The sequence below is a fragment of the Enhydra lutris genome, unplaced genomic scaffold (genome assembly GCF_002288905.1).
Source record: "Enhydra lutris kenyoni isolate GAN:26980312 unplaced genomic scaffold, ASM228890v2 scaffoldscaffold5, whole genome shotgun sequence".
Taxonomy (NCBI): Eukaryota; Metazoa; Chordata; class Mammalia; order Carnivora; family Mustelidae; genus Enhydra; species Enhydra lutris.
In genome coordinates, this window is record NW_019154089.1 from 52216061 (window position 1) to 52273688 (window position 57628).

The window sequence follows — 57628 nt, forward strand, 5'->3', positions numbered from 1 at the left end:
TAATAATACATATATGTTAATTAAAAATTAAAAATTAAAAACACCACAATGAGTATCATTCTCAATGGGGAAAAACTGACAGCCTTCCCATTGAGATCAGGAACATGACAAGGATGCCCACTCTCACCATTGTTGTTCAACATAGTACTAAAAGTCCTACCAACAACAATCGGACAACACAAAGAATAAAAGGTATCCAAATTGGCAGTGAAGAAGTCAAACTCTCTCTCTTCGCAGATGACATGATACTTTATATGGAACACCCAAAAGACTATCCCCAAACTACTAGAACTCATACAGCAATTCAGTAATGTGACAGGATACAAAATCAATGTACAGAAATCAGTTGCTTTCTTATACACTAACAGTGAAAATATAGAAAGGGAAATTAGAGAACAGATTCTATTAACCTTAGCCCAAGAACCATAAGATACCTTGGAATAAACCTAACCAAAGAAGTAAAGGATCTGTACTCAAACTAGAGAACACTCATGAAAGAAATTGAAGAAGACACAAAAAGATGGAAAAGCATTCCATGCTTCTGGATTGGAAGAATAAATATTGTTAAAATGTCTATACTGCCCAGAGCTGTCTATACTTTCCATGCCATCCTGATCAAAATTCCACCGGCATTTTTCAATGTGCTGGAACACACAATCCTAAAATTTGTATGGAACCAGAAGAGACCCCGAATCACTAAGGAAATGTTGAAAAAGAAAAACAAAGCTGGCGGCATCATGTTACCTGACTTTAAGCTTTACTACAGAGCTGTGACCACCAGTTCTGCATGGTACTGACCTGTGAAGCTGGCTGATTTAAAGTCTTTTCCAGTAAGTCCAGTATCTGGCTTTTTCAGGAACAGTTTCTGTTCACTGCTTTTTGTCTTGCGTATGTGTCATATTTTCTTTCTTCTTTGGATGCTTCACAAATTTAGTTGTAACTTGATATTTTAAGTAACATAATGTGGCAACTGTGGACATTAGGTCTCACCTTCCCTTCCCCTCTCCCCAGTCCTGGGTCTGTCGTTTCCACTGGTTGTTTATTTAATGACTTTCCTGGACTAAATCTGTATTCTTTGGTATGTGAAGCTACTGAAGGCTGTTCAGTTAGCTTGGTGATCAGGTAATGATTGGATAGGGATATCCTTAAATGCTTTGAACCAATTAATTTCCCATCTTTTTCTGAGGTACTCTGTGCCTTCGCATTTTGCTTATATGGGGACTCAGGGTCGCCAGAGGTGAAACACTAGGACCTTTTCAGATCTTTCCTGGGCATGCTCACAGCCCTACACATGTGCTTTCTAAATTCTCAGGAATGTGTTGGAACATCTCAAAGCCCCTCATGTATATCCTATTCCCCACTTTTGTTTCTCAGCTTCTTTTTAGTCCCCACAGGGAATGCCACCTCAGATAGCTATGATATTAAACAGCTGCCTCTGATCTTTTTGACATGTGTCAGAAATGTTCTAGGAATAGGGCATTGTGAGCTCTAAGTCAGACTGAAGACAAGCCCTGAGAATGGAGCCTTTCAGGGAGCTGCTAGACAAACAGCAATTCTCTGGGGATGGGATTTTGGGGAAGCTCTCAACTCAGTTTCTTCTTACCATGACTTCTTACCATGACAGCACTATGGCTGGAAGCCTGTTGGTTTTGATGGCTATCCCTGAGCTGGGGAGAGAGGGATGAAATTTGTGCAAGTTATAACACCGCAAGTCTCACTGATCTTACTGAGATGCAGTTGTTTTTCTTGAATAAATGCTCTTTGGATTATTGTAAACTTTTAATTTCCAGAGTTATGAAAAGGCTCATTCTGACCATTTGGGCCAAGGTTCTTGCTGCTTTTATGCAAGAACAGGTTTTTGAAGGTTCTGACTGCCATTCCAGAAGTTAACTTCTCTCCTTAGTGTATCTTGTTGTTATCTTAAAACACATGTGTTTGGTATGATCATTTCTAACATGCATACTCCACCACAATGAATGAGTTTTTCTGGAAATACTGAAAATGAAATGAGATGTTTTTCTAGCAGGCTAATTGTTCCAGCCCTTCATCTTCTGACCACATTCTAGATTTTCTAAGTCTAAACTCTATAACCACCCTGATTTTTTTTATAGCCTCTTCTCTTTGCATCCACAGCCTTTTATGGTATCCTTAACCTCCTCTCTCCCTGCAGAGTTCACTAGGGATCCTTAGTTGGTAGGTGGGTTTCTGGTTCAGGCTGACTTAGCATGTTAAATCAGCTTTGGCTAATCTATACAGGCCATGCAAAAATGCCTCAGCATTTTTTTTCTTTTACAGTATTTATTTACAAAAATAGTACTTTACTAATCACATATATATTACTTGTCTCTCAGGTCTAACTGGACAAATGGCCCATCTATAATGATTTTTTTAGGTAGTATTAATTATGTACCTCATTTATTTTACCTTATATTTGAGATCTTCGAGACCATACATCAGTTGAACTCCTCAGTATCTGAACATAAATATACAAGGTTTTGGGAAGGTATAAATTCTATTGTAGTAGGACCCTGTCTTTCTGGGGCAAAGAAATCTGACAACTCTGAATTTTATGATATTTTGGGATAACAAGACTCTTGTAGTGTAATCAGTAAGCAATAGAGAATTTTTAAAAATTTTAAAATTTCAGAATATTATTAAAAGGGAAGCAGACAACAAGAAGTTTTGTCAAGTTTGTGGAGAAACTGCAGGCCTGTGCCTTAGTGGTGGGAATGGAAAATTGTGCAGCTGCTGTGGAAAGCTGTATGGCAGTTCCTCAGAAATCTAAAGCAGAATTACTACAAATTTTATGCTATGACAATTTTTAAAAAATGAAAAATAATTCAAAATAATGCATGTTTTAGAAAAAAGTGTGGTACAGAATTGGTCAATTAAGAAGTAAAGATTTTCCCTTGTCCTTCCACTTTGGGAAAGTTTGGGATGTGGCTTTCATGAACTTTTTCTGTGTGCATATCAACACAATTGTTTTATTTATTTATAAATTATATTTATATACAGTATATAATTATGTAAATTTTTAGTTAGTAGCTATCTTGTTTTATTCAACGATATATTAAAGATGTCCTTTCTTGTCAATACAAAAAATTTGCCTCATGCTCTATGTAGCAGCCCTATGATAGTCTATGGTGTGCCTTTGCTAAAATGTAACCACGTCTTAATTCAAGTTCATTTACATTATTCTGCAGTTTTGTATTGTAACACTTTTTTTGTTGTTTTTTATTAATAAACATTAATCTTTGTACATAAAACATTGCACAATCACAACATGGATTTTTGACTGCTTAATATTGCCAAATATTATGTCATAGAGCAGTAAAGTTTATGACACATACTTAAAATAGTATGTGTCAATTGTATAATTGCCTGTGGTTATGTGTATGTGTACACATATATGTAAGGTAGCCTTTTGGAAATTAAAACAGTTGTCCCAAGTTTTAAATAGTGTCTGAATCTACAGACCAGTTCTTGAAACATTTTGCTTAAAATATGATAAATTTAATGCGGGTTATGCTATAAAAACTAGCCACAACCTACAGTTGTACTTATGTGGTAGAATGGTTTTAGAGTTCCATACAGGAATATCAAGAGCACAGCAAACAACCTATCCTGAACCATTGGTGGCTAATCCTGGGGCCTTGATCAGGGTCATGGGCAGGATAGGAAACTGGGGGCTGAGAAAGAATAAGACAGTGGAAGAGCTGGGGTGTCAGAATTGGGGGGAGGAGCCGAGGTCTTTTGATTTCTAGTGTTTTTCTAGTGTACAGACCTTTGAGACCATTGATCTCAAATATAATGTCTGTTACAAAGAAAACATATTGGATCTAATTTTATTTAGTGTTAGGATTCTGCTCACATTCTGATTAAACAAACATTTAAAAAGCATGCAGATATGTTTCTAGCAATAGCTATGATCTATATCACTATTTTTGGCTAACTGGTCATTTCATTTGTTTTTTAATCTCAGAGTTTGGGGCAGTCAGAAAAAGAAAGCTAAGTAAAAGACATCCTTAGAAACTTTTTTTTTTTTTTTTTTTTTTTGGTAGATTACAGTGATAAACCTGCAGTTTTGGTTCCATATTTTTGCTGGTATTTGAGTGGGACAAGTGACTACAGAGAAAAATTTATTTGTATATCCCACAGGTGACTTTTACAACTGTCCAGAACTATAGGAGTTCTCCTTTTTTCCTTTTATACCTCAGAACCCTAAGAATTGCCTGCAGTATCCATGTCTTCTTACCTCTTGAGGGATTTTCCTCTTTAGAGCAGTTTACAATTAGTCATTGTTCTTCTACATGATAGGGAAGGGAAGGATGATGAAATGATAAGTATTAGATTAATTTGACTAAACTTACACAAAATAGTATGCATAAGAAGGATGGCCTTTCATTATTATTCCACTCTCACCATCTACATTTAAAAACCCTCTTGCATGAGGGAGTAAAAATGATATTCACACCAAATCCTAGTAAAGGGGCCTTTGGGTATAATTTGATCAGCCTTGGAATTCAGGTGCATCTGGAGGGCTGGTGCTTTAGTCTATAAAGGAGGCACAGATCAGGTCACGGGCCCAGAAGCCATCCTTTCTGTTAAATCCCGAGCTGGATGCTTTCATCTTCTCTGTACCATGTCTTGATGGGTCCTTCAAGTCTCCTTTGTGCCTGACACACAAGTCTTTGTGCCCCACTCATGATCTGGCTGGGTGATCACTTTCTGTCATGTTTGCTGTAGGAACAGTTTGTTGCATGTGTCTTTGGTTACCTTACAAATCCTTTGTTTCTAGTTCACAGCAGTGTTCTAAAAGGTTAATGAGTCAAACATCACTGTCCTACTACAAGCTCTTTTATTGGACCAAAATAAAGAGAGGTGAATATTACATATAAAATTGCAATTTTGAATTTAACCATTTATCTTTAGGTTTCTTAAAAAATGGGATTATCATGTGTAAAGTTGTTTAAATTTTACCTTTCATAGGGTTTGGGTATACTATATAAAATGTGGGGTTATTTGAATTCAGTATGACAGATAATAACATCATGAGGAAATTTCTTGTTAAAAACTTAGGGAGAAAAACAATTTCTGGAAACTAGACCTTTACAAATAGACTACTTCTGATGAAATATAAATAATAAAATCTTGGCTGTGGGAAGTCTCTTTGGAGTCCTGCTAGCCACTTACCTCTAGACATTGTCTCCAGCTTCAAGTTGAGTTTGAATTTCCTCCCTTGACCCAGCTGAGAAACTTACAGAACATCCTGTTAGGGACAGTATGGTAAGGTCAAAATGCATTTTTCACTGATTATAATAACTCCACCCAAAGCATAATAATGTAAGAAATTGTGTTTTTATCTCAGGACTTGGGCTAGAGTCTGATGACCTTCCTCATCAGATGAGCATGAGTGATTGGCCAGAAATGAAGAAGAGATTTGCAGATGTATTTGCAAAGAAGACAAAGGCAGAGTGGTGTCAGATCTTCGACGGCACAGATGCATGTGTGACCCCAGTTCTGACATTCGAAGAGGTTGCCCACCACGATCATAACAAAGAACGGGGCTCGTTTCTCACTGATGCGGAGCAGGGTGTGAGTCCCCGCCCTGCACCGCTGCTGTCAGACACCCCAGCTGTCCCTTCATCCAGAAGGGATCCTTTTGTAGGAGAACATACTGAAGAGATACTTCGAGAATTTGGGTTCAGCCAGGAAGAGATCAGTCAGCTTACCTTAGATAAAATTATTGAAAGTAATAAGCCCAGAGCTCATCTCTAAGTTCCAAGCCTCCTGTGAATTGAATTTGAATATTCAATTTGAATGAATTTGAATTTGAATATTGCATGTTCGATATAGAATAATACATAAAATTCTAAGTATGGAAACATGAAGGAACAGTGGATCAACTGTTCTAATCAAGAAACAAGACTGATTACTGATTACTGATTGAATTCTGAAAATGGTTAACATGGCTTTTGATTTAGGAATGTTTTCAGTTTACCACTATTAAATGGTAACAGTTTTTCTGCCTTTCAATTTGATAGATTATATTTTTAATATTAAAATGTTAATTGGGTACCTGAGTGGCTCAGTCAAGCATCTGCCTTTGGCTCAGGTCATGATCTCAAGGTCCTAGGGTCAAGCCCTGCCCACATCAGGCTCTCTGCTCAGCAGGGAGCCTGCTTCTTCCTCTCTCTGTGGGCACACATGCCTCCACATGCACGCTCGCTCACATGTGCGCGCGCTCTCTCTCTCAGCTCATTATCTCTTGCTTGTTCTCAAATAAAATCTTTAAAAAAAATTAAAATGTTAACAATGTACCTTAAATGAATAAATATAATGCTTTTTATTAAATAAAGCCTTTTCTCTCTTAAAGTTTAATTATGCTTTTAAGTTTGTGAAAAGCTTTTAAGAAAGTCCTTTAAATAGCCCTTAAAAACCATTTTGTGGCTCATTGAAATAACTTTGTCTCTACTATTTACCAAAATGAAGTCCTTAGATAGAAAAGTCTGATCCTCTTTATGTGATAAGAAAATCATTCAACCAGTCTCTTTGAATTGGAATTTTAGAAAATGTTCTTGAGATTTCTTTCTTATAATCTCCACTCTCCATCTAGACCACCATACTGAGAGTCTGGCTCCTCTGTGTGGCTGCCTCTTAGCATTACCCACCCATGTCTCTCTCAGTAAATTACCATCCATTTGGAAGTCCTTCTAGACTCTTCCTCCTCTTACCAGTCTCCAGCCTCCATGCCCACCATGTCCGCCTCTGCCCCAGTAGACCCATGACTTACCCCTCAGTTCACCTTCAGGCCCCCTGCCCAAATGTCACCTTAAGGAGCACCCTTTCCTGACCCCTCCCTAGAATGGCAGCCACTTCATCATTCACTTTCTCCTCACCCATTTTGTTTTCCTTCATGTCATATATCATTAATGACATTATACTGAATAGCCCCAGCCCTCTTAACCAACTGCCTCTTAACCAAGGCACCCTAGAATGAAAGCTTTATGAAGGACTTTGTGGGTTTTGGTCACTGCTAAATCCCCAGTTCCAAGAACAGCACCTAGCCCATAGTGGAAACTTCGTAAATTTTTAATAAAGAAGTACATCTCAGTGAAGTGCTATCAGTTCCATCTTCATAGCTCTGGACCAGTCCTTTCTGTCCAAAACCTTTTGTGCCTTCATTCAGGCCCCTGTCATCTCTGCCTTGGCCTACTGCTCAGCTTGCCTACCTGACTTCTGACCTCCAGTATGACTGCCTTCATTTATTTTTGTATCATGTTTACTCTACTGGTAATCTTTATCCTCCCAAACTGGTCTTTCAGTCCTGTAAAATTCCTCAATGGTCCTCTCTTTTTCCTGTATAACAAAATATAAATCCATTTATATAGCGTATCAACTCTTTATTTATAACAAGACTTCTCCCTAGCTGTCTAGTCCCACCTGCACTCCCTGCTCCCCAGCACTTTACAAGGCACTGCCTTAAGTTCCTAATTATGTGGCGCTCTCTCTTGCTTCCATTCCTTTCCATATTCTGTAGTGTTAAAGCAGCATTAACAATACTCCTGGTCAGTCCCTTTTGCTCCATGTTGCTGATTTAGCAAACTGAGACTTGGCTGAAACACAGCCTTCTTTGTGAACCTTTCTGTGTTTCTCAGCCCTAGGGCGGTTTCATACAGTGGTTGTGAAATTTGGAGTCAGAAAAGTCTTGGGTTCAAATATCACTCAGTCACTCTGGTGTCTAAGACAAGACCTACTATGTGCCTGGAACATCCTAGGTGCTCAGTAATTTTTAGTTCTATTCTTAGGGGCCCTTTCTATGTTTCCGTTGCACTTAATACATTTATCCAAAGATAGTCATTGCTTTTAATGTAGTTTACATAACTCTTCATGAGTGATAAGCTCCTAGAGTAGTTGCTTTAGCACACAGAATAATCATCTGGAGATACGGTTAAAATATGGGTTTCTAGGCCCACCCCTAGAGATTCTCATGCACTATGTCTAGGGCTAGACCCATGAATCTGCAATTTTGCCAAGCTTCCAGCTGATTATCATACTGCTGGTTCAAAGCCCACACTTTGAGTGGCACTGTCCTAATGGATATGAACCAAGTCTTTTCCCCTTTGTTACTATCATAATAGGTGCTCAAAAAGTATCTGCTGAAGGGCTGATGAGGGGAAGAATAAAAGCTAGTTGACAAAAATCTGTAAATAAACAGATGGGTTAGCTCAAAATGTTGATTTCTGTGATTAATTGACTTCATATCAAATGTTTGAATGAAAAATTATATTTTGTAGAGTATAAATTTTTTAAAAATACACGTATATAAATAAAGTTAATAATAGTTTTTTTAAAAGATTTTATTTATTTATTTGAGAGAGAATGAGAGAGAGTATGAAAGGGGGGAGGATCAGAGAGAGAAGCAGACTCCCCGCTGAGCAGGGAGCCCGAAGCAGGACTCCAGAATCATGACCTAAGCTGAAGGTAGCTGCTTAACCAACTGAGCCACCCAGGCACCCAATCATAGCTTTTGTTAGTGACCCATACTTTGCTTCTGAAGAGTCTAAGACCTTGTGCAGAAACTGCTACACTTTCTCTTTTGTTGATCTTTTGACAAAGTATAGACTTAGGAATAGGCAAGGGGGCAGGTGAGAAGAATGTAGGAGGCTGTAAGAAGGATGGAGGGGAAGCAGGAAATTGAAGATGGCAAATTCTAATGAAGGACAGATTATATTCTTGAATACATAGAAATTTTATTCTTGAATGTATAGTTTGATATACACTGATTTGCACTTTTCTCTTGATCCTGCAATGTAGGAAGTGATACAAACTGTATGGTGATAAATAAATCCCATGGAACAAGACGACTGACTGCATCCAGGCCTCTTTGTATTCACATCACTCCTCCAAGCACATTATTGACTTCCGTTACAATTACATTTCACTTTATAACTTGCAAAATACTCTTCCCTATGTCACATCAGGATGCCTTTAGCTGGCAGTAACAATATCCAAAATATGAAATGTTTTGGCTCACATACCTCGAATCCAAAAGGATTTTAGAGTTGTCTGAATCCGGTCACCCAGACCCTACTTCCCTACATTCTTTTGGCTCTGCCAACTTGCCAACCTCCTTATGTTCACTTTATCCTCAGCCTGGTAACAAGTTCTAGATCTCATACCATACACAAGGACATCCAGAAGAAGAGATGGTCTCAGAAACCATCAGCAAATCTTGTCTTATGTCTCTTTTGATGATCAGTCCTACGCCAGTCTTTATCAGAGAAGGTAGGGTTGTCCTTAGATAAAACCAACCTGCTCCTGGACCTCCCCTGGACTCAGCTAGCTGGAAGCATGTGGGTGTGTGAGGAAGGGGTGGATTCTGAAATCTAATCCAGGTCCCATCAGGATGGAAAGAGTGGAGAAAGGATGTTGGGTAGACAGGCCAAAACATTCATTATATATCGTATCCCAGTCTCTGTTCAACAATCACAGGGGTAGATGGGGGCAGATTTCATTGTATAGATGAGAACGCAAGGCTCAGATGGTCTTAAACCTTCTTTGTTCACGTCTTCCTTTGGGCCTGAATAATTTTTTCGTGGTTCCCCTAGGTCAAAAGAAATATCTAACCATTCAATTTATAAACAATTAGGTCCCAACAACTTCAGTATTTATGCCCTAACAGCTAATTCGCTGTTTGTAAAAATAAATAATACACATAAATTGAGAGAAAGCATTTTTATTTTTATTTCATTTTTAACACACTTATGGCTCATATATGTGTTGGACATTGTACAGCGTCTCGTGCCTCAAAATCAGACTGGACACTACTACCCCCATTTTCTGTTCCACATTTGTCTTCATATACTGTTGGCTTCTTTGAAAGGATTAGAGTGCAATCTTATGTTGAAAGTGTGAACTATTTCACTGATAGTTCAAGGGGTGTCTGACAGATGTTGAGTTTCACTCTGTTTACTATCTTCAAAATTTTAAATATCCTGAGGCTCCCCTTTGAATTCAGTGTGGTGTCCTGGGGCATCTTGGCACACAGTTTGGGAACTGCCAGTTTAAGTGATTTGCCCAAGAAGATATGGCTAAGAAGAGGCAGAACCAGAATTTAAATTTTAATATTCTGACTCTGAGTCTTGCTCTTGAACCATTTTAGGGTCCTCCCCTTAAGATTGTGTTCCTCTTGCGCCAGAGACTTTTCACTGGAACTCATGGTCCAGCAGAGAAAATATGACCCACTCAGAGTCTTAAAACAGAGGAAATTTATTATTACACCATAAACAAAAATAAACTCAAAATGGATTAAAGACCTACGTGTGAAAGCTATAACCATAAAATTCCTAGGAGAAAACATAGGTAGTAATTTCTTTGGCATAGGCTGTAGAAACGTTTTTCTAGATATGTATCCTCTGGCAAGGGAAACAAAAACAAAATTAAACTATTGGAACTACAACAAAATAAAAAGCTTTTCAACAACAAAGGAAACCACCAACAGAACAAAAGGACAACCAATTGAATAGAAGAAGATATTTGCAAATGACATATCTGATAAGGGGTTAATACCCAAAATAAGTAAGGAATTTATACAATTCAACACCAAAATAATAATAATAATAATAATTCAATTAAAAATGGGCAGAGGACCTGAATAGACATTTTTCCAAAGAAGACATACAGATGGCCAACAGACACATGAAAAATCCTTAACATCACTAATCATCAGGGAAATACAAACCAAAACCACAATGAGATAATCACCTTATGGATGTCAGAATGACTAAAATCAAAAACAGAAGAAAAAACAAGTATTGGCAAGTATGTGGAGAAAAAGGAATCCTCCTGCACTTTTGCTGGGAATGCAAGCTGATGTAGCCACTGGGGAAAACAGTATGGAGGTTCCTCAAAAAATGAAAAATAAAATTACCTTATGATCCAGTTAATTCCACTACTGGGTATTTGCCCAAAGAAAACAAAAACACTAATTTGAAATGATACAGGCATCCCTATGATTCTTGTAGCAACATTTATGATAGCCAAGATAAGGAAGCAATCCACTGTCCACTGATAAGGAATGGATAAGAAGATGTGGTATATATATACAATGGACTATTACTCATAAAAAAAAGATGAACTCTTACCATATGTGACCACATGGATGGACCTAAAGGGTATAAGATTAAGTGAAAAAATCAGAGAAAGACAAATGCCATGATTTCACTCATATATGGAATTTAAGAAACAAAGCACAGAAAAAAGAAGACCAAAAAACAGACCCTTAAATACAGAGAACAAATTGGTGGTTGCCAGAAGGGGGCAGGTGGGGGATGGGTGAAATATCAATCAATCAGTCAGTCAGTCAGATGTAATATAGAGAATTACACTGATGATGAAAGAGCTGAGAAGCCAGGGACAGACAGGCAATCCAGATGTGAGCCACAACAGGGAAGCTAGGGCCACTCCTATGTCTGCAGGGGTTGATGAGAAAGGTAGTGTGATCAGGACTAAGGAGGTAAGGTTGCCTTTGGGAAGCTGGACCCACGGTGGAGATGCATCCACTGCCATGGAGAATTCAGGAAGAAGAAAGAGAAGGAGGAAAATAACACGATTTCCCTCCTGCTCCAGTCTTCCCACCAATGCCTTCCATTGGCCCAATCTACCTAGAAGCCAGAGAGCAAGGGAGCCTGGGAAATGTGGTCTCTAATGATATGGAGAATGTGAGGAGGAGCTCAGAATGGACCTGAGCAAACAGGTAGTTGACTGATACTACAAAATGTAGTGTATACACTTTGTTCACTCAATATTTGCTTTAGCAAATACTTACTGAGGACCTAGTAGGTATCAGAGATCATGCAAGATGCTGGGGATACCATAATGACCAAAATAAACCTGATCACTGCTCTTAAAGGGATCATAGACTAACACAGGAGAAATAGAATAAACACAGAACTAATTATAAAGTGTGTTAAGTGCAATGAAGGGAAATGTCACAGTGCTGTAAGACAGCTAGAGACTGGAGAAAGGACACGAGCTCCCACGGTTTTAAGTCTAATTAACCTTGAGATGCATGTGTAGAAACTTGTGTTCAGGGAAACAGAATATTTGTATTTAGAAAAAGTTTAGAAGGAGATAGTGATGCATTCCTATTTTGACTTGACACCTGCATCATGCAGCTCCATCATCTCAAAGCTATGTATGTGATTGTATGTAATAGAAGGTATGTATATGTGTGTATGTTACAGAGACAGAGAGGGAGAAAGAGAACAGCACAAAGAAAGATTCCTTTAGACAAGCATTCTAAGGAGCCAGCGGGCTCATAGCAGCTAATCTCCTTCATGCTTGCCTGACCCCACCCCCTTCCCTCTCATCATAACTTGTGATCTTAGAGGCATGAAAGAATTTGAGCCCCTCCCCCAGCTCGACCATCTCTGTCGGCCGCTCCGCCGGGCTCCATGTCAAACCCAGCCTGGGCCAGAAGCCAGAGGGCCACACAGAAGGTGCTGGGCTTGCATGCAGGTTCCTCACCCTGTGGCCATGGGTGGCAACATGGGACAGCTTGGCATTCAGACCTGTGAGTCCCTGGCCAAGGATAAACCCTTTGACCCCATGGAGCCACCCAAGAGACCCACAGGCAACCTCATCATGCATAGCATGGCCATGCTGGGCCGGGAGTTCTGCTACGCGGTGGAGGCGGCCTATGTGACCCCAGTCCTGCTCAGCGTGGGGCTGCCCAAGAGTTTGTACAGTATGGTGTGGCTGCTCAGCCCCGTCCTAGGCTTCCTGCTGCAGCCCGTGGTGGGATTAGCCAGCGACCACTGCCAGGCCAGCTGGGGCCGTCGGAGACCTTACATCCTCACCCTGGGCGTCATGATGCTCTTGGGCATGGCTCTGTACCTCAACGGGGACGCCGTGGTGACAGGTCAGTGCACCGCACCGGTGGGCAGGCAGGGGCAAGGGGCCCATTATGCAGCTCAAGGGGAGGAGAAGTCCGATTTCTTTATGAGACGCTTCCTTAGAAATTGATTAGAACTGATTCTCTCCTAGGTTACAAGGAACTTCCACCTTGGAATGGCCCAAATTCCATGGCTTGGGAGATCTTACTTTTAGAGACATCAGTATGCATTGCTGTTGTTTAATTGTTGCGAGGATTTAAAAATAGGAATCATTTTTTATCTCTTTTCTCAAATGAAATATTTTTACATGTTTATTAATTGCAGTGTTCTTTGAGGTTTTGCTTTAGTTAGTATTTTGTGAAATTAATCATCTGCCAAATGACTCCATGAATACTTATAATAAATTACCTATATGTCTAAGTAAGAGCTAATTCTGTTCATAGCTTTATGGAGAGTCTTTCAATGGGGCAGAGCATCAGCTCGTCAGCTCTAGAAGATATTTTTGCACTGCAAATTCTGGACAAAAACAAACCTGATGGTGAACACTTTTTCTTGACATTAATCAGCCACCAATTAATCAGTAACTGGGGATAGTACATAAAAAGTTGCATTGAAAAAAGAATTGTTGAACTTAAAAATAGCACACATTTCAAGACCATTAAGTCTCAGGCTAGCAGAATGGATTTGATAATGAGGCGGATAATCAGCTATCATTTGTACATATTTAAAAGAGGGCATCAGCACACGAATGTAGGTTGTTTCTGCAAAATATTCACAAAAACCCCTGATAAGAATAGTTGTGTCTAGGTTTGGACTACTGAAGGATTTCGGAAGTAAAAAGTGGAGTATAGGCTTATTTTTTACTTATCGTTATACTGTAATCTTAAAAAATGTGCATATATTACACATTATTCCTAAGTGACACTGAAGACAATAGGAGATGGGGTGAGAGAGTTCTGGCATGTCCACAGAGAGAGTATCATTCAGCTGTTCAAAACTGTGCAGCTGTTCTCCATTAACTGAAATGCAAAGGTATGAGGAGAGTTGGTTATAGATGAGTGTGTCCAGCCTGATCCCATTAGTCAGTGCTCCTCCAAGATGGTCCTCAGACTTAGGGCATCAGCGTCCCCGGGGGCTGTAGAGATGCAGATGCCCAGCCCCAACTCAGTTCTACTAGAGACTCAGGGAGAATCATAGAGAATCACGGGAAACAGAGCCCAATAATCTGTCCAAGCTGTCCAAGTGATGATTAAGGACGCGGTTTAAGAGGCACTGCCTTAGGGCACAGGAATATACCTTTTTCTGTATGTGTGTAAGTACATAAAGGGAGATCTGAAGGATGACCATTGGTGGGAGCTGGGATGAACCATTTCCCCCAGCTTCTCTACATTATTGGAATGGTTTACAATAAGCGTGTATAATTTTTTTAAACAACTTTTAAAAATGAGATATGTTATAAAATTCATACAACTTGGTGCCTTTTAGTATATCCCAAGGTGGTCTAACCATTACCACTATCTGATTCCACCGTACTTTATGACCCCAAAAAGAAAGCTAGTAGCCATTAGCAGCCACCCCCCGCCATTCTCTCCTCCCCACCAGGCCTAAATAACCCTTCAATCTACTTCCTGTCTCTATAGATCTACCTTTTCTGGCATTCACATGTATAATTTTATAACCTAAAAAAAATAACAAAGCCATTTTTATTTAGAAAAGCAAAGCAAAATGAAAGCAAAGGGAGAAAATTTAATGACAGGACATTTTGGTGGAAATAAAAATGCAAATCATTCCAAAGCAGGATTTAGGTGATGTATATTTATTTTCTTTTTAGCTTTGATTGCTGATCCAAGAAGGAAGCGGATTTGGGCCATAACCATCACCATGATAGGTGTAGTTGTCTTTGATTTTGCTGCTGACTTCATTGATGGGCCCATTAAAGCCTACTTATTTGATGTCTGCTCCCAGGAGGATAAGGAGAGGGGCCTCCACTACCATGCCCTCTTCACAGGTAGGGAATATTCCAGAAAGTCTCTCCTTAAGCTCCCCAGACAGGGAGGCACTTCCACGGAAGCCATTTCGTGTCTCTACACGTCAGTTTTTGAATGAATGGATCTGTTGATGGAATGTTCCCATCACGCGGGCTCTGTCTTTCAGTATGTTTCTCTGAACAAATCAGCTTGTGACTGGGCTCTGGAGGTTTTGCAAAGGAAGTTTACAGAAGAGCTTTCTGAAGAACCATTTGTGGAGACATTTTCAACTGCAATGAAAAGGGGCCCTTGTGCACTTTACTTTTTCTTTTTCTTTTTCTTCTTCTTTTTTTTAAATCAGTAATGTAGCAGCAGCATTACTTGGGGGCTTATTAAAAATGCAGCTTCCTGGCCTCTCCTCCAGTTATTTTGATTCAGTGGGTTTGAGATGGGGTTCAGAAGTCTGAATTTTAAATGATTATCCTGGATGATTCTGTGGCAAGTGTGCTAAGAACCACAATTTAAAAATAAAAATAAAAACAAACCAAGGAAATTTTAAAAAAAGAAGAAGAAGAAAAAGAAACCCACATGTTCTAGAGATTTCTTAGTTATATAAAGAGTTGGCATTTCCTCAACCTCCTGGTTTGAGAAAGGCCATGCCAGAAGGACAGTGAGGGGCTCTCTTTAGTTCTTGTCAGCCTCCTTGGGTTGCTGTTGGGTCATTCATTTAGAACAAGGCTAGCAATGTTCAATATGCATTTATAGAGCACCAGTCAGGACTATGCTAGGACCCTGGGGAGGTGGTTTACACATTAGATTACAGCATGATCCTGGCCTGTGAGGGTTTTCATATCCAGTTGAGGGAGGTACTCTATCAGTCCATCTTATTTGATGTCTTTGTGGCCCAGCCAATATATTTATTTTATGTTTTGATATGTTCTGTCTCCATTAATGGCCAGGTAGGTCCCATGAGAAGCAGGATCTTGAGTTTGGCTCAGTTTATGTTTCCACAGCCAAGAGCAGTGCCTGTACATGGCAGCCGTTGGGTCAATACTGGTTGTTTCCGCCAACACTGGAATGGTGACCTGTGGGAGAAGGGGGCTGCCCAGCCAAGACAGTGGTTCTTCCTTGCTTTAGGGAAGATGGAGGAGCAGGAGTCCAGCCCATCTGTCTATGGCCCCTGACCAGCCTGTCTGCAGCTAAGGGTCTCAGAATAGAGATCTGAGCTGCATTCTTCTGACTTAAATCCCATGCTCCTTCATCATCCCATCGACATCAGATTTTTTGGCTTTTGGACCTGACACATTGAGAGTTTTTTTGCTCTAAAGTACTTTGGGCAATGTGGCCACCCTTTCCCCAGCTCATGTCAGTGTTAGTCCTGGCCAGTCTCTCCTTTTTTGCCCCTAGTATTAAAAGATTGAATACGGTATTTGGGGAACTTTTCAAAGACTAACACATAGTAATATTTCAATGAGTCTGAGAAAATATCTTAAGGTTTTCTGTTGATATTAGTGTATGGCGGTCTCAGCAAACATGGCATAATTTTCACATTACCTTGGTTCAGACTTTCACTACATCTTGTCTGAGCTTTAGTACTTTTCCCTTAACTGTCTCTCCAGTCTCTAATCTCTTCCTATTTCGTTGGAATCAACACACAGCTTTCAGATTCATATTCCTTAAAGACAACTACGACCAGGCCACTCTCCCATTCATTCACCTGCAGTGGCTCCCCATTTGCCTACTGGATAAAGAACAAATTCCTAGACAGGGTTCAAGACTCCCCCTAATGTTCCCATCCTACTCTTCAAGCTTTACTTCCCATCACTCCCTCCACATTTTCTGTGCTCTGAACAATTTCCAGCATATTCCTTGGGGCAGAGGCAGAGGTCTGTTTTACTCACTGCATCCCTTACCCCTTCAGCACAGCCCAGCCTGGCATATCATATGTGCTCAAAATAAATACTAATGAAAAAAAAACAAAAGAGCCTGCCCTTTTCTGTTCGAACTTCAAAATTCCCTCCCCCCTTTCTCCCTTTGGAAATCAAAGTTGCTTGGAAAATTTCCACCCACTTTCTGGGGAGAAGACCCCCTTTCTTCTAAATTGCAGGCAAAAAATTTGGTCAGGGACTCTACCCATTCAGTGATCAAAGCAGAAGTTTATCAAGTAGATGAACACAGAGGTATGGACAAGGTGGATAAGTCCAGCAGGAAAAGATGGCGGAGGCTACAGTTCCTCTCACACATACCCTAAATTTCACTGCCCTTGGCCCTGTGACATCTGCTCAGGCTGCCAAAACAGAACGCCACAGACGAGGTGCTTACACAATAGAAATTACGTTCTCACGCCTTTGAAGGCTGGAAGTGTAAGTAAGATCAAGGTGCCTGCAGGCTTGGTTTCTGGTGAGACCGCCCTTCTTGGTCTTTACCGGGCCATCTCTGACCTCACATGGCCTTTCCTCAGTACACACGTTCCTGGTGACTCTTCCTCCACTTACAAAGATGCCAGTCCTGGGGCGCCTGGGTGGTTCAGTTGATTAAGCATCTGCCTTTGGCTCAGGTCATGATCCTGGGGTCCTGGGATTGAGCCCTGTGTCAGGCTGCCTACTCCGTGGGGAGTCCACTTCTCTCTCTCCCTCTGCCTCCACTTGTGTGCTCTTTCTCTCTCTCAAATAAATAAATAAAATCTTAAAACAAACAAACAAACAAACAATCCCATAGTCCTATGGGTTATGGCCCCAACCTTATGATCTCATTTAACCTTAATTACCTCCTTAAAGGCTTAATCTCCAAATGTAATCACATTGGGGCTTCAACATGTCTCTCTCTCTCTCTTTTAAGATTTTATTCATTTATTTGTCAGAGAGCACAAGCAGGGGAGCAGCAGGTAGAGAGAAAAGCAGGCTCCCTACTGAGCAAGGAGCCCGATGTGGGACTCCTGGGATCTGAGCCCAGGATGCTGGGACCATGACCTGAGCTGAAGGCAGTGCCTTAACCAATTGAGTCACCCAGGCACCCCTCAACATATGTCTCTTTTAAAGAAAGTGGGGCACCTGGGTGGCTCAGTGGGTTAAGCCTCTGCCTTCGGCTCTTGTCATGGTCTCAGGGTCTTGGGATCGAACCCCACATCGGGCTCTCTGCTCAGCAGGGAACCTGCTTCCCCCTCTCTCTCTGCCTGCCTCTCTGCCTACTTGTGATCTCTGTCAAATAAATAAATTTTAAAAATCTAAAACAAACAAACAAACAAAAAGAAAAAATAAAGAAAGCAACTCCCACAGACTTCTGCTTGTTTCTCACTGGGCAGAATTAGGCCACATGAGCACCCAGGGCCTGGGAGGTTGGAAAAGTGAGGCTTTGGGGGAAGGTGGGAGAGGCAAATCCCTAAACCAAATTTTAGTTCTGTTAGCCAGGAGGAAGGGGTAATTATTATGGAATGGGTCAAAGCCGGCAGCTATCCCATAGACTATGAACGCAATGGAGTGTTACCCTAAAGAGAACAATTAAAGGCCAAGACTTGCAAGAAAGAACTTTCAAAGCCCAGTCTATTAGTGAATAATTGAGAGGTAATTGTATTTTAAAATGATGCTCCAGTTCACAATGTTACCTGATCAAATTTATTTTAGGATTGTTCACAACCTCCCGTATATTCTAATTCAGTGTGTATTTATCTTTCTCTTTTACAAGATTTTGTAAACTACATTATTTATAAAAACATGAGGGTTTACTTCTGCACAGCGTCTAACCCATTGCCTGTTGACAGCAGGTACTTAGAAATGTTAGTTGCATAAAAGGAGACTCTTGGTTTCATACCCCAGCTTATATTTCCTGCAGTGTTCCATCAAGTTGATGGCAAATTGGACCAATCAGGTATGCTCATTTAGTACCTTATTTTGTCTCTGACTTAACACTGAACTCTGAATCCCAGCCAACTGTCTCTGGCTATAGGGGGGACCCCTGAGGGTGTTTGGATAGCTCAAAGCAAGTTTTTCTTTTTCTTTTTTTTCTCCTATTAGAAAAAAATAAAACATCTTCCCCTTCTAAAACAGTACAGTGAATTCTCACCTTGTTTAAAGCTTAGATTCTAAACCTTATCACTTAGGCAGGATTATTGATAAGCATAGAGTCTATATTATTCATAAATATCTCTCAGGTCACACATAAAATACAGTGTGCCTTGTTTTGTGGGCACAGACCTGCATGGTGATGGGTAGATATAAAAATATCTGCAGAAACATCTCCTCTTTAATGTTTACTGCTGAACATGGGCTCGATGTATGGGACAGAAGATAGGGTCACCTGTATTATTTAAAATGTTACTCTCTCTCTCTGTCCCCCCTTCTGTTCAAAGTGTTAATAGTTGAACTCTATCCAGTTAAACATGTGTGACCCCACCATAGTGTCCCTGCTCTGAATGAACCACATTGAAAAATGGAGTGAAAAATAACCAGCAATGCATTATCATACTGCTCTGTCTTTGCATATTATAGGCCAGACCTCAATTCATTTGCATGAACTTGACGAAGAGACGTCTATAGCATTCTGTGTAACTCAAGCATTTATGATAAAGGCACGTTCGGGGTCAGAGCCTGTTGTAGTTTCGGAATGTAGATGTGTTTTGGTGGGGTGAGGTCCAGAGTTGACAACCAAGAAAGAATTCTCGAGACGTCTTTGATACAAAATGGTGGTTTTAGTCAAGCAGGAGGGGAGGACAGAACCCATGGACAGAAAGAGCTGCGGTACCTGGGATGTGAGGGATGGTTGGTTATGTACTTGGGAGTTGGGGCTAGGTAAAAGAGAGGTTTCCAAAAGAACTTTCATATGCTAAAGAGGACACAGGATACCTGAGGCCTTTGCCATCCTCAAGTTCAGATCGTTTTCCCCTCTAGTAAGGCATTAACATGAAGACAGTTGGGAGGTTCCTGGAGGAATATCACACAAATCCCATGGTGGGGGTTGGGGTGGAAGGTGAGGGGAGGGAGGGACTGTTCCAGGGTGTCAGCTTGTGCTTTGTCCTTCGCTAGCCTTCTGCGCCCTCATCAAGCCCCTTTTGATTTTCAGCATCAACAAGACATTGGTCACCCGAGGAATCCAGTCATCTGAATAAATTGAAATTCTTCTTATTTATTTCAGAGCTATTTATTCTATTGTAGTCCAGGCCTAACAATTCCAAATGCTTTGCACATAAGTGTCAAAGGCTTTGTTGCCAAAATATTTCCCAGCATATTTCTCACTTCTCTTTCTTTCTTTCTTTTTTTTTTTTTTAAAGAGACTCCAGTGTTCCCCGGGGACATTTTTGTTCCCTGGCTTCTGTCTCTTACATTTAAAGGTAACTAACTCAAGCCTCCCACCATCGCTGACACGTGTGGTGGGTTTGGTGGATCCACCCTTGTCCTGCCTCCACCTCTAGGGGCACGTGGGTCTGTGGTACCCAGGTTCACTAGTAGAGAATTCCTTATTGTGTCAGAATTCTTCGAACTGAGCATATATCTGCTAAGCTGAACCCACCACCTTATTATCTTTAGCAGTTGGCTCTATCCTGTGGTGGGTGGCTGGCATGAAACATGATGGGAAAAGTTGTCCTGATTCAAATCCCGGCCCCTCTTCTTAACTGAAGTATTTCTGAACTCTTGTTTCCTCACAGGGATGCTTGCACAATGGTTTGTTTTGATTTGTTTTGTTTTAAGAATGTATTTGATAGAGCAAGAGAGGACAAGCAGGGGGAGGGGCAGAGGAAGAAGGAGGAAACAGACTCCCTGCTGAGCAGAGAGCCCAATCCCAGGATCCTGAGCCGAAGGCAGAAGCTTAACCCACTGAGCCACTCAGGCGCCCCCACAATGTTAATTAAGGTGCTGTCAAATGCCCAGAGCGAGAGATCGTTTAAAAGGCTCAAACACCAAATGTCTATATTTAGTTCATTTCCTCTGTTCCCACTGGGCTTCTAAAACCCATCAAAGTTTTATTTGTGGTAACTCAGAGAGGAACTTGCCCCATGTCCAAGGAACTTGTGGAGTACAACCTCTTTCAACTTTTCTGGTTTTTTTAATATCCCAAAGTATGCATACAAATGTTCAGGTTACAAATGATCTGATTAGAGTTAATTAAAAGCTAAGGAAAGAGTCTTAAAAATGAAGTTTAGGCACGGGCTCCTGTGAGTGAACCTTGCACGCGGGTGGAAAAGCTGCTGCGTTTCGTGTTAGAGTCTGAGCGCTGTCTCCTTCATGAGTAACTGTCGCCTGAGTAGTTTTCTCGTGTCAGCTGGGTTCCCTTTGAAGTTTCCGTCCCTGGTGAACTTTCACATCTCCTCAGTCACTTAGCTCCGAAAGGATGTGGCCAGAGCACAAGGCAAGGACACAAGAATGCCAGTTTTGTAGGCAACATGGGTGACTTAGAGCAAAGCAATTCATGTCTCCAGATTGTTTTGTCTCTAAATTCTGTTCAAGCGCAAGCAGCGCACCTCTCCCAGGATCTCCCAGACGGGTTAGAGGATGTCTCCTTGGCTTCATCCCCTGCTTGAAAGCTCTTCCCACAGATACCAAATCACCCTGGTTCGGGTCCTCGCTTTGTGACCCTCTGGGGTCACATAGGCCCTCCTCTGTGAGGTATTTAAAATCATTATCTGACTATTTTATTTATTTGTATGTTGCTTATTTTCTGCCTCTCTAAGCAACATATAAGCTTCCTGAGGGCAGGAACATTATCTTTCCTATTTGTTGCTTTAGCACCCGGACTTTGAATAGTCCTGGAATGTGCTCAAGAAGTATTGATGGGACAAGTATTCTATTTTAGCATCCCCACTGTACCTCTGAGGAAGCTGTTGTTACTGAGAGGTAAAGTGATGAGCCCAAGGTCACACAACTGGGTAGCAGTAGGCTGGACTAGGGGCAAAACCCCACCAACCTACCAACCAACTAACCAACCAGACAGCCAGCCAACCAAAGGCGTGGTTCATACTTTTGTCCAGATTCCCCTAAAACCTGAGCTCCAAAGAAAGATTGTATGCATAGTTTATTCGGGAAAGGATTTCGGAGTGTGGGGGTGAGGGAAGGGTGGAGCGGAGCAGACCAACCAACACAAGAAGCACTGTAGAGTTGGCCTTTGCTCTAGGTGACCATCCTCCATTCTCTCCAGGACCCTCTGGGGAGCCTAATGAAGTTCGTCTCAGAACTTTCTATTTGAGGGATCAAGAAGGGGGATTAATCTATGGGCTCCCATGTCCACTGGCCAAGGGTGGTCCCATGGGCGTTAACCTCACTTGTGTGAGTGCTGACCCCAGCCTGAGTGTGGGTTCCCTCAGGCAAGGCGCTGTCCAGATGCACCTGAGCCAAGGTGGCCAAAGTTGGCTTACAACCGGTCCCTGCAGCAGCTGTTGGAGGAGGGGCTGGGGTGCTGAGGGGACCTGCTGAATCGCACAAGGGCTGTCCTAGCCACTATGTGACTTCCAATCCCGAGCCTTTTCTCTCTTAGCCTAGGTGCTTCGTGCTACTCAGTCGCCACTAGAAGAGTTAAAGCATTTTGCAAAGTGCTCAGCGATTAACCTTACAGTGAACTGAGCTGTTGTAACCCAGAGCTAAAATGTTAATTCTGCAAAGTTAAAGAAAACTCAAGGTAATCACAAATGGCTCCAGAACCAGGCCAACTAATTACCTGACCTTGCAGTCATTTCTAATCCTTAAGAAAAGAAACAAGAGTCAGGTTTTATGTGCCTTGTCAGGGGATGAGAAGTTTCAGGAATCTTATCTGAACTAGGGTAGCAATAGTTAATGCCTATATTCAAATCGAGAAAATTGCCTTTGGGGGGATAATTAAGTGAATACTTTTATGGGAACCATTATTGCATTAGACATACTAGCACATGTTAGCAACTTTTGACAGGAACACAAATTACAAATCCAGTGCATTTGACCTCTGGCAAATACCCTACTCCAGTTCTCTGCATTTATGTCTTTAATGACATTAATGATGGAGAACAATAAGATTTCAGCATTGCCTTACTGCACTTTTTTTTTTTTTTTTTTTTTTTTGCCTACAGCATAGCTAATGCTCAGTAATGCAAAGTGTTGGGTAAATCTTTATGTCTGAAATGGGTGTGAATCCCAGACCCCAAAATTAAATTAACTTAATCACTCCTGTGTTGAGCCCCATTGTCCCAGGATGGTGAAAATTTAGTCTCCATTTAGAATGTTCTCCCAGGGCGCCTGGATGGCTCAGTCAGTTTAGTGTCTGCCTTCAGCTCAGGTCATAATCACAGGGTCCTGGGATCGAGTCCCAAGTCAGGCTCCTTGCTCAGTGGGAAGTCTGCTTCTCCCTCTCCCTCTCTCTCAAATAAATAAATAAAATAATAAAATCTTTAAAAAATAAAAAAAAGTATGTTCTCACATCGCTTTCTCCAAGGTGGCTTCTAAGTTCTGGGGATTTAGAGTGCAAGGGTTTGGGGCAGTGAGTTCCTGGGTTTGGGGGTCTTCTGCTCCAGCTGGCATTTACTGAGATGTCTACTGTCCCACCGTATTTCCGCGCTCAAGGTGAAAGGGTCACAAATGAGTTAGTCATGCCTTATTCTCCTCTGTGAGGCCCCTATAGAACCGCGGGCTTCAGGGCTCCCTCCCTGCCATTCTGCTCATCCCTACCCACACCAAGGTGAGCAGAACTCCGTGAGCTGCAAAGGGCTCTGTGCTTCTTGCTTTCTGCATCTGTAAGACAGAGAGAACATCGAGTTGATCGATTATTCACGGGTTTCTATTTGCAAATTCACTCAACAAAACTTCTGTGTCACATCCAAAGCAAAGCAGGTAGCTCATTCGCTGTCCTGTGTGAACAAGTGCGGGAGTGAAGAGGGGCAGTTGAGTCATTCCCTGTTGAGGTTGGTCAAGGTGACCTCTGACTTCCCATCTGGTTTCTGACTTCCTGTTTGGCTTTCATATTGTAAACAAGTGTCCTTTTCATGGTGTATTTGTGCCAAATCATTTGCATATTTGTCTTTTGTGTGTGTGTGTGTGTGTGTGTGTGTGTGATTTCAGCATTTTAAATGGTCCCAAATGCAGCATTGAAGGGCTGTCTGGGGCTCAGAAGCACCAGAACAGTGTGATGAAGATACAGGGGTTAAGTTTTGTTCGGGCATTACTTACAGCGCTGTTGCCCACGGGCTCAACGCTATGAAGCAACATTATCTATTAAATATCTTCAACATGAAACACACATAAAAGCACTGTGTTGATGAGTTGATGAAAATGTTCACAGTGACTTAGACCCGTATATCCCCTCAGAACAGTTGTTTGCTACTTACTAAATCAGTGCTTGGGGTGACTTGAGGATACAACTGCCAGTAACAACAACAATCTACCGCAGTACCCTCCTCAAAGTGTTGTTGTGAGGATTGTGTGAGTCAATAGATGTCAAGCACTTAGAACAGAGCCTGACACACACCATCAGCTCATCTATCCTTAACCACACCAAACCATTTCTTCCTCGAGGTCTTATTGTCTCCTTGGGGTCTGCCCAGGAAATGAGGCATTGGTCCCTTCTATTTGGGGATCCCCCCCAAGCTACTTGGGGGTGGTTCTGTTCCCCTCTCCTCTCCCACAGTACCAGCTAGGCCCTAAGATCAGGAGGCAGAACCACCACTGCCTGAGGGATTCACCAGTACATGTGCACCCATCAACAATGCCTTGCTCTTGGATCACATTTTTTTTTTTAAGATTTTATTTATTTGGGCGCCTGGGTGGCTCAGTGGGTTAAGCCGCTGCCTTCGGCTCGGGTCATGATCTCAGGGTCCTGGGATCGAGTCCCGCATCGGGCTCTCTGCTCAGCAGGGAGCCTGCTTCCCTCTCTCTCTCTGCCTGCCTCTCTGTCTACTTGTGATCTCTCTCTGTCAAATAAATAAATAAAATCTTTAAAAAAAAAAAAAAGATTTTATTTATTTATTTGACACATTTTCTACCAAATCTTCCTTCTGTGCTTTTGGAGCCTAAGGGCTTTTGAAACTCCAAAGCAAGAAGACACATTCTTGTTTCTCTGCTTTCTACTTTCACGTCCTTCCCCTATAACAATGATGAATCTTGGCTCAGCTTGAATGTAAAGGAAGAGCCCGGAGGGACAAAGACATAAGGAGATACCACGAAACCACAGAGAGGGGTGTGGGCAATGAAAACAATGGCCAACACTTTAAATATATTATTTCCCCATGCCTTGGGAGAAAAGTTGCTTTGTAAATCTGAAGAAATGTCTGACTACTCCTGTTTCCTGTCTTTGACCAGAGTACATATGTCTTCTTCGTTGATTTTCCTTTACTCTCAGCCTCCAAGAGGACAGGTCATGTCTGTCTTAATCATTGCTGTGTCCCCAGGGCCTCCCACAGATCTTGGAGAGTGGATGCTCCATCAATTTCTATTGATAACTGGGCCCAAGGACAAAGACACACACACATACACACACACACACACACACACAGTAGCTAATACCTATTTGTTAACTCTCCAGGATGGGTGTGTATATGTTGGCGGAAGCTAGGAACCATATACCTAACTGAATACTTCCGTTGTTATTTTCTTAGCATGTAGAATAGTGTCAGAATCACTCTCTCATGAACTCCATAGGAATTTGGGGGATTTTTAGTCTGATCTCTTGTTGAGGTGAAGTAGCCGGCCGAACACCGTTAGCTCTCTTGACTCGGGCTATTTTGCCGTCAGATCGTGGATCGTTAAGCCACATGTCCGAAGTGGAGGGGAAATTCCAGGTACGTTGTAGACACAGAGATCGACACAGACAGACTTTTTAGATTCCTTGGTCCGGAAACTCCCCAGTTGCCCATTTTACCTAGTATAGTTGTGAGCTAAAGAGAAAGAACCCTGTTTCCATATGCTTGGACTTCTTCCAGGATGAGCCTTGTTCAAGTCGTGTTGTTAATTATGAAGTGTAACATCTGTCTGTCAAGCCGTTCATTCTTCTGAGGCTGGCTGTGGTCTGCGTGTGACAGCACGGCCTGGTTCTGCGAAGGAGCCAGCTGGACCACTGTAAAGGCTCCTCATCGGACATTGGCTGATGTCCTCTAGATGTTCCAGCTTACGGTTTGGGTTTGGCCAATAACCTGGTGATTAATCCCAGAGGCCCCAGTGAGACTGACGCTGGCAGAGAGAGAAACGTTGTCTGGATGCCGATGTGGGAGTCGGTATTGGCCTTTGTTGCAGCTGACTTGGCTTTGTCTTGGAGACTGTCTTCGAAGATAAAATCCTTAGCTTAAGCAGAGGCAGCAGAAAGGAAAGCTTTCAGTGAATCCTTACAGCCCTCTGCTGGCCTTCGTCATATCTGAAAGTGTTTCTATCCAGAGTTTTAATATGGTGCCTACGGAGTAATTACCCCAATGGCCCACTCTTCCTTCAGGACATGTTTTGTTGTAACATTTAGCTACATCCTACAATAGCTTTGGAACAAACGAAACAGTTTTGCCTGTTTTGTTTTTTTCCCCCTCCCTAAGAAAAGAGAGGATTGGAAATTCTCTAAATTACTGGAAGCAGGTGTCTGAATTTTGCTCAACAAATTATTGAGGGAACTGACAGGGAAGACATAAAGAATGGTTTCCCCACGTTCCTGCAGGTTTTGTGTGTGTGTGTGTGTGTGTGATTAACAAAAGAAAAAGTGTTAGGTTAGATATAAATCTGGTTAACTTTTTACAGGGCAGTAAACCTATAACTCCCCTGTCATGTTTTTTGGGGTAATTCCTCTATCAGGCTACAAAAACATAATCAAATTGTAGAACCCTAATAATGTCTGCAAATTAATCTCAATTTTACACAACTGCCCATCATTGTACTTGGTCAGTTTTGCACTGTTGGTCAAATATCCTCTGACGACAAAGTCCCGTTCCCTGAGAACGTCAGGTAAGGGTGGAGCAGAGTTGATTAGAACCTGCTCCCTGGGGGTGCCTGGCTGGCTCAGTCCTTAAGCGTCTGCCTTCAGCTTAGGTCATGGTCTCAGGGTCCTGGGATCGAGCCCCGCATCAGGCTCTCTGCTCAGAAGGGAGCCTGCTTTTTCTTTCTGCTGCTCCCCCTGCTTTGTGCTCGTTCTCTCTCTCTTTCTCTCTCTGACAAATAAATAAATAAAAACTAGAAAAAGAAAGAAAGAAAGAAAGAAAGAAAGAAAGAAAGAAAGAAAGAAAGAAAGAAAGAAACTGCTCTCTTACCCGCCTATGCAGAGTGATGTTCAGACTGGCCACACTGGCATCCCTGGGGAGCTTGGAAAGACCATACCCTGAATCTTTAAAACCAGAACCTGTGCTATAAATTCAGTGTTTGCCCTCAAAATGTATACGTGAGCCCCCTAAGCCGCAATGTGATGGGATCAGGAGGTGGCGCGTGTAGCAGGTGGTTAGGTCACGAGGCCTCCTGAGTGGGATTAGCACGCCTCACCGGATACCCCGTCTGCTGACTCCGCAGTCGCCACTACCCAGCCAACACAACTGGGAGAAATAACTCTTTGTTGTTTAGAAGCCACCCGGCTTATGACATTCTTGTTACATAAACCCAAACAGACCAAGGCACTCTGCATTTTAAGAAGATGTCCATATGATCCATGCGCACATTAAGGTTTAAGAAGCACTGCTCTAGACTGATATTTTTTTAAATCAGGCACTTACTGTTGTTAAATCAGGCACTTTCCAGGTTTGGGATACATTTTCCTTCCACTATACTTCCCACTTGCCCTGCTTGGTCAGTGGTAGGCCCAGCTCATCCCCCAGAAAGATCCCTCCCTGGATTCTAATCACTGGGCAGATCGTCCCCCTGATGCAATAGTACTTTCCCACTTCTGGGGAAGGCTTTGGAGTCAGGGTTTCTGGAACAAGTCTAGAGGGCCTCGGTTTGGGTCCTGGTTCTGCCACCATCTGTGCCGACGAGGTACGTGCGTTGTCATGTTAGCAGTCACACAACTCACGCGAGGGAGTTTCACCACCCCCAGAAAGCACACGGTGGGGGGGGGGGGGTTGAAATCAGGGAAAATTCCAAATCCCTTCTTTCCATGCTGTCCCCTGTCACTTAACCACTGTAAACCATTGGCTTTCAGATCGAATTCAACCAGACGAGTTCAGAACAGCCTTCTACCTCTAATATCTTTGATATACTGAACTCTTACGAACTTCATTGCTAATCAAGAGGAATCCTATAATAATTATTAATAATCAACATCATCTTGGTACTATTAACTAGGTGCCAGAAACAACTAAATTCTTCAGAACTCCTCTATACTCTGAGTACCCAGGTCATAGTTTTAGCATCATTTTCTTTTATTTTTTAAAGATTTTCTTTATTTCAGGGAACAGGGGGAGGGGCAGAGGGAGAGGGAGAAGCAGACTCTCCACTGAGCATGGAGCCCAATGTGGGGCTCGATCCCAGGATCCTGAGATCATGACCTGAGCCAAAAGCAGACACGTAACCAACTGAGCCACCCAGGTGCCCCTCTAGCATCATTTATTACAGTTTCTTTTCTTTAAAGATTTTATTTATTTATTTGACAGAAAGATCACAAGTAGGAAGAGGGGCAGGCAGAAAGAGGGGGGGGAAACATGCTCCCCACTGAGAGCCCAATGTGGGGCTTGATCCCAGGATCCTAGAATCATGACCTGAGCTGAAGGCAGAGGCTTAACCCACTGAGCCACCCAGGCCCCCAGTTTTTTTTTTTTTTTAAAGTAGCTGTTTAGGGGCCCCTGGGTGGCTCAGTGGGTTAAGTCTCTGCCCTTGGCTCAGATAATGATCTCAGGGTCCTGAGATCGAGTCCCTAATCGGGCTCTTTTTGCTCAGTGGGGAGCCCGCTTTCCCCTCTCTCTCTGCCTGCCTCTCTGTCTACTTGTGATCTCTCTCTCTCTGTCAAATAAATAAATAAAATCTTTTAAAAAATAAATAAAGTAGCTGTTTACTTACCTGCTTCTTCCACTTTGAACTGCCTTCTGGGGAGGAATGGAAGGGGTGCTGCATCTCCTTTACATCTGCATGCCCAGAAGCTCGGAGAGTCCTTCACATTTATTTAGTGCTCAACAATATTTATTGAAGTACGCTAAGCCAGCAGACATCAAAATAGACTAGGAAACCTTCCAGTTGTAGAACTCGATCCTTCTAGTCAATACTGAACATGAATTCATCATTAGATTTATGCCCATATATTTACATCCATAAAATAAAGCCACCATTCTGTTGCACGGTGGAGGGTTCATCTCACATATAAATTCTTCTAAATGGGCAGGGGTCTTTTACTTTACATTTCCCTTGCTCGGTGGAATGGTAGCTGAGAAGGGAAGAGGCATAAATGACAGGAGAACTAAATGACAGTATGACAACCATTGATCTGGTAATGAATGATGAACAGTTTCCAAAAAAGAACGTGTAAGTTTTTCATAAGATTACTTTTAGGTCAGAGGTTCTCAACCAAGGGCCATTTTGCCCCCCATGGGACATTAGGCAATGTCTGGATGCATTTTTGGTTATCAGGCTGGTGGAGGAGTTGTTACTGGCATCTGGTGGGGAGAGCCCAGAGATGCTGCAGACACCCTGTAGTGCACAGAACAGCCCTTCACAACCAAGAATCCTTCAGCCCACAAGGTCCGGGGTGCTGAAATTGGGAAATCCTGATTTAGATAGACCCTCAAATAGTGCTGGGAATTTAGTACATCTTAATTGGTTGATTGCTCGGCTCAGCCCAGGACCTCTGATACCCTGGGCGTCTCCACCACGAGATAAAGAGAATCATTGTCTGATAATGATTGTGAGGCACCACAAGTCCCAGAGAGGCCCTCCAAATCACAGCCGGGTGTGGCTGGCTCAGTGGCCCCTCCTTCCTCTCACAGCCTGGGACCCACACGTGTCTTATCTGTTTATGGATATGACCATCATCCATAGCTAGACCATATATTCCTGTTGGCAGAAGACATGTATTTTTGACCTCATTGCACCCAGTCTGCCACTGTCTCCCATAGTTCTGTCTTATAATGCCTTGGCACTTAGGGCAGGACAACGATGCTTTATTTTTGAAATCCATTGGTTAACAGTTAAATAGTTGGTCGCCTGTAAATATCCTCTGTGTAAATTGCAACTAACCAGAATGTAGCGTGACCAGAATCGCCCATTCTTCCACCATTCGAGATAAATTAGGAGTCATGGTATTTGACATTGACATTTGTGTTCCTGGGGTCAAGGTTTATGTTGGGTATTTAGGGTTAGAATTAGAGAATCCCTTAAGTTCCCTTTTCTTCCTTGATTCCCTGGCTTGTGAGGGTACTGTCTTTATCTGGGAAATAAGATGGAGACTTCACTGGCATAAGAAAAATAAAGACAAAAACAAAGCTTTTCTGTCCAGGTGGCTCTCTGTGTTTGGGAAGGCATGATGGGCAGTTGAAGTGGAAAGGTTAACAGGGTGATCGGCCCTACATAAGTTTGTGACACAGGTAGGCATCCATCTCCTTACTTCCCCTGGCACCCTCCCACCCCCAGAAGTGCCCCCCACCTCACGTTTTTTAGAACCACTGACACTTGCCACCATCTGAAGAGCACTTAACTACTTTGGCGCTGGGTAATACAGTGTCTTGCCCGGGTCAGGGGCTCTTGTGTTTCAAAATCCAGAAAGAATGAATCACTACTAATAGGATTTCAAATATTAGACCATTAGAGGGCAGGATTGATTTGGGGAAGTCCTTCCTCACTGTTCCTTAAATCACACTGTCTTTAGCAAAAGCAGGTAAAATGAGCAATGGAAAGACTTCAAGTCAAAATCCCGTCCTGTGAGAAGACAATAAGATTTTTTAAATTCATATTTCACCTTTTGTTATCCACTGGAAAAAAGTTCCTTTATTTTCAAATAGAGGAAAGAATTCAGAGTCCAAAGATGTTTGATCTTGGCAAACCTGCGCCACACTAGGAAGCTTATTAACAGATAAATGCCAATACAAATAATTTTACTGCAGTCAGAGGTTGGTTTTTCCTAGGGCTCTTTAAGGGCAGGACTTTTAGTTCTGGAGCAGTTTAGAGTGTGCAGTTTAGAAAGGCCATAGGGTTTCTGATGGTGGCAATGGTTGTGTCTGGTTGTGTCTGGCACTAGTCCATTTTCCAATCAGTCCTGATTTAGATAGACCCTCAAATAGTGCTGGGAATTTAGTACATCTTTATTGGTTGATTGCTCAGCTCAGCCCAAGACCTCTAACACCCTGGGCATCTCCATGATGAGATAAAGAGAGTCATTGTCTGATAAAGATCCTGAGGCACCACGAGTCCCAGAACAGCCCTCTGAATCACAACCAAGTGTGGCTCTTCTATCATTACCCCCACGTTATGAGTGAGGAAGGCCAAGGGCACAGCAAGCACATGCCAGAACTGATCTTGAACCCACATTTTGTGGTTGCAGATGTCTTGGCCTCCTGCTGTGTTAACTCTATCATAACCAGGTGCCTCTGCTGTCCTCAGGGAGCTTTCCCAACGAAGGGCGGGGGGTCTCCAGACACCATGGAAAGAGAAGATGGTTTGCTAACTATGCTAACACAGCTTTTTCTTGCTTTCTAGGTTTTGGAGGTGCCCTGGGTTACCTTTTGGGTGGCATCGACTGGGCTCATCTGGAGACAGGAAGAGCACTGGGCACAGAATTCCAGGTCATGTTCTTCTTCTCCGCCTTGGTGCTCACTCTGTGTTTTATTATTCATCTCTGCAGTATCCCTGAAGCCCCACTTAGAGATGTTACAAGGGACATATCCCCACAGCAAGCCCCCCAGGACTTTGCATTGTCATCAGACAAAATGTACCAGTATGGGTCTATTGAGAAAGTCAAAAATGGTTCTGTAAACCCAGAACTGGCATTGCAGGGAGACAAAACCAAAAATTCTGCTGGACAGGTAAGAGGCAAATTCTTTTTTTCTTTACTCAGGAAAAATATCCTTGGTCTAACTCCTCCTCCTCCTCCTCCTCTTCCTCCCCTCCTCCTCCTCCTCCTCCTCATCCTTCTTCTTTTTTAACCATTCTTTGTTTTGTTTGCTTATTTGATGTGAAAAGTTTGATGCGAAGTCTAACCAAATCCTCCAATCCCCTATAGCTCTTATCCCTTTGAATCAAAACTTTAAAAATGTGTGCTTTTTCCTCTGATCTTCCTCTGACTCTTTTCAGTGCATCAAGGTAGGGAAGATGATGAAGCCAGTTCCAAAATGTTAGACCATGAGAGAAGCCTGGAACCATCTTTAGGCCTCAGGAAATAGCTTGACTTCTTAGATTGGGACTATAAATTTGTCCCTCCAAATGAATGCATCCCTGGGTTGGTAACTGGGTTGGGCATGTTGAATTTGTATTTCATGAGTTGATTAAATATTTCTTTTAGGCCATTTTCGGTGAACTGGTCAGTGAATTAATTAGTTTAAAAATTAAAAAAAAAAACTCTACTAAATTACAGAGAAATAGGACTAGATTAAGGGGAAATTGTCAGAGAGAAGAGGCTAGAACTATGCTGACCAATACATTGGCTTCTTGACCCATACAGCTATTTAAGTTTAAATTAATTAAAATGGAATAAATTAAAATGTCAGGTCCTTAGTTGTGTTAGCCACATTTCAAATGCTTAAGAACCCCTTGGGGCTAGGAACTACAGTCCAGGACAGTGCAGATATAGGACATTTTCATCACTGTAGAAAGTTCTGTTGGATAAGACTGATGTACAGCTGCTTCCTCCTTCTAGCTGAGTTTAATGGCACTACGTCAGCTATATAAGCACAAAGGATGCCCTGATTGGCAAAGAGGTTGTAGAAGACCTAGGTTTAAATCTTGATTCCTCTAGCTGACTGGCCTGTGTTATTCATTCAACAGCTACCAGGCACTTGCTGTAAAGAGCCTAAAGATTAAGAGGGTATGGGTCACCTTGGTGGCCCAGTCAGTTAAGTGTCCAATTCTTGGTTTGGGCTTAGTTCATGATCTCAGGTTGGTGAGATCAAGCCCCTCATTGGCATCAGGCTCTGCACTGAGCATGGCTCCTGCTTAAGAGTCTCTCTCTCCCTCTCCCTCTGCCCCTACCCCCATGCTTGCAGGCACTCTCTTAAAAAAAAAAAATTAAAATATTAAGAGCATAGGTGTTCAAATCCTGCCTCTACCACTTCTGGAACGCATGACCTTGAGCGTTTACATTTCTGTAAAATGAGAAAGTTGTTCTATTTACCTACAAGTGTTTTGTGCTGATTCTATGACATAAGCCATGCAAAACTTACTTAGATTGGTTCCTACCACATAGTAAGGTGTTAGCTACAAGTGCCTATTATGAGCCAAGCAGAATGCTGAGCCCCTCACACACCAACAGGGAATAGACTTAATCTGTGCTCCAACAGAACTTTCATACAAGCTCAGTGAGTCTCTGTGAGTTCAACGTCTCCTGATGGGTTGGCCTATTTTCCAGGATTATTGGGTTGTTCAACTAAGATAAAGCATGTAAAGTGCTTTTTAAGCTTTATATGACTATGAAAACATTATAGTCATTATTTAGTCAACACACTACTTTGGGTACCAAGTATGTACAGAGCATTACTAGGTATTTAGGGATCATAAAATTGACTAATCTGCTCACTATGCTCAAAGACTTACAGCCCTAACAGGGGGCATAATAAGCCATTTATACTATTACTTACATTCCAAGGTGGAATATAACACTTCCCAAAATGACGGTGGTGATGCAGTTGGAGAATTGGGACTAATTTTTTTTCAATGGCAAGAGGAGGCCTGAATTATTTCAGGATTCAGACTGGATCCCATAAAATTCATCTGCAGTTCCTCCATGCTATCATTGCTTACTTCAACCTTTCAGTGGTCTCCTTTTGAGTGCACTCTCATGAAGTTCTCCTCCCCGCTCTTGGCTCTGTGCATTTTTCACGTATAAATCCAACACCACTCAACCTCCAGTTGACAAAGGTGCAGGATACATGGAGTAGAGCAACTCCCAAGGGCCCTGGGCCATGGAGAGGGCTTCTCCAAGGGAACTGATGAGTCCCAGAATAAGATGCCTTCTGAATGTTCCTTCTGAGTGGAAATGCCCAAAGTGTTTGAATATTTACAATCCCAGCTTTTGCAGAAACACTAGACACAATTTGAAAGCTCATATTTGTTTTTGGATGAAAGGGAAAGTTAGATTAACAATGAAAGTAGGATGAAAATTACGTCTAAGGCAGAAGCATAAATTAGGATTTGGAAAGAGGATGAATACTTGCTGGCCACATTCACTTTTTAGAATTTTGCATTTTTGGAATGAAAAGAAGGAAAGGCATGAAACTTAGGCTATTGCTGTTTAAAGATTTTATTTCTTTACACCCAGCACGAGGCTTAAACCTACAACCCTGAGAACAAGAGTTGTGTGCTTTACCAACTGCACCAGCCAGGAACCCCTGTTTTTGGTTCTCTAACCTTAGCTTCTTCCTATGGTCAAATAAAAAGTAACAATCCTGCATTGAGTTTCTTTTTCAGTCAACATTTATTTTGACAGTTACTGTATTTTACGTTCAAAAAGTTATTTTTCCTAATTCCAAAGGAATGTCTATGCTTTTTAAATACTGACTAGGTACGGTTGTCCCCAGTTATCTGAAGTTTCACTTTCCAAATTTCAGTTGCCTGTGGTCAACCGCCATCTGGAAGCAGATGACCCTTTTGATTTATCATCAGAAGGTCAATAGTGGGGATGCCTGGGTGGCTCAGTGGGTTAAGCCTCTGCCTTTGGCTCAGGTCATGATCTCAGGGTCATGGGATCGAGTCCCGCATCGGGCTCTCTGCTCAGTGGGGAGCTTGCTTCCCCCCTCTCTCTGCCTGCTGCTCAGCCTTACTGTTGATCTCTCTCTCTCTCCCTCTGTCAAATAAATAAAATCTTAAAAAAAAAGGTCAATAATAATAGCCTAATGGTATGTCATCCACCTCATTTCATCTCATTCCATAAAAGCCTTCTATCATCTCATGTCATCACAGGAAGAAGATGAAGAAGAACAGTTGGTACAATACAATGATGTATTTTAGGAGGGAGAGATCACACTCACAACTTTTATTATAGTATATTGTTGTAATTGTTCTATTTTGCTATTAGTTATTGTTGTTAATCTCTGACTGTGTCTAATTTATAAATTAAAACTTATCGTTAGTATGTGTACATACAAAAAAACATAGTCTATCTAGGGTTTGATACTATAGGCTGTTTCAGGCATCCAGTGGGGGTCTTGGAAGGTATTCCCCATGGATATGAGTGGGAAAGACTGTGTAAGATCATTTATTTATTTAACCTATAGGCAGACTACACCAGTAGGTTAAATACTAAAAAATTGACAAATTAAAAAATCAATTTATGTAACAAATCTACAATAAGTAAATGTATTTTTCCACAATAAATATTGAAGGGAAAGGCATTGTTATATAAAGTTAAGAGTTATAAAACAATATGTTGTTATAGTTAAAATAGAAATTCCCAGGAGACCACCTTATAAATAAACTAGCCAGGACTCAATTTCATTATGTCAAGACTCAGAATAAATAAAGATCTGACAAGAAAGACCTAATCCCCCACCATGATTGATGTTTATAGTCTCAGTGTCTTAATATTCCCAACCTTTCTTTCTTCTGTTATAAAACAAGACGCCGAAAGCTCTTTTATTCTTTTTATTTCAAAACAGTTGTGTCAATAGTTCAAGATTTCTCATTTTCTCAAGGTTTCTGAGGCAAAAAAACAAAAACAAGAACAAAAACAGTGTAGCCTTTGGTTTCAACACAATTTAAGTCCAAATTAAAGAATGTGGATATGTGTATTCATTGTGTGTGTATATGTGTGTGTGTGTATTTTATATTGACTTCACCTCTGACTCCATATAGGGATCATTTACATGTGCTGGCTCATGGCAGGAACCAGAAAAAAATAAACTGGAAAGAGGGACCTGAGCAAGAGCAGGGAGCTGCTTGGCTCTTTGTATTAGTTTTCTGTTGCTACCTAGCAAATTACCTAGAAAATTACCTCAAGGAGCTTAAAAGCACATTTATTATGTCACAGTCCTATAGGTCAGAGTTTTGGGTGGGCTCAACCGGGTTCTCTGCTTAGGGTGTCACAAGGCTGAAATCAAGTTGTGAATGGAAGTGCATTCTCATCTGGAGGCTCAACTGGGGAAGAATCGGCTTCTGAGCTCATTCAAGTAGAACCCAGCTCCTTGTGGTTGTAGGACTGAGATGCTCCTTTTTTTTTGCTGGCTGATGGCCAGGAGTCAATCGCATCTCATCTAAAGTCCCTTCCATTGGGTCTCTTCCACCTTTAAAGCTAGTAACCCTTGTGCTTTAAAATTCTCTAACTTCCTTTTCTGCTCTCACCTACAGAAAATTCTCTACTTTTTAAAGGACTCATGTGATCCGGTTAGAGTACCCAGCTAATCTCCCTTTTGATTAACTCAAAGTCAATAAATTAGTAACCTTAATTATATCTGCAAAATCCCTCTTCCATGTAACATAACATAATTATGGGGTAACATCAGGGGACAGAGTTCATGGGGCCATCTTAGAATTCAGTCTAACACACTTTCAGACTCAAGAAATCTAAGAATTATAATCATCCAAGGGCAAGCTTAGATCTGTGAGCTCTGTCCTTATGTAGTGGTTTTGTCATTCAAAGACAGGATGTTAGATATTTGTTCCACCTTGGCCCAAAGCAAGTTCCATTTGCAGTCCCTTTGCCCTTAAGTCTCCAAAGCTTTATTCAGGGCCTGAAATTGCTCAGTATCCACACATACTTAACAGAACACCTCCTATAAGACCTCTCTATGGAAACCTTGGTGCTGTGCCCAGAAAGTGTGATTCTGTCGGGGTAATCGACTGACAGATGTGAAACACGGCTGAGTGCTCTGGCTCACACAGCTGGCTGCACGTCTGCCCTGAAGTTCACACCAGTTTCATGTTTTATTCCAGTATAGGAAAGCGATGACCATGAAGTCACTGCTGAGGGCGCTGGTGAACATGCCTCCCCAGTACCACTGCCTTTGCATCAGCCACTTCATTGGATGGACCGCCTTCCTATCTAACATGCTCTTCTTCACAGATTTCATGGGTCAGGTAATAAACATGTTTGTGCAAAGACTCATTGACTTGCACATCACTCCCTTGTTCAGCACCTGTCGAGTTTCTTCTCGGCTCACTCCTAGGATGGGCACAGTGAGAGTATAAGAAAGAGTACCTTCAAAGAGCTGTCTTACAGACAGGAGCTGGAGACAATTTACTGCACCCAAGACATCTCTATGGGACCAGCACTTGATCAAATACAGCAGACAGGGAAGATGCAGTGTGAGCTGCAGCTGTCGTGGCAGGCTCAACAAAGCATGTTCAGTATGACCCAGGCCTTGAAAGGTGAAAATGAGCTAGACAGAGAAGAGGGAAAACATTCTAAGCAGAAATAGGAATGGCACGTGTGGAGATGAGTCAGAAGCCTGCTGGCTGTACCCGAAGAAGGGTGGCAGGGTTGCCTAAGTCAGGCAGGAGCCAGGTGTTAGGCGGAAGGAAGGGTGTTAATGATCCAGGGAAATGCTGCTTAGACTTGATGGCATTAGGACTTCCTGAAGGTCCTTGAGTAGAAGTGTAAGAGGAAGAGAGGGGTGATATGGTCATGGGAGAGTGAGCTCTGTGTCCTGGGAAGCTGTACAGGGACAGAGAGAGCACATAAAAGGGAGTCCCTACCACAGTGCGTTTGTATCTCAATGTTCCCAAATCTCTCTTTCAGATTGTGTACCACGGGGATCCCTACAGTGCACACAACTCCACAGAGTTTCTCATCTACGAAAGAGGGGTCGAGGTTGGATGTTGGGGCTTGTGCATCAATGCCGTGTTTTCCTCACTTTATTCTTGTAAGTCTCTTCCTTCTGAAAGTATCTTCTAGAGGGCTCTGGTCTAGCAGAATTTTGGATTTTATATTTTTATATTTATTTTCTGCTTTTTAAAATACCAGATCCTTGGGTCCCCTGGGTGGCATAGGCAGTTAGGCATCTGACTCTTGGTTTGGCATAGGTCATAATCCTAGGGTCGTGAGATCGAACCCCATGTCAGTCTCCTTCTTCAGTGTGGGGTCTCCTTGGGATTTTCCCTCCTTCTTCCTCTGGCCCTCACACTCATGCTTGCTCTCTCTCTTTCCAATAAATAAATCTATGAAATAAAATAAAATAAAATAATAAAATAAAATACCAGATTCTTGATAATTATATGGAGATCAGGAAAAACTCTTCCCTTAGAAAGGACCACAAGATGTATTCTCTTTCCATACTGAAGTCTATGTTACTTTCCTCATTGATTACTTTTTCCTTGGAGTTCATGGGTTCTTGATCAAAGTTCCCTGGAAAATAAAAGGAAATCTTGGAAACCAGATGGTGAACTGTGAGATACACAAGGACTAGGGTCCCAGCACTGAGTACTGATTAGCATCAGGTCTGTGTTCTATTGGAGTAAGGTCACTGGTGGAGTTTCACATATACACAAATATAGCTTATTAGATCTGTAGATGACAGAACATAAGAGGGATGGTTAATATGCTAGGTGACAGAACTAACATGCAAAATGACCTTAGCTCAGGTGGGGAGGAAGGTATGTCACAGGAGCACTGTTCCAGGACTGAGGATGACAACTTTCTTTCCCAGGTACCAGCTTTCCATGGGGACTGAGTCCATTAACCCCCACTTAGCCACATTTCATTTGTAAAGACACTGCACACAAAGAGATTCCTGTGATTGGTTTTATTTATTTATTTATTGTGTCTTTAAAAAAGATTTTATTTATCTAATTTATTTGAGAGAGAGAGAGAGAGCATTGGGGAAGGAGCAGAGGAAGAGAGATAAGCAGACTCCAAGCTGAACACAGACCCTGATGCAGAGCTCAACTCCAAGACCCCTCAGATGACCAAAGCTGAAATCAAGAGTCTGTCGCTCAACAGACTGAGCCACCCAGGCACCTCTGTGATTGGTTTTAAACAATCCCAAACTAATGTACTATAACCTTAGTCTCATTTGGTGCCTGCCAATGTATATGGACATCTCCAAGATCTGTATGCATTGAATTAAGTGAAATAATCTAGCCTATAAAATGTAATCAGGTCCCCCCTTTGGGATGGAAATTGGGCTTCTAATAATAATGGAAACTCCTCCTAGATTGTGGGGAGATAGCTGGCCCCCAACACAGAGCTCTAAGCTTTGGGCAGGCCCAAGGAACAGCAGGGTTATGGCCCATGTGGGAGAAGGGTAAGTATTGGAGGGTGATCCCTGTTACCATTCTCAGGGGCATTCATTCTGCCATTGAAGTGTGCTTCTTGGGTGGGGGCAAGAGAGGGAATGCTTATAGTGTCCCCTTGTCTGACTTCCAACTAGCCACAGCACAGCAGGAAACCTGCTTCAGGGTCAAAAAATCTCTTCAAAATATAGCACAATTGAGAAAAGTGCAATTGGGAAAAACACGTAAGGAATTCATGAGCCCAGTAATCATGAAACAGTAAACTTTATTATTCTAAAATTTATAATAACAAAATAATAGTGGCTTATAACTTATATTTCCCCTCCCCACTCCTTACCTCCCACTCCCAGGGGGCATGAACGAAGAAAATCACAGGAGGAGGGTTTCAAGTACTTAAAATAGAATCAGAGAATAATAGACTAAAAGGGTCTCATCATTCCTCTCAGTCCTTTTGTGCTTTCAAGATGTGGAGAGACTATTTACTACCACCCTTGTTCTTGTAAGAGGAGCCCAATTTTCCACAAGTAATACACATTTTAGTTTTGTGTCAATGCTTTTTTTTTTTTAAGATTTTATTTAATTATATGACGGAGCACAAGTAGGCAGAGGCAGGCAGACACAGAGAGGGGAAAGCAGGCTCCCTGCTGAGCAGAGAGCCCTATGCGGAGCTCCATTCCAGGACCCTGCGAACATGACCTAAGCCAAAGGCAGAGGCTTATCCTACTGAGCCATCCAGGCGCCCCTGTGTCAATACTTTTTTTTCTCAAAGAATCCCCATTAGGGACATTCCCTTAGTCTAGTCTTAGTTCCTGTACGAATTGCATGGCATTTGAAGATTAAAATGCATGTTATTTTTAGGTCCTTTCGAGTTAAAAGCCCTGTGTACAATAAATTATTATTTGAATAGTTTCCCAAAGTTATATTAATGTATCAATCTATGGGATCCCTTTCACTTGAATTAGAACTAAATTTTATTTATAAATTGCCAGTCAGCCCTTAAGGATCTTCAGGGACTCTCGGTGACCAAAGTCGAAGTCCTGAACCTGGTGTTCCAAGATTCTCAGTTTGGGTCCCCGTCACACTTTGACCTCTCGCTCCCCATTCAGATTCACTGCCCCTGAGGACTCATTACACAGACTTTCTCAACTCTGTGTATTTCCTACTGCTTTTGGTTTCTCCTTCTCCAGATGCTCTCTCTAATTCCACATCTAGACAACTGCTAATTGTGCTTTTAGACTCAGGTCCAGTGGACCTTGTCTGTTAAATCTTCCAAGTTCTCTCCCCCTGCACTCCAGCCCACCCTGAGCAAAATCAATCAGGTCCTTCAGTTCCAGAGCGCACCCGCTATCTTGGACTCATCACATAACATCAGATGCAGATCTAGAATTTCTATCCAGATGGAGTTTGGCAGGGCAATCTGGCTGCTGGGGTGGAGGGTGAGGGATGGTATTTTCAAGTTCCTTTTGCATAGCGGGCATACTTAGATCCATGAAAATAGCAGTATTAAGTACTGGAATGTAGCCAATTTTTCATATCCAACACTCCTACTCATAGCCGATGCTTAAATACATTATTTACCTCCAGTTGTAACGAGAGACACACTGTGAGGACATACCGTGACTCGGTATTAGACCCAGTGGAAGGCAAGTCAGCTTTACGCTTACACTGACTGATTTCTCCTCATGGATAAAAGTTTCTTTGCTTGGCTTCCAGTCTTTGTTCTGAAGTTGCTTATATTTCCCAATAGCTCTTTATGCTTCTTTGCCCTCCTCTTGGCTGGCCAACATACTGGATGAGAGCATTTCTCCAGTGAATACTGATAATGTCTTTTGGGTACTGAGACATCTAGATTACATTTTTTGTATAAATATAATCATTAAGCAAACAGAAACTGACCTAACTCTAGATGGCTTTTTCTCTCCACCTTGACAACAGCCCCCTAGGGATGATATGAACTTAGTAGAGGAAGTAATGGTGTCCACTTGTCAAGCTCTGACTTCCATGGGATGATCTGAAATAGTGTTTAGTTTCATAATTGAATCAAGTGTAATACAGATTAGGTTTCCTGTCTTTGTGATGCGAGTCCAACAGTTATTTGGTTAGATAGGGAGAATTTCATTCTTGAATAGACACACTCCAGGTCTTTGTCAGTCATCCCCTGGGTTCATATGTTCCAGTAGGATGGCCAGGAGAAAGATAGGGAGCCTATGGATGAGAAACAGCCACTTAAAACAGAGAGACTGGAGGGTTTTTTAGGGAATTTTCCCACCATGGTGGAACACAGAATGAAACATTTTAAAGCAAAAAAATTTCAATTTTTAGGAATGAACTCTACTACAGTACTTTTAGGAGCAAGCCAAATTTACTTGCTGGGAGGGGAACCTCCTTAAGAGATAACCATCTTGCATGCCTGTATTTGTTGAAATAACAATACCCACCATTAATCATTAACCGGATGGTCTACGTGTGCTGGGTGCTGGGCTCAGTGATGTCGCAAGCTTTGGATCTCACTTGATCCTGACAACAACCACAAAGAAGGGTTTTACTAGTCCCATTTGTTTGTTCCTTTGTCTTTTTAGGTTTCTTTTGGATGAGGAAGTTGAGGTTTAGACAAGTGAAGGGAATGGACTGATGGGGAGGGAGCCTACAATGGGGTGGCACTGGGTACAGAAAGGGCCTCTCACCAATGGGGAAGTGTTGGCAAGTCAGGCAACCTGCCTGTCCATAGACAGAGAGCATTCTTTGGCTTCCTTCTTAGGCATGCAGATGACATTCAAATGCGGGGCGGGGGGGTGGGGGGTGAGGGGTGGGGGGTGGGGTGGGAGTGGGTGTGGGGGTGTGGGGGGCTGGTCAGGGAACGAGATAACTTGCATCATTCTTAAAATCTGGTGGTTTCAGTTTCCTCCAACCTAACTTTGGGCCATGGAGTCAAGATAGGCCTGGATTATTGTTTGTGTCCTATTAGGCCAGACTCTGAATCAGAAGGACCCACTCTCCTCCCACATCTGGCACCCCTGTCACGCCCACAGTCCCATAGCCAAGGTGGCCTTTCCCACCATCTCTTTGCATCCTGGCACTATTCAGCTGCCTGGTCCTTACTTGTGGAAAAAGAAAATCAACCTCGGGAGGCAATTTCCAGCCCTCTGTGTGCACAGGATTTAAAACTGATTCCAAAAGCCAGCTGTCTTTAAGCACAGATAAGGAGGTTCTTTTGTTCCATATTCAGTATCAAAGGAAAGCTCCTTAGAAAAAAAGTGAATTTGAAAAGAAAAGATTCTCTGAAATTACAAAATATTATGAGGAACTGCTCAGCGTAATTTCTTTCTTTCTTCTCCCCACAGACCTTCAGAGACCTTTGGGATCCTACGTAGGGTTGAAAGGTCTTTACTTCCTGGGGTATTTTCTATTTGGCCTGGGGACAGGATTGATTGGACTTTTCCCGAATGTCTACTCCACCCTGACTATGTGTACCTTGTTTGGTGTGATGTCCAGCACTCTGTACACTGTGCCCTTCAGCCTCATTGCCAAGTACCACCGTGAGGAGCAGGATGAGAAGGTATGTCATTGAACCTCACCGGAAGGCCAGGGGGGATGTGGGAGGAAAGTGGAGGGCCCAGCCGGAGAATAAGGATCTTGAAACAGCAACTCTAAAATGCCCAGCCAAATGTAATGATGGTCTGGCCAAAGCATGACCAACTTCCCAGACTGCACCCTACTCCTTACTTGGAAGCCCTGTGCCCCCGGAGAGCAGCAGAATAGGTACCATTGCCCTCTGTTATCTGATTAGGAAAAGGGGGCTCAGGAATGCTGAGAAACCACCCCACCTCCACAGAGAAGAGGAAAGGGGAACCTGGGGATTCTGACAATTGCCCCAGCGTCCCCTGCAGTTGCAATATTTCTGGGCCCCCCATCCCAATGGCTGCCCTGAAGGATGGTTCATGTAGAGTAAGTGTGTTCCTGCATTTCCCTTGCAGAGACGGCAGGCCCCAGGATGGAGCCTGGACAGCGATGGGAGAGGGCAGGGCCTGGATTGCGCTGTCCTCACCTGCATGGTGCAGCTGGCTCAGATCCTAGTCGGAGGTGGCCTGGGCTTCCTGGTCAACAAGGCTGGGAGCGTCATCGTGGTAATCACGGCCTCTGCAGTGTCGCTGATCGGCTGCTGTTTTGTGGCTCTCTTTGTTAAATACGTGGACTAGGTCAATAAACATTGTCCCTACCCTCAGACACTGGGAAGTCCATGGCAGAAAATCAATCTCTTTCTTTGGCTCTACAGTTTTGGGGTCTGCCCACACCTCACTTTCTGCCAGCTCTCTGCACAACAGTTTCCAGATTTCAGGCATTATTCATCTTAGAAAAGACTGGGATCGGCCTCCATTCACTGGGGCAAAAGCTGAGTGTGGGAGAGAGCGCCTCCATCTCAGGGTATTTCTGGCCTTGACCAAACTTGAGAAGCAGACTAGTTCTACACACGACAATTGGGTTTATTCTATCATGTGTTGTGTTTTTTCTAATTAGAGGTCCGTATTTTGTCAGAGGGTCATATTTTTCGTTAATTCACCAATGCTCAAAATATTGCTGACGATTTATTTTATGATATTAATTTATTCATATTTAATTCACTCATACAGACAGATAGTCCCTGACTTAACAATAGTTGGACTTAACAAAAAAAAAAAATTTTTTTTTTTTTACTTTATGATAGTTGGACAGCAATGCGCATTCAGTAGAAACCCATACTTCGAATTTTGAATTTTGATCTTTCCTAGGTGATATGCCATATGACCCTCTCTCTTGATGCCAGGCAGTGGTAGCCACAGCTCCCAGTCAGCCTCACGATCACAAAGGTGAACATCTGGTACATTGACAACCATTCTGTCCCCATAGGGCTACGTTGATTTTTTTCACTTTCAATACAGTATTCAATAAATTACAAGAGATAATCAACCCTCAAAACCAGTCTGTCTTCCAGTCTTCCCTCCTCCATCTCCTTCACATTAACTATCCTAGAGCTGCAAGGTCATACTGAGTTAGAGGAATGGTCAGGGACAATCAATCCCTGCTCCCTTCCCCATAGTGTGGGATGATAATGTGCCGATGCCCAGAGGACCCCACGTGACTTGGTACCCTACATTTATTAAAAGAGACAGCACCAAGCTACCCCTCTTGCTTTACCCACCTGTCTTTGACCTCTGTTAGGTTTTAAAATGGAATTATTTGCAGACTTCAATGTTTATTTCCTGATCATTTCTCCAAAGACTGTTCTGGTGATTGAATATTTTGAAATCATGAATGGGTGAGCTAGGAGGGTGACCTGCAGCAGAGGACCCTCTTACCTGGACCCCAAGAAGTTAAGAGTTGTCATCTCTGGCCAAACACAGGGTGTGATCTTTATTACGAGTGAAGCTCTTTTCAGCTAGAGCACTGGATGGGCTGCTGGCATGAAGAAAGGAGCCAGAGCACCCACCCTGGGGCATCTCATCTACCCACCCCATCCCCCTTTTACATATGCATGAACACTCACTCAAATATTCAAATAAACACTCTGCTCTTTTAACTCAACTCCACTGAGGTTTGAATGAGAGGATAGAAGTAAATTTTAAAAGTCTTTAACCACTTTTGGGAACTCAAGTATTTGTTCTGAGGTTACCAATGACATGTTCTGTCTGGGACAAAAATGTTCTATTCTCAGACAAACAAAACAAATACAGGGACATCTAAATTGAACAGAAATCCCAGGAAATTCTGTAGAAGAAAAGGAAGCCAAACTGCTTTATTTCCTGCTTCCTCCCCCCATGCAGTTGACAGGCCAATCTCCAACCTTTAATAATTGCTTTTCTTCAGCTTCAAATGTCCTCTCTATGTCCCTGCTGCCGGTCTAAATCGCCATTCCTGCCCATCTAACTTGTACCCATATTTCTAGGTCCATCTCAAGTACTGTTTTGGTGAGGAAGTCTCTGAACCCCCAGCAGAGCTAAGCTCTCCATCCCCATGGACTCACTTTCTCGTAGCCATTGTTATGACATTCAGCTCTTCATTCAGTGACTTAGTTGCCTTGTGGACATGACTTGTGTTTCCTTCTAGATGTCAAAATCATTAATGTGTCTACCTTGTATATGTCATCTCAGCAGCCAGTACAGGGCTTGGCACACAACTGGCACTCAAAAACATAAAATAAATGTGGCCATTTCCTAGTTTATTTATTTATTTATTTATTTGTCTTTGTGGTAGATGGAAGTCATAATCTTAGTTTTCTGTCTAAGCCTACAAAAACCCTGGCGGGGCCATCCCTCTACTGGTTGGTCCCGAGCCTCTATCAAATGGACGTCCGGATTTGCGAAGAGTGGGGGCGGGGAGGGGAGTGCTGCTGAAAAGTCCCCACCCGCAGACCTGTCTACTCAGACCTTGTCAAGTTGCTCCAGGGCACAGCTCGCCTGCACCGCGCACACTGGAGCGCGCTGCGTTTCCAGGAGACCCGCTATGCTCTCCGGGAACCGGGATGTCCCCGCTGCCAGCGCCTGGAGCACTCACTTCCTGCTCGGTCACCAAGTGAGCACGTCAGCTCCACTTTCCCTATAAAGGCCGTGGCCCGATGAAGTCTCTATTCAGCCCCTCTCACCTCTCTGCACCGGCTTCTTCCCGCAGTGACGCCACTCCCCCGCGAATCTCTAGTGCGCGTTGGAGACAAGTATTTTGCCTCGGTGACACCTAAGCATAGAGTCGCGATCCGGCTCCCGCGCACCCACCGGCTCTGTCGAGGATGATTAACTCTACAATGGCTCCATGGGAGGTACCCCTCTCGCGGTGCCTTTCTCTAGAGGGCGGATCGGGATCGTCAGTACTTTCTGGCGACTCCGAAAAAGTTTCTTATTCCCAAACTGGTCCCCTGCGCAACCATGCTGCAAGTCAGATGGCGCTGTGGCGGTCTCGCGCGCAAGGCGCGAAGGAAAGCTTTGGTGGGCGGCTCCCCCGGTTGGATGCACTTTGAAGACCCCTTCAAGAGCTTCATGAAAGTCGCTGGAGTAAATGCGCTCAGTTGTCGGCGCATCTCTGGCTGAGCCCCACTTCCTTGTGCCCAATTTCTCTTCATTCCTGATTCCTTTCTCCGCTTCCGGGCGCCCTCACCCAGCCCAGTGTTGAGAGCTTAAGGGGAGGAAGAAGTCTATGTGGGGAGAAGGGGACGCAGGCTGGCGGCTTGTTCTTGTGAGTCTAACATTTGCCAGCGTCCTCTCTCCACCTGGTTTGAAGCCTTCCCTCTCCGCAGACGGCCTCCCCTCCCCCGCCATTTCACAGGCTGTTCCTCTAGGCTTTTCCCTGTCTTGGTCCCTCCTACCTCTCATCCGATGGGCCCCCAGCATCGCTTATCTGCTTTCTTCTTTCCCCGCCCGGGGAAGGCCACTTTGCAGTGACTGCGTCCCCGGCCCCCAGTCAGTAGGCGGAGCTGCTGGGCAGCAGGTCGTAGCGCCCCCCGCTGTAGACCACCACGCCAGGCGGGTAGTAGACCAGGTCAGGCTCCGCGGTCCGGTGGAGAGGTGCCAGGGCCTGCAGTCCCTGCTCCTCGGGCTCTGGCTTGGTGGTGGCCGTGAAAGGGCGCATGCTGGTCAGAGAAGGGGACGCGATGCGCCACAGTAGACTCTTGAGCGCTTTGCGGAACTCGCGGCGCACCAGGCAGTAGAGGATGGGGTTGAGACAGCTGTTGGAGTGAGCCAGGCACACGCTCACCGGGAACGCGTATACCTGGCACAGGAAATACTCTTGGCTGAAGGGCACGGCGTTGAACTTGATGAGGATGCTCCAGGTAGTGAGAGCCTGGTTGGGCAACCAACACAGGAAGAAGGATAGGACCACGATGGTCACAGATTTGGTGACCTTCGACCGTCTCCGGGTGCTGGCTGTGGCCAGGCCGCCCCGGGCGGCTGAGGCTCCTCCTTCGGTCCCAGCCACACGGCGGTCGGAGATGAAGCGCACCAGCAGAAGATAGCACAGGCTGGTGATGCACAACGGAAGCACGAAGCCTAGCAGCACCTTCTGCAAGTGGTAGAGGCCCAGCCAGAACTGTCTGTCTCCGCCCAGCAACTTGTCTGGGAAGCGCACCAGGCACAGCTCCTCGCCCATCACCTTGATGGTGGTGGAGAAGACCGCGTTGGGCAACGAGGCCAGCGCGGCGGAGGCCCAGATCAATACGCACAGTGCTTTGGCTGAGAAGCAGCAGCTGTCCCCCAGGCTTTGGCCGCAGCATTCGCCCCGGCCATGCCCTCGGGTCCGGTGGCTCTTAAGAGCGGACGCCACCGAGTGGTAGCGCGCCACGCTCATGGAGGTGAGGAAGAAGACGCTGGCGTACATGTTCATGGACGTCACTATGGATACGATCTTACACATGGCCTTGCCGAAGGGCCATTTGAAGTCGAGAGCGTTTTCCACCGCCCAGAAGGGCAGGGTGAGTACGAATTGAAAGTCTGTCAGCGCCAGGTTGGTGACAAAGAGGTTGATGGAGGACTTGCGCCATCCCTGCTTACTCTTCATCAGGTAGAGCACCAGCAGGTTGCCAGTCAGCCCCAACGCGCAAACCACCCAGTACACCGCGCTGATGAGGATCCGCACCCGGGACTCGGTGTCCGCACTTTCTGCCCCGCCGGTGCCCGGGGGATGCCCCGGCGCCGCGCCGTCAGTAAACTCCAGCCCCAGCTCCCACCACAAGTCCTGGAGCTGCAGCGACGACGCGTTGCCGCTGTTGTTGGCCGCCTGTAGAAGGGACGGGATCAGACCGAAGAGTTCTGCAAGCTCCTCTCCGCCAGCCTCCTTATTCATGGTGACTGTCGTGGCTGCGGCGACTGCCTCCAAGCGCAGGTGCCTCTAGGTCATGTTCGGGGAGGGCGGAGGGCAGAAGTGAAGACCAAAGCGAGTCCAACTCGCTAGGGGTTCTGTCCCGGCGAGGGCGCAGGGCGTGCGTGGGAGCTTTCAAAGCCGCATCTGTAGATAGCCCCCCGGGAACTGGGTGCCAAAGGCTCTCCCCGCGCGGAGTACACAGCCTTGGGGGCCAGAGTTGTGCTTGGCGTTTGTTCTGGAGGGGAGAGCTAGAACTGAGCAACGCTGTTCCTGAGGCGAGCTGTGGGCATCCAAGGGTTCTCTGGCCAAGGTCGGAGTCTCCGATCCTTGCTGTACAATCCAGACGTTCCCCCCACTGCCTTTTTTGGGCACTAGCTTATACCCACCCTGCCGCTCCGGACCGCTACAGGGGGCTCCCTCCTTCTCTTTCAAACCTTTGTCGGTTTCTCTGCTGCTGCTTGGACGAGGTTTCTGTCCCTTGAGAGGAAAGAGAGAGATAGGAGAGTTCCGTCTACCTTGCTCTGATCCCCTGGAGGTCTTTCGATGTCGACCTCGCTGGCTCGCGCCTTCATCTCTCCGCTGTTGTCAGCTCCCAGTGAGTTGTCAGCGGCCGCCACCCGAGTTATATTTGCACCAGCAAAGCTCGGGCTGCGGGCTCCCATGGAGCATGCGTAACCCCCGCGCGGGTATGAGGGGGGCGCTTTCCGAGGTGCTGAACTTCGCCACGCCCGCCTCGGGGAGGAGGAAGAGGAGGGTAGCTGGCAGAGCCCACCAGCTGATTCCCCCTTTCCACTTCAAAGTTCCAGGAGATAGTTGTAACCCTTTATTTTCCCACGTTGCTGGAGAAAGTCGGCTTTGATTTGCGATCCCTTTTTCTTTCTTATTCCCAAACGTAAACAGGTATTAGAAATTTTTTCTTTCTCCCTTACTCCCACTTTATCTTTGAAATTATCCCATTCGATGAAAGGGGTTTCTAAAACTTCACGCTCTGTTGCCCATTTCTATTTTTGAAAGCAATGAGTAACCTCTTTTCAAGCCCAGACCTTAAGTCAGATGATGGGCTTTTACCGGATACACAAGAACACAAGCTCCATTTCTCTTTCTACTTGGTGCCTGTGGCTGTTGGGATTTTCAAAGCATCCTCGTATAGCAAAACTCTGGGTTCACGTGTTGCCCTCTGCCTTTGGTATATTCTTAGAACTGAGGCTAAGCAGAGACTATATCATTGGTGAGTAGACTTCATAGACATTAGGTACCACCTGTCCAGCTCTGAGCCCAAAGCTCTTCCACAAATTGTTTATCCACATGACTCTCTTTACCTTGATGAATTGGAATAGAGGATTCCATAAAGCTATTTTTGGACTACCAGCCCCTTACTCTGACAACTGTTATGATCAGAACTCTTTAGCAGGTGTTTTTCAGACCAATGGAAGTAAATGCTAAGGAATCTTCTAAGTTACTTTGGGCAAGGGAAACCGGTGTAAGCCATTTGAATTACTTCTCAGACGCAGTTTGTTTAAATGCCAGTTCAACTGCTCTAGTGTAAATTGCACTTTTTAAGGGTGAACTTAAGAAATTTGAAATGTTTTCTTCACTATCCCCCATGAAACTGAGATTAAAAAAATCTTAAGCATGGCTCTCCTCTCTCCTGCAGAATCCACAACTTTACTTACAGATCTCAAGAGGATGTGACTTTAAAGCAGAGGAGAGATTAAGCTACTAGTTAAAAAAGAAATGTGATACCCAAAACATTTGAGGGGAAACCGAAACAGTCTGGCTGGATTCCAAAGCGAGGACCCAGTTCCAAGCCCAGAACACGCTTCACCACAGACTCTGGATTTATCCACTTGTCCGCTAGAGGGCGTCAGGACTTTAGTGAAGGAATGAACTAAAACCAAACCCCCTTTCAAACAGTTCTAATCTAGAGAAGCTCAGCGCTGCTGGGACTATTGCTCCCAATCCACGGGGTGCCTTTGGGGACACCTCTTATCTCTGTATTTTTTACTAGTCTCACCTTCGAGCTCACTTTTGATTTCATGTTTTACCATTCTTTCTCCATCAAATTTTTATCTCTCCTTTCTTTAAAAAAAAAGTAAAAAAAAAAAAAAAATTTCAAGGTGCTGTTGAAAAACAAGGAAGACTAGGGCATACCCTGACAGACCTTTGCCTTGGTTTTCATGTCTGTAAATGAAAGGGATTATAATTTCAAATATTCTGAGGCTCAGTACTAAGCAGGTGACGTCAGAGTGAGGTAGGCAACTTGCTAAAAATATAAATTACAACTCTCCCCCCAGCCCCACGCTGACCCAGAGACTGATTCTCAGTAGATTTGAAAAGGGCCCAAGACTCTACATTTTAAAAGCCTTCATCCAGATGATACTAATTTTTTCCCAAGTTTGGGAACATCTGGACTTTTATTTCTTTTCTGATTTTCCATGTAAAAAAAAATTAAGTTGCCCAAACTTTATCACACACTAGGACTGGAAGCAAAGGAAAAGAAGGAAGTCTTGGCAAGTTTTCCTAAAATCACATTTTAGGGCCCAACCATGACATTTTCTTCATTGTGGGACTTGAGGGGGCATGTGCTCTTGAGGCACACCAGGCCTTGAGGTACACCAGGCCTTGGTTGGTCCCAAGTGCTACTCTCCGAGAATGCTGTCAGATGCTCCTGAGCCTAGAATGTTCTTCATTTTCAAATCTGCTCTCTGAAAATGAACCAGAGATCATGTTCGAGAATTTGTAGTATCACTTAACTCTGCCTTTTTTATGGAAGCAAAAATCCACTTTCAAATATGAAATGAAATTTTCCGATATGAACTAAAGATATTTTAGACCATTTACTTAAAAGCATGAGCCATGCTTTTCTCAAACATCATCTAAAAAATTGAAGGAGAGAAACATTAGTTGTGGTCAAATATCATTTAGGCATATAAGATCATAATCCAAATAATGTAAAATATAACAAACAGGTAAGTAAGAGTTAGGGTGTGAGTTTGGGGGAACCTGTTATCACGTGGATTGTTTGTTCTGGGTAGACTGTAGCAAAATGGAAGAACTTAAGCTCAATCTAAATGAGGAGACAGGAAACTACAGGAGTCAGGTTAGAGAGGAGACACAGAATCGTAATTCTGGGATTCTATAAAGAAAAGTGGATTTTCAGATAAAACCTATTATTTCAACATTTTTTTGGAATATGTATAGTTACCCCTCACTGTGCATTACTTCTTTTCAGCCTGCAGATATCACAGATTTTTATTTTACCATAATTATGAATTGAGTTCCTAATAATGCAAAGCAATGTGTTAGGTGTTTGGATATACAACAAAAACAACAATGGCACAACATGAATGATAATAGTAGAAACCATGATTAACTACTCATACTCCACATTTATTTGGACACTGTATTATTTTTCTAGGGTTGCTGTAACAAATAACAGCAAAACAGGTGGTTTAAAATGACAGAAATATATTATCTCAAAATCCTCAAGATTAGAAGTCAGAAATCAAGGTGTAGGCAGAGTGGGTTCCTTGGAGACTCAGAGAGAAAACATTCCTTGCCTAACTTCTGGTGGGTCTATGTTGTTTCCTTGGTTTGTAACTACATCACTGTCATCTCTGTCTTTGTCTTTAAATGGCATTCTCCTCTCATTGTATATCTTTGTGTCTCTGTTTTCTCTCGATAAGGATACTAGTCATTGAATTAGGGTCTACTCTAATCCATGTGACCTCATCCTAACGAATTATATCTGCAAAGAATGTACATTTACATTTCCAAACAAGGCCACATCCACAGGTACCAGGGACTAGGACTTGAGCACATCCTTTGAGGGGAAGCAATTGTACCCACTGCAGGTAACAACTGTGTGCACTGTGCAAAGGGCTTTATCAGCATTTTCTCACCTAGTACTGAAAACCAGTGAGGTTGGTACTACTATCATCCCAAATCTGATTTCTAGCCTTTAATTCCCAGAGCTGCATATCCAGCTGTTACTTGCCACTTCTACATGGTTGCTGATTTCCTTCAGATTTCTCAGTCTTAGTCAAAGGCATTACTATTCATATAACTGTTTGAACCAAAAGCCCAAGAGTAATTCTTTATCTCTCATTTTCCCTTACACCAATTTAACTCGATCTAGAAGGTCTTGTTGGATGTTCCCAAGAATAAGAACAAAACAACTCCCCCCAAATTTCTGAATCTATCTACTTCTTTTTATTTTTCCATTTCTCTCATTCCATATTCTCTCCATTTCATCTCTTCACGAATAATAATTTATGTTAAAACTTTACGGCTTAAAACAACACATATCCTCTCACCATTTGTGTAGGTCAGTGTAGCGTCATTGGCTCCAGGTCTATCACAAGGTGGCAGGCAAGCTATCATCTGGGGCTGCGGGTTTATTTAATAGATGTAGTGGTGGTGGGGGGGAGGGTTGCCTTTAAGTTCATTCAAAAAGTTGTTGGCAGTCCTTGATCTTCACTCTGTAGGGTTCTCCACACGGTTGCTTCATAATATGGCAGCTGGTTTCCAGCAGGGTGAGTGATGAGAGAGAAGAGAGAGAGAGAGAGGAATTGGCATAAAAGCTATAGTGTTTTATAATCTAGTAAAAGTGACACTCCCACAACTTCTTCCCTATTCTGTTGTTCAGAGGCCAGTCAATAAGTCCAGGGGTACCTGGGTGGCTCACTCAGCATCTGCCTTAGGCTCAGGTCATGATCCCTGGGTTCTGGAAGCATTGGGCTCCCTACTCAGTGGGGAGCCTACTTCTTCCTCTCCCACTCCCTCCACTTGTGCTCCTTCTCCCTGTCAAATAAATAAATAAAATCTTAAAAAAAAAAAAAAAGTCCAGCCCTCTCTCAAGGAGAGGGGAATTATACAGGAATATGATTACTAGGAGGCATCTTGAAAGCTGACCACCACCATAGGACAGGTTATCACAACACCCAGCAGGAAACAGGAGTTGAAGTCCCACTTAACTGAGTAGCTATCTCCAGAGCTATGCAGTGCTGGGACAATAAAGACTGACATTCAAGTCTAGTAAAGTGGAGGGGACTAAGTAAACAGTCTAGGCTTTCAGTTCAGACCCCAAAAGAGGCACACCCTAAGGGTAAGTTCTACACTCTATTCTCAACATCCAGAAAATACCCAGTTTCTTCAAATACACATAAAACATTCACCAAGATAGGCTACTTCATGGGACTAAATCAAGTTTCAACAAATTTCAAAGGACTGAAATCATACAGAACATGTGTACTTTGAGCACAGTGGACTTAAACTAGATTCAACAAAAGGATGATTACTGCAAGTCCTCGAATGTTTCAAATGAAGCCACACATTTTAAATAACCCTGATTAAAGAACGAAAATGTAAAATGTTATAAAATATAGAATATTTTGAAGTAAATCATATTAAAACATGGCATCAAATTTTGAGATGCAATCAAAACAGTGCTTAGAGGGAAATTTATAGCTACAAGTGTATCTTTTTAAAAAGAAAAGAGGTTACACCTCAATAATCTAAGCTTCCAACTCAAAATCCTAGAGGAAGACAAGATTCTTTAATTCCAAAGAAGCAACATGGGAATATGGAAGATAAGAGCAGAGTATGTGGACAGCCCCTGCTACGCCAGGGATTAACCTTCTAACTGCTGACTCAGAGAGAGTGGGTAGAAGAGGTCTCAAGAGAAGACCAGAGCAGCCCTAGGTGCGGTTACTCAGGGGGCTTTCAGCATAAACACAAAGGACAATATTTATTTCTGGGGAAAAAGAGAGAAATGAATAGTCTAAATACTAAAACCAGAATCTGTTTCCTGACTTCAGGTGGTAGTTAGAAGAGGAAACCAACTCTTCAATGGAGAGGCGTGCCCATGGGTCTCAAAGCACGTCCTTTCCAGAACATTCCCCATCCAGTCTTCCAGCCACCCACCCTTGGATCAAATATTTGTTTATCATTTTTACCTTTGAGGGAAATGCGGTAATAAATAAACATAGTCCTTGTATCTATAGTTTATAATCGAGGGGAAAATCAATGGTAAGGAGTTGTGAGATTCATAAACTCGAGTTTCACTGTATGAAATTCTGCCTGCTCTCTAATTCATCGCTTGACAACATCCGTTCTATGAGTCTTTCACAGACTTCTCTGTGCCTTACGTACTAGCCCCTGTATTCAATAAACATATCCTGTGTACCCCATCTTCTCACACTGGGTTTTAAGGACTCCAGCAGGATAGCCACACACACATCAGTCCTCTTACTGATCGCAGTGTTCATCGGATCGCAGCCACTGCTTTACTGCAGGGAACGGTGGCTGGATGGATAGAGCCCTTTGCTCCTGGAGGCTGCTCAGGAGCCGGGGGTGGGGGTGAGGGGGCAGATTTCCCAGGACAGCAAACAGTCAATTAACGGTGAGAGCCAATGCTATCTGCCACACTCAGGCGGACTGTGAAGCAACAGAACAGGCCTTCTTGTTGCCAAGGAGGCGATCCTGGGGGACGCCATGTGGAGAGTGTGGCCGCGGTAGAGAAAGGTGTTCACAGAGGCATCTAGGTCTCAGCCAGCTGTCCCCTGGGCCCCATGAAAGGGTATCCGAGAGCACAGAGCCTGGCTTTCTGTGCTCTGAAGATCAAAGGGCCGCAGATACCCATCTCGTGGCGGTAGAGAGAAGCCACACCTCTGTCTGGCAGAGAGGACCGTCTATGCTGAAACTCTACAAAACCGTCAAGAGAAGCTTTATCTTAATCCAGGGTTAACTTCAAAGCCCGTTTGTCATGGTTTTCATCTGCATCTTTTCAAGTCACTTTATCCTGAGGAGAAACATATACTGTTCATTGAAATGAGATTGTTGAAGGACTTAGGGGCCTTGTTTCGTAAGTTTCAAGGAAATATCTTTTTTGTTTTGTTTTAGATTTCATTTATTTATTTGACAGAGAGAGACACAGCGAGAGAGGGAACAAAGCAGGGGGAGTGGGAGAGAGAGAAGCAGGCTTCCTGCTGAGCAGGGAGCCCAATGCGGGGCTCAATCCTAGGACCCTGGGATCATGACCTGAGCCAAAGGTAGAAGCTTAACGACTGAGCCACCCAGGTGCCCTTAGGGCAATATCTTTAACAGGAATTAGTAGAAGGCATGCGTCTGCCTGATTAGGCTAGGTGCAGCTGACCAAGTTTCGCTCCGTCAGTCTTCCCTGGCCAGCAGATAAATCAGTGACAAGACAAATGAACAGGTCCACAGCAGCAGATCCCTACAGTGGAACACTGTGCAGAAATAAAAAGGAGCAGAGGATTGGGACACAAAATACCCAAATAAGGATGCTGAGTGAAAGAAGGTAGAAAAAAGTCAGTTTATACCGTATGAGTCCCTTTATGTGAAATTCAAGAAATGGCTAATGAATGTCCATGTCGGCAGGGGAGTGGCTACCTGTGGTTGTGGGGTCATTCAAGGAGGGGCAGGAGGAGGGGACTTCCAAGGAGCAGGAGGAAATTTCTTGTTTGACTCATGTACACTAGCACACACACACGTGCACATACACATTTATATGTCAAAGCTTACTGTGTCCATGATTTCACAGGTGTGTCTACGTATATGTGCAAACACAGAAAATTGTATACTTTAAACATATGCAGTTTACTGCATGTCAGTTGTACTTCAATAAGGCAAAAAAGTGGGGGTACTATTATGGTATATCTTTATTGCCACCTGAGCTAATCTCATTGACTCGTTTCCAAGTTTCTTGGGAGCAGAGCTGATCTGCTCTCAATGACCCCAGGAGGCTCATGGAAAGCAGCAATGAGTAGCTGGGGAGTCCCTCTGGGGCCAGGGCAGGAGCTCTCCACTGAGGAGGAGAATGCCAGCCCAGGCTACTCATAGGCTCTTTTTGAGCTCAGTAGGTTAAAAGAACATTAAAGGTGGGGTAAACTAGGCTTGTGCACCTTCCTTGGTACTTTCATACCTTCCTGACACTGCTTTCCATGGGAGAGTTTCTGATTGGTCAGATTCCAAGGACGTTGATGTGCTGTATGTACTAGCGGGTGGAGTTATTGTTTCTTAACCAATCAAACTCAACCTTTCTTCTCCATTTTTTTCTTCTTCTGGGCCCAGAGACCGTAAAGCCTGGACTTATCCCTTGTCCTTATTCCAGTCTGAGCTAGTGAATAAGTCCTCCTTGAAACGCTTTCCACTTGGTTTTCTCTTATTTCCTGTAATGATTTCTCTTTATTTCCCGGAACTCTAAATAGTGGAGCACTCCCAGTGTCTTAGCCTGTTTGGGCTGATATAATAAAGATGTCAAAGACTGGGTGACTTATAAACAGCAGAAATTCATTCCTCACGATTGTGGGGGCTGAGAAGTCCCAGATCAAGGCACTAGCAGAGTCAGTGCCTGGTGAGAGCCTGCTTCCTGGTTCACAGACGGCCGTCTACTTGCGTGTCCTCACACAGTGGAAAGGGCGAGGGAGCTCTCTGGGCTGTCTTTTATAAGGGCACGAACCCCATTCATGAGGCTTCCACTCCCATGACCTAATCACCTCTCAAAGATCCCACCTTCCCATGCCATCACTTTGGGGTTTAGGATTTCAACATAGGAGTTTTGTCTGTGTGTAGGGGTAGGGGCAAGGGGAGACACATATATTTAGTCCATAGCACCCAGAGTACAAGCCTCATGTCTTTTTTCTTCCCAGCTACGTTCACACAGTAGGTGTTCTCCTTCCATTTCAAGGCTGTTAATATCATCCAAATACCCACACTGACTTCTAAACGCATAACCCCAATCCGAACCTCTTCTGAACTCCAGTCTTATACATCCAATGGCCTATTGACATTTCCTTTCAGATATCTAAGAGACATCTCAAGATGTCTCCAAGTGAACTTTTGATTTTCCCTACCCCCACCGTTTCTAGTCCACCTTCCATCTTCCCCATCTCAATTATGGGCAACTCTAAACCTTGAAATCCATCTCGAGTTCTTTTTTCTCACACATCCAGTTAATTAGAAAGTCTTGTTGTTTTACCTTCAAAACAAATCCAGAGTTTGCCCAACTTCCTCCATGTCTTTTGCTACCACCTGATGTGATCCATCATTATCTCGTCCCTGAGTCAGTCGCATGGCCTCTTAACCGCTCTTTGTGCTCCTCCTTTTCCCTCTACAGCAGCCCAAGGCATCTTGTAAATCCTAAGTCAATTCTTGTCACTCCTGCACTCAACCCCCCCCCCCCACACCCACCCAATGACTTCTTAATGTGCTCAAGGTAAAAATCCAAAGTCTTCCTTGTGGTCTCTAAGGGCCTTCATGACCTTCCCTTCCCCTGTCCATCACCACTCTGTTTGTTCACACACTACAGTCACAACAAACACTTGGCTTCCTCTTGAGCTCTCTCAGCATACTCCTACTTATTCCCAATTGACGGTCTTTCGTATTACTGTCTCCTTGGCCCGGAATGTTCTTCTTCCAGATACCGATTTCATTCAGATTCTTAATGCCTTCCTTAAAATCTTCTTGGTGGAGGCCATTCTTGACCGTCTTATATAAAACAGGAACCCTCCCCTGTTGATCACTTCCAGTCCTCCTTAGCCTGTTTATTGTCTCCACTGCTCTTATCACTGTCTTACATATTATATATTTACTTGTTTATTCTCTTCCCCCCTGCTCAAGCCATGGCATATGCAAACACAAGGAAAGAGTCTCTGATTATTTTATTTGTTGCTATATCCCCGATGCCTGGACACAGAAGGCAGTCAATAAA

At 43.4% G+C, this 57628-nt stretch overlaps 3 protein-coding genes across 3 annotated transcripts in view; 2 read left to right on the forward strand and 1 right to left on the reverse strand.

Annotated features, from left to right (window-relative positions):
• The window catches only part of LOC111141204 (alpha-methylacyl-CoA racemase), a 17043-nt gene extending 10957 nt beyond the window's left edge, over positions 1-6086 (forward strand). The window contains exon 5 of the mRNA XM_022493609.1: positions 5369-6086. Coding sequence (XP_022349317.1) covers positions 5369-5778 — 410 coding nt within the window. The 3' untranslated portion in view covers positions 5779-6086. The remainder of the gene's footprint in view (positions 1-5368) is intronic.
• A 6387-nt stretch (positions 6087-12473) lies between these two features.
• On the forward strand, positions 12474-43360 carry LOC111141130 (solute carrier family 45 member 2). Its single transcript, XM_022493476.1, has 7 exons — positions 12474-12925; positions 14731-14907; positions 31393-31718; positions 36775-36918; positions 37580-37703; positions 42414-42628; positions 43047-43360. The coding sequence occupies exons 1-7, from the start codon at positions 12517-12519 to the stop codon at positions 43266-43268; spliced, it is 1617 nt and encodes a 538-aa protein (XP_022349184.1). The 5' UTR covers positions 12474-12516; the 3' UTR covers positions 43269-43360.
• A 3137-nt stretch (positions 43361-46497) lies between these two features.
• Positions 46498-47904, reverse strand: LOC111141286 (relaxin-3 receptor 1). The gene has a single exon (XM_022493737.1). The coding sequence runs from the start codon at positions 47875-47877 to the stop codon at positions 46498-46500; it is 1380 nt and encodes a 459-aa protein (XP_022349445.1). The 5' UTR covers positions 47878-47904.
• Between the last annotated feature and the right edge of the window lie 9724 nt (positions 47905-57628).

Excerpts from the sequence above, each read along its gene's own strand:
- LOC111141130 (XM_022493476.1), top strand. The coding sequence starts at position 12,517 with ATGCAGGTTCCTCACCCTGTGGCCATGGGTGGCAACATGGGACAGCTT. Across the intron at positions 12,926-14,730 it reads CGGGGACGCCGTGGTGACAG|CTTTGATTGCTGATCCAAGA; the intron begins GTCAGTGCACCG and ends TTTTCTTTTTAG. Across the intron at positions 14,908-31,392 it reads CTACCATGCCCTCTTCACAG|GTTTTGGAGGTGCCCTGGGT; the intron begins GTAGGGAATATT and ends CTTGCTTTCTAG.
- LOC111141286 (XM_022493737.1), bottom strand. The coding sequence starts at position 47,877 with ATGAATAAGGAGGCTGGCGGAGAGGAGCTTGCAGAACTCTTCGGTCTG.